This window comes from Durio zibethinus, chromosome 19 (genome assembly GCF_047325235.1).
Source record: "Durio zibethinus cultivar Kanyao isolate XHJ-2024 chromosome 19, ASM4732523v1, whole genome shotgun sequence".
NCBI classification, from domain to species: domain Eukaryota; kingdom Viridiplantae; phylum Streptophyta; class Magnoliopsida; order Malvales; family Malvaceae; genus Durio; species Durio zibethinus.
Window position 1 is genome coordinate 21960014 of NC_143180.1, and position 72089 is coordinate 22032102.

The 72089-nt window shown below is 27.9% G+C and overlaps 1 pseudogene; it reads right to left on the reverse strand.

Annotated features, from left to right (window-relative positions):
* Positions 1-40874: 40874 nt before the first annotated feature.
* On the reverse strand, positions 40875-54723 carry LOC111310511 (uncharacterized; annotated as a pseudogene).
* Between the last annotated feature and the right edge of the window lie 17366 nt (positions 54724-72089).

Genomic DNA, 72089 nt, shown 5'->3' on the forward strand with positions numbered 1-72089 from the left:
TCTAAAAATAGAATTCTTAGAATATAAACTTTAGTTTTTAGGTAAAGTATTGGTTTAATAAAAGCATTAAACTTTTTTTTTGGTTTTGTTTCTATTTTTTATTATATATTTAAATTAGAATGTTGCATCCGTTTTGCGTGGGGTTGCTTTCTTTAAAAGAAATTATTTATAAGAAACTTAAATTAAATAATATGATAAATAAAAATATTACTTATTAAAAAAATAGTAGTAATAATAAAAGAAAGATAATTATTTCAAAATATTAATTTTTAAAATAAAAACAACTACAGAAAATTAAATTAATATAAAAATGGATAAATTGATAATTTTAAATTTTAATTCACAATTAAATATTATAATCAATTATAATTTTTATTTATGCAAATTTTTTTACACATAAATAGTATGCAAAGCTATTTAATTATATAAAAATAATTAATTTTTTGTGGAAAAATCATTTTGATTATAAAGAAAAAGCGTTTTAAAAAATTGCATTTGACAAATATGTCATTTCGACCTATTAAGAAAAGTAAGTAAATAATAATAATCATGAAATTAAAAAATCACGTCTTACTTTTAACTTTCCCCACAAGCTAAAACAAAAAAAAAAAAAAGGAAAAAACCCACTCATCACTATTCTTTTTCTATCAACAAAAAAAAAAAAAGGAAAACCCAAAAACGAGATTTTGACTTGATGGCAAAAAGAGATTTTGTGGATTTGATCCAACTTTGAATTCAATTACACATTTGAAATTTGCAAAAATTTTGAAATTCTTTCTTTTTAGCAAAATAAATGAATTTATTTTTTTACTTTTGAAAAGCCTGCATGAAATTCATTGCACTTTTCAAATACTTCATCCAACCATAGCCTAGAAGAAGAAATTTAGTAAGGGCTTGATCCCAGTTTTAGCAAGAAATAGAGGGTGATATTGCATTCATAAAATCACGCAGAGAAATATTAGTGTTTTCACATTTTAGGTTCTTTTAATTCTTTTAGTCATAACTTTATGCTTAACACTCATTGATTTAGAAATAAAAAAAGAAAGAAAAAGTAAATAGAATGACACAGATCTTCCTGCATTTTCAAAAGAAAAGGTGATGAAAACAAATCAATTGCTTTAAAAAATGCAACCTTATCAACTTTCAAAAAATTTGCATCAGAATCATATTTTTTTATAAAGGGTTTGATTCAATAGAAAGAAGATTGTTAATCATATTTTTATTTTTGATTATTTGATTATTACATTTAGTTATACAATATTTTCGAGTATCAAGAATGTAAGATTATTTGTAATATCAAAATAGGGCTTCAATATCAAATAAATTACATACTAAATCGATACCCACAAATATTTTAATCACGAGCTTTTTTTTGACACCTAACTATGTTCATAGTTAAATTTCTTTGTTTTTTTTTTTTAGGAAAATAGATTCAAAATTTATTTTAGAGAAGAAATAATACATCAATCAACTTAATAAAATATTTCGATAATTTTTATTTTTCTTGCTTTCCATACCCTTTTAAATGCACTTGATAACCAAATATATAATATGCACTTGATAACCACCGCTAATTTCCCTTCCATAAAGAAAGAAAAATAAAATTTTAAGAAGGATTACTGCAAATAAAACTTGGAACAGAATTAAGCTCACTGCCATGCATAACGGATCCAGGAATTATAATTGGTGATGCAAATTAATATATATGTACAATATTATGTATAAAAAGGATATAAATAAAAATTAATTCGTGTAATAAAGATGGACACCTACGCTTATAGTAATTTAGTTTACTTAAGTTTTTATTTCTGCTGAGTGTATGTTTTAACTTCATTTGAATTTTTTTAATGAAATATAATAATTAATGATAACTTTTGTATATATTTTTAATTTTTTTAATTTTTTAAATTAAAATATATTAAACAAATTTTAATTATTTAAAATTATTATTTTATTTTTAAAATTATTATTTTTTATTATTTAATTAATTTTATTCTTATTTTTAAATAATTTGATAAATTTAATTCATACATAAAATTAGAAATTAAATAAATAAAAATGTGCCAGATAGATAAAAACATAGTTTATATATAATAGTTTAGTATGAAAAATATAGTTTCATATTAAGGAGATTACGATTTTCAAAAAAATTATAGTCTAATATATAAAAGGACTGCCATTTTTAAAAAAAATCATAGTTTTTATAGATAGAATTGTAGTTTAATATACCTATAAGCTTCGATTTTTGAAAAAAAATCATAGTCTAATATAAAAAAATATATATAGCTTTTTAAAAAATCGTAATCTAATAGCAAAAAACTGTAATTTTTAAAATTTTTCTACAGGTTCCCTGGTTGCCCCCGCCCTAATCAACTGTGCTTCCTTTTTTCCATCATAATAAAGAAATGAAAAGAAAAAAAGATTAGAAACATCTCAATTGACGCCAACGTCAATTGCAGGAAGACTTCATAAGTCTTTCAGGAAGTCTTTCACATTATTCATGATTTACGTGCTCTTGCAATCACTTTGGATCTATTTGGTTGGATATTAAAATTAGTTTTAATAAAATTAAAAATAGTGATAGATATAAAATAGATTATTGTAATTAAAAAAATTAAAATTAGTAGTCAAATGTGTTTGAATACAAAAATAATGATGATGAAATGAATTATAATAAAAAAAAATGATAATTAAAAACATTAAACTAAAATTACATGTAATAAAAAATTTAAATTATTTAATATTTATAAAATTAATAAATTATTAATAAATTATTTTATGTCAAATAATGATCTTATTAATAAATAATTAAAAGTTATTTATTAATTTATTATATAATAATAAATTTTATTTTTATATTAAATTTACAAAATTATTTTATAAATTTTAATTAAAGAAAAGGAAATAAAAAATTAAGTGATTAACTTGAAAGAGAAAACAAAATAAACAAATAAATAAATAAAGGGACAATTGAGTACTAGAACTCAAAACTCCATTGATCGGTGAAAATCACATCACACTATAAAATTATTTGGATTGCAAAGTTACGGGTGAAATAATTTTTAATGGCAACTGCATCTCTATTAGCAAATATATGGCAACTGCATCAATTACGGAGCTTTGAATGGAGTTTATGTATCTTTATTAAGGACACCTATATGTTCAAAGTTTTTTTAACCAAATATATGTTCAAAGTTCATTTACTAGTTAATACAAGATTATATGTTTTAAGTTTTCTCATTTATCAATAACATAAAAATGAATTTTTTTTTATTTTTTATTTTTTTGAACAATTATTTATTTAAAATATTTATTGAAGAATTAAGTCTTAATAAAATACATTTAATTTTTAAACATCATTATATAAATGTCATGAAAATTATAATTGATTTATCCATTCTGTGCATATTTAAAAATAGAATAAGAATAAAATATGCATCGCTCACTAAAAATGATAACATTTTGATTCAAATTAAATTTGGTTCAATTTTTTTTTGATATTATATAATATTAAAAAAATTTAAAATTCAATCCAAATTCGAATCTTCATTCAATTCAAATCGAATCGAATCAAATTTTATCAATTCGGTTTATCAATTTTAAATTTTTATATATTATTTTAATATAAAATTTTAAAATATTTCAGTAAGTTTTGATAAAAAATTATTGTTTTTATTTTATAAAAATTTAAAATATATAAAAACTAAAAAAATATATAATTTTGTTTAGTTCAATTTTTTAAATTTTTTATTTTTTGATCTAAAATATAATTCAAATTTAATATATATATATTTAATATTCAAGCTTAATACGAATAGAATAAAAAAATAATTTAAATTAAATCAAATACTATAATTTTAAATTAATTTTTTAATTTTTCAATTTTTTTCTCGTTCCTATGGTCACAGCCTACCTGCCCCACCCTAATTAGTTGCCTTTCTCCTTTTCCCACCACAATAAAGAAAGAACGTAAGAAAAGAAAAGAGAAGAAAAAGTAGAAACATCTGAAATTGACGCCAATGTCAATTAGAGGAAGACTTGAGAAGTCTTTGAAGGTGTGTCTCACGTCATTCATGATCTACTTGGTTTTGCAAGGATTTGATCACACCGTAATCTGTGCTCAATTAACGCCGATATGTTGTCACCACATTCATGACTTATGGTGTTGAGTTGACTCGTGCGTGTACTCATATATTAGTCTTCATGGAAATTAACTGGGAAAGGGTTTAGCCGTGTTATCCACGCCAGCCAATGTAATTTTTTCTTAAATAATTAACAAAATATATATTCCTTTGAACTATCCGAATCATGGCTACTTTTTTAATATTATTCTAAGTCCTATTGTTTCTCATGCTTGTGTCGGTTCAGCCATCCCTTGTTTATCCAAATGAAATCATAAATATTATTATTATATTTAATAAAACCTTATTTTATATGAAAACTTAACCAAATTTTAACATTTTACACGCTCAAACTAAAATTTTAATATTTTAATATAGTAGGTTCATTGTTAATATTAATTTACACAATTCCTTTATTAAGAAATATTACACGATTTTAATAATTACATGAAAAAAAAAACTTTTTAACATAAACATTTAGCAAATAATATGTACATATCTATGATAAACATTTAATTTTATCTTAGTCAATTTAAATTTGTTTGATTTTTGGTGTTGATATCAACTTTTTATTTGAGCTAACTTAAACATTTAAATTGAATTTAATTTATGCGAACTTATTTTAGATGAACCATTTCTTTCATTTTACATAAATTAAAGTCCAATTCAATTCAATTTGAGATAATTTGAAATTAGGTAATAGGGTATTAAAAGCCCAAAGTTGATAGTGAAAGCCTAGAATACATTTTAAAGCCCAAAAATTCAATGGCCCAATTTTATTTAACTATTTCAATTAAATGAGAAATTAGACCAAAAAATAAAAAGGTAAGAACACAGACCGAAGCTGGCACTACTAGCAGCCACTGCGTTGCACCCTGCACCCTTAAACCATTAGCCACCAGCTCTGATAAGGTGTTGAACATTGGACCTTGTGACCCTAACCCATAGATAAAGACTAAGGGATTACTCGACTGGAGGAAGATACACACAAGAGAGTTCACAGAAAAAAAAAAATACACAAAAATTGGAAGAGAAAGCCACGATTCCCATTCGACCAATTTCCCACTACCCATTCAACTACCTGTTATAGACACCAAAACTAGCCTTTCATGACCACCATCGACCAAAAAAACCACCATAACGCCCACCAAAGTACCTTTAGCCGAGCTCCCCTCACCATTGACACTCCCTCAACTCCACACCCATGATTCTCAACACTTCCCAGCGAAGTACCGCAATTCCCCTTTGGCAACCGCCCAAGCCTCTAACACAGCCTACTTCCCCAACAAGCAGCAAAATCCCATAAGGCCAGTTCCCCCTCTTGGATTCCTGCTTCCAACTGAGCACACTTAGCCAACCTACAACCTACTTTCACCATCAGCTCTAGTAGCACCGTTCACCACACCACTAGTTCCTACAAACTAAAACTCAGCCTAACACGCCTTAGATCTAGGTTATAACTTTTGATGTTTTTGCCGTTTATACCGCCTTTTCAACTGCTAGCAGCCAATTAAGTTTCCTCTAAACCTTCTTCCTCTATCTAATGGTGTTTTAAAGTAGCCAAACTCCTTCAAATTCATTAAACCGAATTACCTAAAAAAATGACCTCAAATTTTTTTGGCTGAAAATTTTTCTCTTCTATTGTTAGATTGTTTATTACGTGTATATTTCACCGAGTTGTGGGTTGTTTTTATAGTGATTTAATATTAAAAAAAAATGATTTCAGTTACTGATTTAATTAGGATTTAATTAGGATGCCTACATAATTATAGTGTTAATAGGATTTTGAAGTTTTTTTTCATTTTTTTTGCTGTCATCAATTAATAAGATCCAACTCTTCAACGTCTTTTTTGTCAATATTTTTAATTATTCTGATTTTTTTCTTTTATGTGTTTGTTTTTCATTATAAAATTTCTATTAAATAAATATTTTAAATAATAAACAAAAATAAAATAAATCAAAATAAATAATGAAATTTATTGCAATCAAAAGAAACTTCTTGAATGGTATTTATTGAATCTTTTTATGTATGTATTGATTGATTGATTATATTTTATACAGAGTGTTCCTTATCATATTAGAGTCGCTTTTGTTGATTCAAAGCCAACAGCAACCATTGATGTTATAAGCCCTCTTGAGTCTTTCATTATCTTCATGTGTATCATCTTTTTTTTTTGTATGTATGTGTTGTGATAAATTTTGATGGTTTTATTCATGTTTATTTCAACTTAATAATTAAAAAAAAAAAAGACTGCAGTGAGGCCAGTTAACTTTAGTGGTTGGATAAGATCTTTTAGATAAGAAAGTTTTATTCTTTTTTATATTTTTAATTCCGGTTGTAGTTAACCTTCTTTCAATCTTGTATCTTTGTATTTCAAACGTTTTGAAACCACCTTGCTGTGGTTTATAGAGAATTAAGCTGTATTTTGGTTGGCATGGGATATCCAAGTAACTTTGTTATGGCTAAATTTAACTTATATTGCAGGTTTTGAATTCAGCTATTAGGACACTATTTCAAATTCTTAGAGGTCATAGGCAAAAGCTTTCAAAAAGTATGTGGGAGAACTGTCTCTGGAATTATGTTTTCCCAACATAAATCTCATGTCTTTATTTCAGCACTCATGGTGATGAATTTAGGTGCACTATTGCAGATGTTCCACATATGCTATGTACTGTGCTGGAAGTCTTGCCAATATTTAGGTAATATTGTAAGTAAGAACATCTATGGTGACAAAGGTTTAGGTATGGTTCTTTATGAATATTTTGGATACTTGACACTTAATTATATGTATATTTAAAGACATTCTTGTTCCCCTTCCCTTTTCTTGAAACCGAAATGATCAAGTTTTGACTAATTCTCGCCTGTGGTGCAGTAATGCTATAGACAAGATTATTACTAGTATTAGACATCTCCAGGTTGCTTTGGTGAAATTGACTCTTAATAATTAGGGTTTAAACATTCCTGGATATACACATTTACAAGGGGCATGACCTGTTTTACTACAACATCTTTTTTTAACATATGTGGAGCAGGTTTGAATCATTTCATTTATACACTAGTCTAGATGAAATTGAACATCTATATATATCTATTTGGAGAAATCAAGTGGTTGCCTTATTGGTTGCTTGGAAAATTTTTATATTGTTAAAACTTATAAAGAAGTTCATCTAATTAAACATTTATATATAGGAGAAAAAAGACTAAAGCTTGAAAGCAAAACACATTAATGGTAGGCAGCTTGGCCCTCAAAGAGTGAATAAAAGGAGGAAATATTGGAACTTAGGTAAACATACAGATTGTGATTATAAATGGTTAGCGGTTATGATCAAGTTAATGTAATATTAGAAGTCTTTGCATATTGGAATCCACGTGTTAAAATGTGCTCCTTAACTTCTGACAAATCAATTATGGTTTTATCATTGGGAAGACCGGGCCTTTTCTATAAAGGAAAGAATATAGTATATCTTATATATAATAATTGCAGATAGTAAATTCAAATTTCTATACATTTACATGATTGGTGTCTTAACTTGCAAATGGAACAAATTATCTTGTTGGGCTTATAAAATTATCTTGTATCTTTTATAAATTTGCCTCTAGAATCACTAACTCAGCCTTTTTTAATTGCAGCTTGATCGCGTTGCTAGCAGCTTAATAGATTGCAAAGCTAGGTTGAATTTCTATCCTCTAGGTGCATGTGCACTAGCTGGTACTAACTTACCATTTGATAGGTTTATGACTTATGATGCTTTGGGATTCACAGCTCCCATTAGGAATAGGTATGTGCCGAAATAGTCATCATACTCAGTTTCTGGAATGTTACACATGACCATTGTATGAGTTGTCTCTATTAATGTATTTTAGAATGAAGGGTTGTTACGCTTTCCATGGGATTTTGTCAAGCCTAGATCTCCATCTTAATTACAATGTTTCATTAGATATTGATATCTGGCTTCATTTAACATAATTGCATTTCATTATTTTAAACAATATTGATGCAGTTTTAAATTGAGATTTTTGTCCTAGAGTTTCTTTATGCTAATTCCATCATAGCGGTTCATCTTTCTTGGCTTGGTGAAAAACTTTATGTACATGCACACAAGGTTGCTTGCTATCATTGGTTTAATGAGCAAAAGTTTTTTGTAACAATAAATAGTGTTGTTAATTTTAATTAAAGTTGTCACAAAAAATTGAAGCTCTGTGCAATGAGACAAATGTAGCTGTGCTAAGTTTTTTTGGTAACAATATTAGTTGTTTTTAAAGTTAATAATATTCACTACAGGGGCTTAGGCTTTTAGTGATGTTTTTTTTTAACGTTTAGTGGCGTTTATAAATGCCACTAAAAGATTTGTGGTGTTTGCAAAAAATATCAATCAGAGTACTGGTTATACACGCATCACAAAAAATAACGGCATTTGTATCTAAAAAATGCCGCTATATTAGTGGCATTTAAACCTAGAAAATGCTACATATTAGTGACATTTGAATCTAGAAAATGTCGCTATATTAACAACATTTGTATCTAGAAAATACCATTATATTAGTGGCATTTGTATCTAGAAAACGTTGTTATTTTAGCGGCATTTGTATATTTGAGATGCCATTAATTTAGTGGTGTTTTTATCAAAAAAATGCCATTACTTTGGTGGCGTTTATGTTAGAAAAATACCACTAATTTAGTGCGTTTTCTAGCAAGAGCGTTGCTATTTTAGTGGCATTTTATGGTACAAATGCCATTAAATTATTCATTTAGCGACATTCTTGAATGCAAACATCATGAAATTAAGAAATGTATTTTTTAATAAAAACTTTTTGTTAATATTTATTATTTTCATAAACGAGCTTAAATTCAAAAACTGAAATTAATATAAACTTAATTCATGTTCAAATATGCATCTAATTAACACAAAGTTTAATAATTAGTATAACAACATTCAAATTTTTTTAACACATTAGCAAAATAAAAATTAAAATGTATGAAATTGATGATTGCATAGATTTTGAAAGCTACCAATTGATGAAGGAATTTTTTCACCTTGGTCACTAACGTGCTCAAAAACTTACTGAATAATAGCAAACAATTTTTAACACTTCATTGTTAGCTTTTTTTATATTAAAAAATATAAATTTTTACTAAATATAATACCTAAGTTGGTGGATTATCGAGATCAGTTTTTGAAAATTGTTGTTGAACAAAATTCATAAAATAATCGAATCGATCATGCAACTACTGAAATTTTACATGCTTTTGCTCCATTCTAGCATGTTTTTCCTTAATTTTGGCATGCTCTAGTTCTTTTTCTACTTCCATTTGTTGGAAACATTATTGCATAGTTTGCAACTCTTCTTTCAATATCAAAATGTCTCACAAAGACTAACTTGCTGAGAATGTAAATTGTTGAAAGCTACGTCCATAGTAGGTAGATGGTGTTAGACCCAATCCAAGGCCCCAAACCTGTCCATGCCTTTCTTTTCCAGTAACTTCTATGAATATCCGATTTTTCAATTCTTGTATGTTGAGAGAACTATCAGATGCTACTTCAATCTTAGCAGCCATTTTCTTTTTTGTTTTCTCTTATAAATTAGTCATATACAACTATCAAGTTTAATGATTAATTGATAATATGTTAAAAAGAGTAAATATTTACTTTCTGTTAAAATAGATGTTACAAATTACCACAATTTCTTATGTTTTGACATTCATGTAAGATCAATCTTTTTTTGTATGTGTTAAGCAAAAAAGTTCCATACGTCTAATTTTACCACCTATCTCTATCTCCTATACAAAAACATATGTTATTTAATAGGATACATATCAACCGTAACCTATTCATGCATATCAAGCCTGTCAATCAAGTTTAAAATTTTTGAATAATTTTAATATCATGTATTTATATTTTGGCCCCTTAACAACACAATAGTCTTAAATAGATGCAAACAATAAAATCATTTTGGCCGTTCACACATATCAATCATGGCAACCAAATTCAATTATTTGAACAAGTTTAATATCATGGATTGAAGCCATTCAAATTGTTGAAAGCCATCCAAAAGTTTAATTTGTACTTTTGCCTTTTAAAAGCAAAAATAGTCCATAAATGAAAACTTTTTCACTCATATCAACCGTAGAAACCAAGTTCAATCAATCGGACAAGTTTAATATCAAGTATTGAAGCTATCCAAACTGTTTAAATAGAACAATAACAACAAATTTGTAAATTTACCTAAATAGATGTAAACAACAACTTTTTCATACATATCATCCGTGTCAACTAAGTTCAAAACTTTCGATAAGTTTAATATCATGTATTGAAACTATCAAAATGATTAAAACAGAACAATAACTATTAATTTGCATATTTACCTTTTAACGGAACAAAAAGTTCATTCGTTTGAATAAGTTTAAAATAAAAAACTTACTATTTCTTTTTGCTTTCTTGCAAAATCTTTTTATCCACTTGTGTGGTTATATTTTTATTGTTTTTTGCTACCAATCCCAATCTGTTTTCTTTCTATCATAAAAAATAATTACGTATATGGTAGAAATACAAATATTACTAACTTAAAGCATAAAACCAATTCATTATTTCATTCTACTATATAAAGTTATAAATTAGTACCTCTCATTTTTTTTAGAACTAAAATCTAACTAATTGTTCATATTGCCACCTAATCACATTACGGGGTAGATTTTCCATCATCGTCTCTACAGTAATATTTCGATCGAAATACTTATTCTTCAAATTATGCTTATAATCTTTTCATTTCTTTCCAATGACTTAAGCACAAATGAAGTTGGTATTTCAAATACAAATCTCGGCTGTAATAATACAAAAAGAAAAGTTTTAATCAATAAACCAAATTTAAAATAATTAATTTTTTTATATGCAATTAATTATACTAATACCTCAATAAAGTTTAAAGCATCGACCTTAACTTTTGCTAGAATTTATGCCATGTTTCATAATGAATAGGCAATTTCATTCCATTATGGGTATGCATGCCTAGAAATCTAGCCAACAGTTAAGCCTCTTCATTAATTGGATGCCTATAAGAGTTTGCAGACACTACAATACGCTCATTTGGAGGTAGTGCAAATAATTCCTTCAAAGTTGTTCGGCCTCTAGTCCTCCATTGACCATTGTTATTAATTGCAAAAATTAAAAAATAAATTTGTAAAATGGTAATACTTTTATCATTATAATCAAATTCTAAATATGAGGTATATGATACCTGTATTCAAATTTAAAGCATAATCAATTGATGGGATACTATCTAAACCTAGACCTCCTATATTGCTAGATCCAATATTAGTTAAAGGGTTATAAGTAACTGAGTTAATTCTGACAGTACGTTCATTCCCCTCAAATGGATTTAGTCCATCGCCAATATCAATGGGTGCCACAGATAGTTCTGAACTAATATTTCTGATATGTATTCGTTTCAATCTACTCTTTCACATTGTAGCTTACCTGCATCATAAAAGCCAATATATAAAAGATATTAGTTTAGAACATTATATAAAGACATTGAGAAGTTAAGAAATCATAACCTATGATATATAAAAAACATATCGATTTAATTAAATCAAAAGATAATGTATGATTTACAAAATAATAAATATACAATAGCAAATGTGACATTAATTATATATAATCATTTACTACATTATGTCTTAAACACTCGAATTACAAAAATATAGATGATCCATCATGGTTCATAATTGTTTTCATTAACATTTTTACGGACCCATTGAGCGTAGGTATTAGAGATATTTTCATTCAAGTTTTATTCAGCAAAAGGATAGCATTTAGTTTCATGTTCAACATCATCTCTTGTATCTAATCCCATATCAAATAAGTCTCTAAGTGTGTTTCGAAGAACAACAAACTAACCCAATTCTTTAGGATCTTCAGAATAAAAAACTTGTTTGACTTGAGAAGAAAAAACATAAGGTTCATCAATGAGTTGTTGTTTAGTGTGAATTAATCGAGAAAAATTCACAAGTGTAAATCCATACTAATTCTTCTTAATACCTTTCACACTATTCACATCAGCCTAATCCTATCGAAATAAGATAACTTTCCACTTGCCATAATAATCCAACTCAATGATGTCCTTAATCATGCCATAATAGTCAACAATTTCCTCTAAATGGTTTGTGTCCCTAGCACTAGCATAGCTAGTAGTTGATAAAGGAACAACAACTCCTGAATTTTATGTACTTTTAAATCTCTCATAGGATTTTGTGTGAAATCTAAATCCATTGATAATGAAATCCTTGTATCACTTCACAATCCTGTTCAGACCTTGTAAAAGACACTTCACCTTTTCACTAACAACCCTTTCACTCCAAACCTATAAAAGTGAAATAAATATATATATGTTATTAATGTTAGTTATACCGTAAGCATTCTATATAGATTTCTCATAAAGAGAAGTATGACATTACAGTTGCTTCTAACCATTCATGAAAGTTTTCGATGAAAAAACTTATCAAGCTCTTGAGGGTTTGATTGTCGATAATATGCAGAAGGTCTCAAATTGTTTCTATACTCACTACAAAGTATCATAATAAAGTATTAACAATTAAAAAATACAATAAATTATGCTCAATGTAATGAATAATTTCCTTGCTAAAAAACTTACGTACGGAATGATTCAATAAAGTCATGGTAAAAAAGAACTTATCGATGTACTTATGCCTAAGATTTATCATGTAACTCCACCATTTCAGCTTTGCCTATTGGTTGTCCAAAACTTTGAAAAAGATAACTGAAGGTAGAGTCAGTATGCTGCATACCAACATTTCTCGATGGTTTATTAAATCTCATTTTAACATCTTCCAAATAACGAGAACAAAATGTTATACACTTTTTTGCTAAATATCCAATAGAACCTTTCGGATAGCGTTTGTTGCGACAATAAGACTTTAACCTCCCCAAAAACCTATCGCATAAAACATTTTTAACTAGAGTGGCATGATCATTAATAAAAACCTAATCAATATATTAAACAATAATACCTTTTGATAGGATACATCCATTGATAATAAATCGACCTATCAACTGTTACTTCATATGGAAGGTGGATAACCAAATACATCATAATAGTGAAGAAGTTGGGAGGAAAACTCCTCTCTAAATGACATAAAGTAATCATAGCTCGATCTTGAAGTTTGTCAAGCTCTTTCACATTCATACATTTTCCACATAGAGATTTAAATATGTTACTCAATTCAATTACTACAGAAGTGACTTGCTTCGATATTGATGAACGTAATGCAAATTAGAAGTAAGTCTTGCATCAAAATGTGATAATCATGTGACTTCAATGAAAAAAGTTTTCACTCCTTCAGATTCACACATCTCGATATATTTGATGCATAGTCATTCGAAACTTTGACATTTTTCAAAACTTTACAAAACACATCTTTTTTAGCTTTAGAAATCCTAAAACAAGAGCAGGCAATTGATATTTGCCATTAGGAAGCAAATTTAGATAAAGGTCAAGGTGAATCCCCATATCAACTAGGTCAAGCTGACTCTTTAAATCATTTTTTGATCTTCTATTCACATTGAGAATTGTCCTGATAAAATTTTTGCAAACATTCTTCTCTATGTGCATCAAATCAAGGTTATGGCATAATGAATTATATTTCCAATAAGACAACTCAAAAAAGATATTTTTTTTCTACAACTCATACTCATTAGGGTTATTTTTTTCATCATCCTCTTTATTACTTTGAACATCAAGATCAGCAACTTCAGTATCAGTATCACCAACTTGCATAATATGAGTCTAGACACCTTTAAAGATGTCCTTCACTCTTTTCCTTGATGGAGTCATTTTTTTATAAGTGAAATTGATATCTTTTAACTTTGATAAGATATTAGACCCACTAATGGGTAAAGGTGATCTCTTTAACTCTTCAATTCCATCAAAAAAATGTTTTTGGAATCTAAATTGATGACTATCATCTAACCATCGATGATGTCCAATATAAAAAAACTTCCTACCATTAGGTAACCACTTCAAACATGTTTGTACAGCATAACATGGACAAGCATAATGACCTTTTGTACTCCAACTAGATAAATTCGTATAAGTAAAAAAATCATTGATAGTCCATAACAAAGTAGCACGCATATTGAAGTTCTCTTTTTTTGATGTATCATAGGTCTCAACTCTTTCCTATAATTGCTTTAACTCTTTAATAAGAGGTTATAAGCTAATTTCAATATCATTACTGAGACCTTTTTCCCCTAGAATTATCACAGATAATATAAATAATTGTTACTTCATAGTAATCTATGGTGGAAAATTGTAAGAAATTAATTCAACTAGCCAAGTACTATAAGAATTACTCATCATTTTGAATAGGTTGAATCCATCAGATGCTAGTCCAAGTATAACATTTCAAGGATAAAATGCAAAGTCTAGAAACCTAGAATGAAATGATTTTCATGCCAAAGAATCTGCAGGATGCTTTAATGATCCATTATCTATTCGTTTCTCATGATACCATTTCATTGAATCTGTAATTTTAGAAGACATAAAAAGTCATTGAAGTCTTGGTATTAATGGAAAATAGTGTAAAATCTTAACAGGTTTCTTTTTTATGTAGACCTCATCACCATCCTCATTCAACCTTTCATCGGGGTTTTTGTCTACCCAATGAGAAATACCACACAAATGACAATATTCTTGATTTTTTCTATCACTCCAATACAACATGCAATCATTGGGACAACTATGAATTTTCTCATATCTGAGACCTAAATCCTTGATAATCTTCTTAATTCCTTATAAGATTCAGGGATTTTTACAAAAAGAAATATTTTTTTCATAAACTCTAATAATAAAGTTAGAGGGTTTCCCATCCATCCACATAAGCATTTCAAGTGAAAAAGACAAACACAGAAAGATATCCTTGAATGCTTCGATCCTTTATAAAGTTCTTCATTCATATCCTCAAGCAACTTATAAAACTTTGATGCTTCTCCTCTAGGTTGTTGGTCACCTACACCTATCCTAGGTTCACCAAATTCATTCATTTCAACATTGGACTGCTTAAATCCATCATTTTGGGGAGAAGGATCATGAAAATGTTGGTTATGAATGTTAAAAGCATCTCACAACATGCTTTCAATGTCATCTGCTATAAAAGGATCATGTTGGTGTTAAAGAGCCTTAAAGTCGAAGAAACTCTAGTGGAAGACCTTGATGGTATAGACTCTTTATGAAAATACCAATTAATATATCTTGGGAGAAATCCAATACAAATTAAATGTTTAAAAATAACTTGATGCATTTGCTAATCGATATTAGCACACTTCACACATGGGCATAATATCATATTATCTTCACTTGTATTCTCAATTATAAAATTAAGAAAAATTTTCACTCCATCTCTATACTTTTAACTTAATATTGACTTTTGCATCCAACTCTTATCCATTTAGTACTTGTTATATTATATGAAAATGAACATGTAAAATACTTAAGTTTACTATGTTTTAAACAAAAGATAATAACAAGACCAGTACTTACAAAAAATGAGAACTCCTTATTGTGAAGTATTTTATCAGCTACCTGATATTATGAATGTTAAAACTCTACTGCTAACGTAAATAGTACACAAGAGTATTTGTAGTTGGGGTTAAAATAAGGTAAAATAGCTATAGAGAAAACCAAGAAAATGGAGAAAATGAAAGGGAAAGGGAAGTGGATGACGGGTTAGAAATGAGTATTTGAGGAATATGGGTTTTGGAGAAAATTGTTTAAACCAAAAAAACAATCATGAATTGCAAAAGCTGAAGGAATAGTCGAATTAAGTAAAAGCTAAAGTAAATAACTAATGAATAGTCAAAATAGGGTTCTAAAAGACAATGCTTGAATACTAAAAGCTTAAGGAAAGGGAAAGTAAATTATAGTTGGTCTGGAAAGAGAAATAGTAAAATAATGAATATGAAGCTTGAAATTGGTGATTGGATGCGCTAAGTTTGGGGATAATTTTATTGGACCAAATTATTGAAGGCATTTATTAAGAAAAATGCCTTCAATAATTTTCTTTTAAATATTTTTTAAATATATTATAGGCCCTTTCAACAAAGTTGTAGTAGAATTTTTTGGGATTATTAAAGACGTTTATGCCCCAAAAATGCCTTCACCAATTTCATCTAATTTTTATGGTGTATTTATTGAAGGTAATTTTTGCATAATATGCCTTCAATAATTCCCTCATTTTTATTTGTGAATATCAATGAAGGTGATTCTCTACTAAAACTACCTTCAATAATTTCCTTTTAAAATTTGTTTAGGATTATTAAACGTATCTTCTGTACAAAATGACTTTCTATTACATTACTAAAATTTTAAGGGTTTATTAAAGGCGTTTATTCCAAAAAAATGACTTGACTAATTCATTTTATTTTTTGAAAGAATTTATTGAAAATATCTTCTGGTGAAAAATGCCTTCAATGTTCCATTACTCAAATTTTAGGATGGTTAGTGAATGCCTTCAATAATTTTCTTTTGAAAAATTTTGGAATTAGTAAAGGCATCTTCCAGTGCAAAACGCAATCAATATTTCACTACTCAAATTTTAAGATGGTTAGTGAAGGCGTTTATTCTAGAAAATCACCTTCATTAATTCTTTTTAATTTACATACATAATTATTGAATGCATTTTTTGAGAACAAACACTTTCAATAATTTTCTTTTAAAATTTTTTGGATTATTAAAGGTATTTTTCAGTGAAAAACGCCTTCGATATTTCACTGCTCAAATTTTAAGACGGTTAATGAATGTGTTTATTCTAGAAAAAATGCCTTCACTAATTCCATTTAATTTACGTACATAATTATTGATGGCATTTTTTTAGAACAAATGTCTTCAATCATTTTCTTTTAAAAATTTTTGAGATTATTAAAGGCGTTTTTTAGTATAAAACACCTTCAATAATGTTAAAGGGATTTTTAAAGGCATATTTTTTCCAAAAAAATACCTTCAGTAATTTGTTATAATTTTTTGAAAGAATTTATTGAAGGCATTTTTTTGCATAATATGCCTTCAATAATTCCCTCTATTCTTATCACGAAAATATCAATGAGGTGATTTTCTACTAAAAATGCCTTCAATAATTTTTGTTCAGAATTATCAAAGATGTTTTTTGAGGAAAAACACCTTTAATAATTTCCTTTGAAAATTATGTTTTGGATTACTAAAGGCATCTTTTAGTAAAAAAACACCTTCAATAATCTCCAAGTAAAATTTTAAGGGGATTATTGAAGGTGTTTTTTTTTTTTTTTTTTCAGAAAAATGCCTTTAATAATAATTTTTATATTTATTCCCCTGTCTTGAACATTGGAATCACAAACTGTTAGTACAGAGAATGATTAAAAGCTGCATTAGTTAACCAAACCAAACCCATAAATACATTTCTATCAGACTTTTGGTTTCTTTATCCTTATCGTCGCCACCGACCTTCAACAAATCAATAGCATGCATCTCTCTATTTATTGGTATGTCGTCATTTTTTTTGTTTATTGTATTATTTATAGTATTCGATAGAGCTATTTTTTTTTTTGATTCCTTACTATTTACATATGCATATATATATTTTTATTACTTTCATCGTAAGCATAGTCGTCCAAGCACCTATCATTGCATGTGTGCTATTTTTGTGTTGTTTTCTGTTAATATTGTGGTTTGTTGAACCTTATTGTGTGATATTGTTTTGCTAAATGGTATTGTATGATATTGGTATGCTAAATCGTATGTTGAATGGTATTTCTGAATGGTTTACTGAAGGGTGTGTCTGAGCACATTGCTACTTGGTTTGTTGACTAGTGTTTCTATACGTAGTATGGTATTGGTTGTATTTAATTACGTACAATGTTAAATCTAGATGGTCATTTTATGTAATTCGTATAATTATGATCAAAATCACAAGTATTATAGACTCTCAACAACATCATTCTCCTTTTATTGAACATGTATAAGACACACTTGTAGGCTAAAAAAGAAAGAAAAGGGGCTCAAATAAACAAATTAAAGTGAGTAACACAAAAATTCACGTTGACTTCAATCAAAGTGGGTAGCCTATGTTTGAAGGAACTGCCAAGTTGGCTACTCATATTGGAGCCGTCATCCGTTGTAGGATTTCAATTACATACACCAGTTGGCGACGAGTTCCCGATGATCTAAAAAATGATATATGGCAGTCAGTTGTGGTATGTTTATTTAACTGTTTCATAAAATTTGTTAAATGATCATTTAATTGAAATTCAATGTGTTCATACTAATTATGTTAAATTATTTAGGAACTGTTTGACGTCCCAATTGAATGTAAAAAGATTATGTTGCAATCTGCTAAAAAAGTATTCAGAGACTTTAAAAGCAAATTGATAACCCAATATATTTTATCATTGGCTGATTAAGGTGATGTATTAACTGTTCCACTTGTGTCATATACAAATGTAATAAGTGTTAAAGATTGAACAAATTTTGTTTGATATCGGCTTTCAAAAGATTTCTCAGTACACAAACCCATTACCAAAAAATTTGTTTATAAGTCTTTATGCAATATAGCCTTTGATCTTCATATGTGATTGACATAATTTCTTTCTTTTGTAGAAAATCAAAAGAAAACCAACAGAACATTCAGGCTAAACAATAATATCACCATCGGACAATGAGAAAGGGATATGCAAATGTGAAGTATGAGCTTGTATGTATTCGCATACTTGTTTTATACTCATTAATGAATATTTATGCACATTTATTTCATACATTCTAATTCTTATATTATGGTAATTTAATAGGAATCAGCAAGCTCTCGTATCGAAATTTCTAGATGGGATGTCTAAAAACAAAGGCATCTACAGAAAGATGAATCTTTTGTAGATTAAACAACCAAAAAGAAATGGCAAAAAAGATTGTATGTATAACTGCCTTTTTAATATAATGTATGATTGGCATTGTGGTTATATGTATGACTATATACTAGCTTGTATAGATTTATTGTTACAGTCCATCTTATTATTGTCTTCTAGGATGATAATGCTGCCAAAGTCAAATCTGGTGAACTGGCAACCTAGTACGAAGAAAATCCATTGTCTTTAGCATTAAGCACTAAAGAAAGGCTTAGTCAGATTCTTGGGGTTGGTAAATTTTTCTTGACATCAAAGTTTTTTAGTAATCAACCCAAAACCTTACGAATGAGAAATGCATAATATGAAGCAATCATTGAGCAATAATAGTAACGAATTAATGACCAGGAGTAATGCCTCAATGAGTAATAGCAAAGACTTGCTACTTTAGAGGCCATGTTGGTAGCAATCCAGCATAGAATGCTAGTAGGCCAGTATGATAACATCGTCCACTAGGACAAGCTTCCGTTGCAAGTCAGAAAGTGAACCTAACCTTCGCTACCACCTGTGAAGTATTTTTTTTATAAGTTTAATATTAATTTGTTTATTATATTTATTAATTTGGTTTTAATACTTATATTTTATTAAATATTGTAGCAGGATGTTGGGACTCACAGTATGACCTTTGCTCAGGGCTACCATGGATGGGTTATATAAATTTTCACTGAAGCATTTATCCGAAGAAAACTTTATAACCATTGAGTTTGAGGAAGGGTTATTTGATAAACCATCAATTTCTTTCATTGGTGTGGAAAAGGTTAATTTTGTGAACTGGATGAATTATTAGCTATTGATATTGTTGCTTATATGAGGTTAGCTTATAAATACAAATATGCACATTCAATATGTATTAATCTATTTTACAGTGTAATACTAACTAGCATTGTTGATTGTTATCATGCAGCTTCTTATATGAAGAGCTCAAAGGGAGACAATTGACCAACAGATTTAGATTCGTTGACCCCAACTTCACTAGTGAGTAGAGTGGCACAGTCGCTTATTGTGCTAATCATGTGATTTAATGCATAAAAAGACTGGCTGATTATTATTTACTTTTGTATAATGTGCAGTAAGTTATATTCCAACCTTTATTATTCCAACTTTACCCAAATCTAAACTAATACATAATCTGAGTATTACATTGTTATTATTTTGCAGTCGTCATTGGGTGCTTATTGTGATTGACACCAAATCCTTAACGCCATACTTACTTAATTCATTTAATCCAACAGCGATGCCTAACTCTGACATTCAAATTGTTATAAAGAGGTATTACACTTTATTATATTATATATCTTCTGTTTCTTCATAAGTAATTTTATTTATATATTAAGTAAATTTTTTCTTTTCAATTTAAGGTAATATCTACATTCAATAAGAAGGCAAAGAAACTGAAATGGGTGTCATTACTGGTAAATGTGAAATTTATTCTTTTATGCTGAGTTTATTTAGAGAAATGTTTCTTAAACCCACTCAATTTAATTTTCAGATACCTCATCAACCCAGTAATACTGAATGTGGATATTATGTCCTTTGTTTTATGTGGGAGATAGTTTTATATGATTTTATGACCACACCATTCAAGGTTAGTATAAATTTCATAAACTCATTATATCTTTAAAAAAATAAGAAGCTAAATTATGTTCTCATTTATTAACATTTACTTTTGATTTTTTTTAGTGGGAGAGTAAAAAATGTGTGAGTATGTATTATCATTTATCAATGTTGATAAACCTTGAGGTTAGACATTGTTGGTTGAATGTATATATATAAGGAACAAATTGTTATAATGTTTTTAAAATGCCATGTTGAATGGAAACTTTAAGTTTGTAGATTAGGGTATTGGTTTAATATTATTAGTATACTTAATATGAATACACATGTGTACTTAATATATTATTGAGAACAATTATTTTAAAAAAGTATATTAGTATGGCAACGCTATTAGTTTTAATTTTGGATGTGTGGTCAATTTATTGAAATTCAACCATGTTCATTATGTAAAGTCCAAAATGTAATTCGTAGTATCATATATATAAACAAAATATTTTCTGGGCATAAATATACAACTGACTTCAAATGTTTTTTGAGCATAAACCTACAATTGACTTGACATAAACAATACCAAAAATGTTTTTTTTATGGATTTATAAAGGCATTTTTAGCAAGAAAATGCCTTGAATCATCCCTAACAAAATGTTATTGAAGGCATTTTAAACCAAAAATGCCTTCAATAATCCCACCTAAAAATATATTGTGTGGAATATTAAAGGCATTTTAGGACAAAAATGCCTTCAAAAATCTGTTCCAAATATTGTGTATGGATTATTGAAGGCATTTTTGACAAAAACTGCCTTCAATAATTTCTGTTAAAAATTTATTAGTTGGATTATTAAAGGCACTTTCACCCGAAAATGCCTTCAAGAATCTATCCATATTTTTTCTATGGATTATTAAGGGCATATTTAGCAAGAAAACACTTTGAATAATCTATAACAAAATGTTATTGAACGCATTTTTTACTAAAATCACCTTCAATAATCCCACCTAAAAATTTATTGTGTGGAATATTAAAGGCATTTTGGGCAAAAAATGCCTTCAAGAATCTGTTCTAATTTTTTTGTATGGATTATTGAAGGCATTTTAAAAACAAACACCTTTAATAATACCAACAAAAAATTAATTGAATGGATTATTAAGGGCATTTTTCTACCAGTAATGTCTTGAATAATCCCTAACAAAATGTTATTGAAGACGTTTTTTAAAAAAATCACCTTTAATAATTCGACCATTCAAATTTATCGTGTGGAATATTAAAGCTGTTTTGAGCTAAAAACGCCTTCAAGAATCTGTTCCAACTTTTGTGTGTGGATTATTGAAGGTATTTTGACAAAAACTACCATTAGTAATCCAAACTGAAAATTTATTAATTGGATTATTGAAGGTGAGTTAGGCCAAAAATGCCTTCAAGAATTGGTTCCATATTTTTTCTATGGATTATTAAGGGCATTTCTCTATCAAAAATGCCTTCAATATTCTCTCCAAAAAATTTTATTGCAATTGGTGAAGGTGTTTTTACCTAGAAAACACCTAGAATAATCAATTACAAATAATATCTGCAAAAACCCAAAAAAGGTTAAAGGGTGGCATCGAACCTAGCACGTTATGGTTAACATTTGTACGATCCTAAAACTTTGCTATGATATTTATTGAAGGTATTTTTGACCAAAAACGCCTGCAACAAGCCTGTGGAATTTTTTAGTGGAATTATTAAAGGTGTTTCTTGTAGAAAATGCCTTAGATAATCACATACAATTTTTTTTAAGGGGATTATTGAAGGTATTGTTTGTCAAAAATGCCTTTTGTAATTCCCTATCAATTTTTTTAATGAGATTATTCAAGCTATTTTCTACCAAAAATGCCTTTAGTATTCATTCAAATTTTTAAGACAAGATTGGCATTTTAGTCGATAAAAGCCACTAATATGAAGTCTTGGTGGTGTTTATACGTAACAATGCCACTAGTTGAATATTTAGTGGCATTTTGATAATAAACACCTTAAGTTTTATAAAATCATAAAAGCTAGTGGCATTTGTAAGTGAAACACCGCTACAAAACTATCACTAATCTTCCATTTTCTTGTAGTGGTTGTTTTGAAATCTTTGTTAACTATTGGTAACGGTATAAAGATTAATGTAAAATGAATATTTGGATCAAGAATTTTGGTTGGCAAATAAGATGAACATTATTGTGAAAGTATATTTTGGCAACAAAAATAGTTGGTTCTAAATTTGATAAAGTTGTTATTAAATATTTATTTACTATTTGTAACAACACAATATTGTTGGTCAAAGATTATTTGCAACATTAATATTGATTTTTAAATATCCTTAAGTTGTTGCAAAAATAAATAAAAATGATAAAATTGTTGTTTTGTAAGAACTTTTCGCAAAACTTTTTGTCATTTTTAAAATAATTATTGTAACTACAAAATAATTGTACAAAAGTAATTCGCAACAAAAATTATTTTCTTGCAAAAAAAATTTAGGCAACCCAAATAATGTTGTTATGTAAAAATTTTTGTAACAAAATATGTTGTTGATAGATAAAAGTTTTGACAACCACATTAAGTCATTGTTTAAATATTATTTATTTACTAATGATAAAAAATAGTTGCAGGATACATTTTTTAAAATGACTTTCTAGATGATAAAAATTATTGCATAAACTTTTAACAATGAAGATATGCATAATGATCTTGCAACAACTTTTTTTTGTAGCGAAAAACTTTTAAAAATGACAAATTGCCATTTAGCAACAATATTGAGTGTTGCTAAAACCACTTTTTCTAGTAGTGTAAATAAAAGAATTAGAATTGGTTTTGATTTGCATGATAAAAACTATCATGATTAAGGCTTAGATAAAATAATACATAATTAATTTGGTATCAATTTTGGTCGTAAAGAAGTACTAATACCTTCCTTATATGTAATTGACTCCTAAAGCTTTGTTCTTTTGATGTAGACCAAAACCTTTTTTTTTTTAGGGATTCTTAGTTTAGGACAACCTTAAAATTGATAGATTCACATAAGTGACCAATCACGCCTAGCATAAAAGGATTAGTGATGACTATGATTTTTATGTTTAATGGGTAGGTTTTCAAATCTAGACTCTTTAAAAAAAATCTAAGACATAAACTTTGGAAGAAAATCTCATTATTGCTAATGTCATGTTTCAATTCAATTTTCTCTATTAGTATTTTTTCTATTTCATCATTTTTTTACTTGAAAAATTTTTTCCTTTAATTCTTTTGTTTTTTAATGAGATAATTTCTTTTAAAGAAATCCAATATATTTGTACAAGTGACACATTATTTCGCTTTTCTTTTTAATTTGGTTTTTTTGTTATTTTAATCAAATAATTGACAACAAACACAATCGATATATTAAGTTTGTAAGAAAAATGTTAATAAAAGTATGCATAATAAAACAACCCATATTAGATAGGTGCATTCATTTTATTTGGAATTGAATCGGGAGTTTTTCACAAAAAAAAAAAAAGACCAAGATGAAGACGAATTTAGGATGTACATTAAATTATTTATCTAATTTTATTTTGCCTTCACTATATATATCTATGTACATTAAATTATATTTTAAATTATTTATCTAATTTTATAGTTATATATATGTAACACATTAATAAAGTTATTATTTAATATCTTAAGTTATTAAAAATACTATATTTATGCATAATTAAAATACAATCCATCAATCCATCATGTAAATTTGATTCATTTTAACTTTTGTTTGACTTTTGTTTTAAGGTCTTAATGTGTTACTTTTTGTTTCTTTCATTTCTTTCCATTTTTTCTTTTTTTTTTCTTTTTATTTAAAATTTTTTATTCTTTAAACCAAATGTTTTCTGAGCATAAATCTATGACTAACTTCAAATGTTTTTTGGGCATAAACCTACAACTGACTTGACATATACAATATCAAAAATATTTATTTAATGAGATTAATGAAAGCATTTTCAGTAAGAAAATGCCTTGATCCATCCTTAACAAAATATTATTGAAGGCATTTCTAATCAAAACAATCTTCAATAATCCCACCTAAAAATATATTGTGTGGAGTGTTAAAAGCATTTTGGGACAAAAAAAACCTTCAAGAATTTGTTCCAAATATTGTGTATGAATTATTGAAGGCATTTTTGACAAAAATTGCCTTCATTAATATTTGTTAAAAATTTATTAATTGGATTATTGAAGGGGCTTTCACCCAAAAATTCCTTCAAGAATCCATTTCATATTTTTCCTATGGATTATTAAGGGCATATTTAGCAAGAAGATGCCTTGACTAATCCCTAACAAAATGTTATTGAAGGCATTTTTTGTCAAAACCACCTTTAATAATTCCACCTAAAACTTTATTGTGTGGAATATTAAAACGCCTTCAAGAATCCATTCCAACTTTTTTGTATGGATTAGTGAAGGCATTTTAAAAAAAAAACTACCTTCAATAATACCAACTAAAAATTAATTGAATGGATTATTGAAAGGTATTTTTTTGCTGGAAATGCCTTGAATAATCCCTAACAAAATGTTATTGAAGCATTTTTGATAAAAATCGCCTTTAATAATCCGACCATTCAAATTTATCGTGTGGAATATTAAAGGCATTTTGAGCCAAAAACGCCTTCAATAATCCATTCCAACTTTTGTGTATGTATTATTGAAGGCATTTTTTTTATAGAAACCACCTTTAATAATCCAAACTAAAAATTTATTGATTGGATTACTGAAGGCGAGTTCAGCAAAAAATGCCTTTAAGAATTGGTTCCATATTTTTTCTATGGATTATTAATGGTGTTTCTTTGCCAAAAATGCCTTTAATATTCTCTCAAAAAAATTTTAAATCATTCGATGAAGGTGTTTTTGCCCAGAAAATACCTAGAATAATCAATAAAAATAATCTCTACAAAAACCCTAAAAAAGTTAAAGGGAGGGATCGAACCTACCTTCTTATGGTTAACATCCGTACGATCTTAAAATTTTGGTAAGATATTTATTGAAGGCATTTTTTACCAAAAACGCCTTCAATAAGCCTGTGAAATTTTTTCATGGAATTATTAAAGGCATTTCTTGTAGAAAACGCTTTCAATAATCGCATATATATTTTTTAGAGGATTATTGAAGGCATTGTCTGCCAAAAATGCCTTCAGTAATTTCCTATTAATTTTTTTAATGGGATTATTCAAGTTGTTTTTTGCCAAAAACACCTTGAGTATTCATTCAAATTTATAAGATAGGATTATTCATGGTGTTTCAGTTGATAAACATCGCTAACACCAAGTCTTGAGTGATGTTTATAAGTAACAACATCGCTATTTGAATATTTAGTGGCGTTTTTATAATAAACGCTTTAAATTTTATAAAAACACGGAAGCTAACGGCATTTGTAAGTGAAACACCTCTACAAAACTGCCACTAATCTTCCATTTTCTTGTAATAGAAGCTGTCACTGCTAAGCAACCACTATATTGCACCCTACACCCTGTACCCTACACTTCATTACCCTACACCTTAAAACATTAGCCACCAACTCTAATAAGGTATTGGACATTGGACCTTGTGACCCTAACCCATAGATAAAGACTAAGGGATTACTCAATTGGAGGAAGATACACATAAGAAAGTTCACAAGAAAAAAAATACACAAAAGTTGAAAAAGAAAGCCATGATTCCCATTCAACCAATTTCCCACTACCCATTCAACTACCTGCTATAGACACTAAAACTAGCCCTTTCATGACCACTATCGACCAATAAAACCACCATAACACCCACCAAAGTGCCTTTAGCTTAGCTTCTTTCACCATTGACACTCCCTCAACTCTACACACATGATTCTTAACGCTTCCCAGTGAAGTACCCCAATTCTCATTTGGCAACCGCCCAAGCCACTAACACAGCCTACTTCCTTAACAAGCAACAAAATCCCATGAAGCCAATCCTCCTTCTCTGATTCCTACTTCCAACTAAACACACTTAGCCAACCTACAACCTTCTTTCACCATCAACTCTAGTAGCACCCTTCACCACACCACTAGTTCCTACAAACTAAAACTCAACCTAGCACGCCTTAGATCTATGTTATAACTTTTGATGTTTTAGCCCCTTATATCGCCTTTTCAACAGCCAATTAAGTTTCCTCTAAACCTTCTTCTTTTATCTAATGGTGTTTTAAAGTAGCCAACCGTCTTCAAATTCATTAAACCGAATTACCTAAAAAAATGACCTCTAAATTTTTTGGCTGAAAAATTTTCTCTCATATTGTTAGATTGTTTATTATGTGCATTTTCACCGAGTTGTGGGTTTTTTTATAGTGATTTAATCTTAAAAAAAAATATTTCAGTTACTAATCTAATCAAGATGCCTACATAATTATAGTGTTAATAGGATTTTAAATTTTTTTTCATTTTTTTACTGTCATCAATTAATAAGATCTAACTCTTCAACATCTTTTTTTTCAATATTTTTAATTATTCTGATTTTTTCTTTTATGTGTTTGTTTTTCATTATAAAATTTCCATTAAATAAATATTTTAAATAATAAACAAAAATAAAATAAATCAAAATAAATAATGAAATTTATTGCAATCAAAAGAAGACTTCTGGAATGGTATTTATTGAATCTTTTTATGTATGTGTTGATTGATTGATTATATTTTATATAGAGTGTTCCTTATTTTATTAGAGTCGCTTTTGTTGATTCAAAGCCAACAACAACCATTGATGTTATAAACCCTCTGAGTCTTTCATTATCTTCATGTGTATCATATTTTTTTCTATGTATGTGTTAGGATAAATTTTGATGGTTTTATTCATGTTTATTTCAACTTAATAATTAAAAAACAAGACTAAAGTGAGGCCAGTTAACTTTGGTGGTTGGATAAGATCTTTTAAATAAGAAAGTTTTATTTTTTTTTATATTTTTAATTTCGCTTGTAGTTAACCTTCTTTTAATCTTGTATCTTTGTATTTCAAATGTTTTGAAACCACCTTGCTGTGGTTTATAGAGAATTAAGTTGTATTATGGTTGGCATGGGACATCCAACTAACTTTATTGTGGCTAAATTTAACTTATATTGCAGGTTTTGAATTTAGCTATTAGGACACTATTTTAAATTCTTAAAGGTCATAGGCAAAATCTTTCAAAAAGTATGTGAGAGAACTATCTCTAGAATTATGTTTTCCTAACATAAATCTCATGTCTTTATTTTAGCACTCATGGTGATGAATTTAGGTGCACTTTTGTAGATGTTCCACATATGCTACGTACTATGCTGGAATTCTTGCCAATATTTAGGTAATATTGTAAGTACGAACATTTATGGTGGCAGATGTTTAGGTATGGTTCTTTATGAATATTTGGATACTTGACACTTAATTATATGTATATCTAAGACATTCTTGTTCCCCTTCCTTTTTCTTGAAGCTGAAATGATCAAGTTTTGACTAATTTTTGCCAGTCATGCTGTAATGCTATAGATAGGATTATTACTAGCATTAGACATCTCTAGGTTGCTTTGGTGAAACTGGCTCTAAATAATTAGGGTTTGAACATTCCTGGGTATACACATTTACAAGGGGCATGACCTGTTTTACTACAACATCTTTTTTTAACACATGTGGAGTAGGTTTGAATCATTTCATTTATATACTAGTCTAGATGAAATTGAACATCTATATATATATATATATCTATTTGGAGAAATTAAGTGGTTGCTTGGAAAATTTTTATATTGTTAAAACTTATAAAGAAGTTCATCTAATTAAAATATTTATAGGAGAAAAAAAGACTAAAGCATGAAAGCAAAACACATTGATGGTAGGCAAATTGGCCCTTAAAGAGTGAATAAAAGGAGGAAATATTAGAACTTGGGTAAACATACAGATTGTGATTAGAAATGGTTAGCAGTTATGATCAAGTTAATGGAATATTAGAAGTCTTTGAATATTGGAATCCACATGTTAAAATGTGCTCATTAACTTCTAACCAATCAATTATGGTTTTATCATTGGGAAGACCCACCATTTTCCATAGAGGAAAGAATATAGTATATCTTATATATAACATTTGCAAATAGTAAATTCAATTTTCTATACATTTACATGATGGTGTCTTAACTTGCAAAAGGAACAAATTATCTTGTTGGGCTTATAAAATTATCTTGTATCTTTTATAAATTTGCCTCTAGAATCACTAACTCAGCCTTTTTTAATTGTAGCTTGATCGTGTTGCTAGCTGTTTAATAGATTGTAGAGCTAGGTTGAATTTCTATCCTTTAGGTGCATGTGCACTAGCTGGTACTAACTTATCATTTGATAGGTTTATGACTTATGATGCTTTGGGATTCACAGCTCCCATTAGGACTAGGTATATGCTGAAATAGTCATCATACTTAGTTTCTAGAATGTTACACATGACCATTGTATGCGTTGTCTCTATTAATGTATTTTAGCATGAAGGGTTGTTATGCTTTCCATAGGATTTTGTCAAGCCTAGATCTCCATCTTAATTATAATATTTCATTAGATATTGATATCTGGCTTCATTTAACATAATTGCATTTCATTATTTTAAATAATATTGGTGCAATTGCAAAGCAAGATTTTTGTCCTAGAGTTTCTTTCTACTAATTCCATCAAAGCGATTCATCTTTTTTGTCTTGGTGAAAAACTTTATGTACATGCACACAAGGTTGCTTGCTATCATTGATTTAATGAGCAAAAGTTTTTTGTAACAATAAATAGTGTTGCTAATTTTAATTAAAGTTGTCACAAAAAATTGAAGCTCTATGCAATGAGACGAATGTAGTTGTGCAATGTTTTTTTGGTAACAATATTAGTTGTTTTTAAAGTTAATAATGTTGTTTAGAAATCTTTGTTAACTATTGGTAACGGTATAAAGGTTATTGTAAAATGAATATTTGCATCAAGAATTTTGGTTGGCAAATAAGATGAATGTTGTTGTGAAAGGATTTTTTGGCAACAAAAATAGTTGTTTCTTAATTTGATAAAGTCGTTATTAAATATTCATTTACTATTTGTAACAACACAATATTCTTGGGAAAAGATTATTTGCAACATTAATATTGGTTTTTAAATATCCTTAAGTTGTTGCAAAAATAATTAAAAATGATAAAATTATTGTTTTGTAAGAGCTTTTGGCAAAAATTTTTGTCATTTGTAAATTAATTATTGTAACTACAATATAATTGTGCAAAAGGAATTCACAAAAAGAAATTTAGGCAACCAAAATAATGTTGTTATGTAAAAATTTTTGTAACAAAATATGTGGTTGATAGATAAAAGTTTTGACAACCACATTAAGTCATTGTTTAAATATTATTTATTTACTAATGGCAAAAAATAGTTGCAGGATACATTTTTTAAAACGACTTTTGAGATGATGAAAATCATTGCATAAACTTTTAACAATGAAGATATGCATAATGATCTTGCAACAACTTTTTTTGTAGTGAAAAACATTTAAAAATGACAAATTGCCATTTAGCAACAACATTGAGCATTGCTAAAACCACTTTTTCTAGTAGTGTAAATAAAAGGATTGGAATTGGTTTTGATTTGCATGATAAAAACTATCATGATTAAGGCTTAGATAAAATAATACATAACTAATTTGGTACCAATTTTGATCGTCAAGGAGTACTAATACCTTCCTTACATGTAATCAACTCTTGAACCTTTGTTCTGTTGATGTAGACCAAAATCTATTCGTTTTAACGATTCTTAGTTTAGGACAACCTTCAAAATTGATAGATTCACATAGGTGACCAATCACACTTAGCATAAAAGGATTAGTGGCGATTCCATTATTTTTATGTCTAATAGGTAAGTTTTCGAATCTAAACTTTTTGACAAAAATCTAATATATAAACTTTGGAAGAAAATCTCATTATTGCTAACGTCATGTGGCAATTCAATTTTCTCCATTAGTATTTTTTTCTATTTCATCATTTTTTTACTTAAAAAATTTTTTCCTTTAATTCTTTTGTTTTTTAATGAGATAATTTCTTTTAAAGAAATCCAATATATGTGTACAAGTGGCACATTATTTTGCTTTTCATTTTAATTTGGTTTTTTTGTTATTTTAATCAAATAATTGACAACAAACACAATCGATATATTAAGTTTCTAAGAAAAATGTTAATAAAAGTATGCATAATAAAACAACCTATATTAGATAGGTGCATTCTTTTTATTTGGAATTGGATCAAGAGTTTTTCACAAAAAAATAAGACCAAGATGAAGAAGATTTATGATATTCCATTTTGCCTTCACTAAATATATATATATGTACGTTAAATTATATTTTAAATTATTTACTTAATTTTATAATTATATATATGTAACACATTAATAAAGTTATTATTTAATATCTTAAGTTAATAAAAATACTATATTTATGCATAATTAAAATATAATCCATCAATCCATCATGTAAATTTGATTCATTTTAACTTTTGTTTGACTCTTGTTTGAGGTCTTAACATGTTACTTTTTGTTTCTTTCATTTCTTTCCATTTTTTCTTTTTTTTTTGTTTTTTTTCTTTTTATTTAAAATTTTTTATTCTTTATTTTTTATTTAGATAAATTTTGTGAAAAAAATTATATAAGTGCTTATGTGACACCTTAATTTGTTTTTGTTTTTCTTTTGATCTTTTTAATTAGATAAATTTTCAACAAAATGAGAGATTGATAGCAATGGCCAAATAATTTGTATCCAATGGGCTTCCATACAATTAAGAAGTTTACATAGTACCAAACGAGCTTCCTTTTTTTTTTTTTTTGCTTTTTTACTTTTTTGCTATTTTGCTATTTTGCTTTTTTTCTTTTTCATTTTTTTATCTTTTTAGTGAAAGTAATTTTGGACTTTTTCTTAACCCGAATAGCCTGATGCAATTGGCCCGCAGACAATTTAATTGAACTTTTAAAACGTGTCGAAATTGAACAATTCAATTGAACTATTAATAAAAAAGTCATTCAAGCCCTATCTTTTATTACAATCCATCAACCCCTCTAACATATGTTTGCATCAAATTAGGGTATTATTTGGACAAAAAAATTAACATTGTTAATTTTTTTGTGTTAACTTTTTCCCCTTGTTAAGATAAAATTTCATTGACATTAATAAAATAGATTATATATATATATTCACCGACAAAACTTTTGAGTTTTTTAATTTTTATTCAATTTGGTCTTGTATAGAGATCAGTTGGTCTAAGTTTATTTCTGCAGACCGTCATTCTTCCCTTATGCATTTTGTCCTTTTAATGTTTTTCTAATTTAAACAAATATCCAGGTATAAAATTCAGTAATCTGCAAAGAGATTTTTTATGGGTGGTTTTATTTTGTAGTATCAAATTTGGAATAAATTAACAATTCAGAGTCAGTATCATAGTCCTTGAAAGAGATGGGCAGTACCAGTTACACTTTCAACTGTGATTTTGCCTTATGGGACAGCTTTTAATCCCCTTGGAGCCAATAAAGGTTGCTTATTACTAGGCTACTTGGAATGTCTCAATGATTTAATAGATTTATATAATTTGATTAAATGCTTTTAGGGAACCATGTCCCTCACTTTAGAACTATGATGGTGATTAGCATAAAAAAATTTGGAAAATTGTCTGAATTTACTGTGTGCATTTTCCCTGATATATTTGCCCTTATCTCCTTGCGTACAGCTGCAACTAGATCTCAGCTTTGTCCGTTTCAGCTAATTGATTTATTGAATATATTACTAACAAAAATTAGTAGTTTCATTCCAGACTTTGATCAATGTGTTGTTGGAGTTCAGTCATAACTCATAACTGGTTATTAATATAATAATACTATGCATTTTGATGAATAATTGACTAGTTTTAACTTTCTTCTGGAGTTTTATATTATTGAAATGGAAGCCATTGGTAAATCAATAACTAATATTTGATTGCTATTAGTTAGAGAATCAGTTTTCACAGGATTCTGGAATCTGGAATCTCATATTTTTCTTAACATAAATTTGAAATCAGCATTCATTTCTTTTATGTTTCATTCTCCCTATAGATGCTCATCTCTTTCTGGAGATATTAATAGTACATTCTATTTTCTTTTCTCTTTTTGATTGGAGACAGTAGATCAATTTTTTGGTATTAAAGTTCCCATGAGGCTAATGGAACTGAATGCTCTGTTTCGTGGCATTGATAATGCATTTCAAGTATATGCAAATCATATTGTTGATAATTTAGGTCAGTATCCTTTATGTTTAGCATTCTAAGTTGATGGATTTGACTGTCATTTCTATGAAAGAACTAGATTTTTTTTCCTTTTTCTTTTATTGTATTTGTGGTAGTCAATATTGTTTTAACTATTTTGCGGTGAAATACAATAAAAAACAATAACCACTGGAGTTACATCAATGACAGTTGAAATGAACAGGTGATGTCTCCCAGTTGGAGTCCAAAGTTGGACCTAAAGATGTTAATGGAAGATTTGTGATATATTCACTGCTTACAATATCTTCAACCATCTGGATACTGCAAGTTTATTTATGGAATGAGCATTCTATCAGTACTTTTTATTGCTTTTGGACCGTCTCTTATTAACATAGATAATATTCTGGTTTAAATCCGGGAATTATTATCGGATGAAATATTCTTAAATCAGTTAATCCTCAAATTATTTCTTGCCAACATTATCATCTGACAGCTGTTGCTTGACTATCCTACTACACTTCAGTGTTGTAATCTTCATCTTCATTGATTTCTGTGTACATGCTCGGATCCCTATACTTGTATTGTTTTTTCCGCTTTTTCCTTAAAAAGTAAGAGCTCACTTAATAGACAACCATGACGAAGGTGACTCAAATCTCATAATAAATTTATTTGAGATTGGTTAGATATTATTTAATGGACAAGTTAAATATTACTTGCTGAACAAGAAGATTCGCAAAAAAAGAATTTTAAAAGAAAAAAAATTCTTAATAGATAAGTTTGATTTGTAGAAAAAAAATTTTAAGAAGAAAAAAATTCTTAATAGGTAAATTTTTATTATTCAAAATAGATGGAGTCTCTATAAAATTATATATGAGAAAATGATGTAAGAGAGTTGTAAAGTTTTATGGGATAGACACCTCATAAGACTACTAGAGATTTACATCTAAGTGTATATGTTTGAATATTTATGAGTGGACTGGAGGTGATTAAGAGGATCCACATAGATATGGTACATGTGAGTGGATCAGAGAAAATTGAGAAGGTCCACATAAATATGGTGAATGGGCACGCATGGGTATGTAATTATTTTAGTTAAGAATATTTCATAGAACTAGATGGATTGAAAAAACTTATGAGTATTAATTGTTAAGTGCTGATTGATATGATATATATGTTTATAATTCTTGACAATTAGTGGATATTTTTTCTCATCTATTGATGTAGGTTAATTGGATCGAACCATGTTAAATTACTGTCTTTTTTGTGATTGATTATTTGATTTCGCTTCTGCTAATGTGATTATATTGAGGTTTTTTAGCCTAACAATACTTACAGCCCAAGAATAGAAAATTGGATTCCTAAATTACATTCTATCAATTTCAGGTTCCCTTGCATTTTAAATAGTCAGGAAACATACGAAAAAGTAGGTTGGAAAAGTATATCCCTCTCTTTTCATAAGTTTCCATTCTCCACTCTAGCAAAATTACTTAATCTGAAATCCTTGATCAATGGGTGCTGGTTTTCTCTATTGCTATTTCAATTGTTAATTGCTTGATTAGCTATACACATCATGGAAACTAAATTTTCTCGAGGGAAATCAGTATAGCATTGTTCTTTTACGTCTTCCTTGCTGCTTTCATTGTTTGAATTCTGTTTGGTGTTTCAATTTGTTCTGTCCACTCTTTCTTCTGCTGCTTTTACTTTTCGTTGCCTACGATGATCTAAATCCACATTGTCATGGACCTTCATGTGTGATTTTCACGTTGCAGCTAGAATATTATAGGAAAATATTGTAACAATTTTTAAAATTTAATGTTTTAAAAAACTAAAAAATCTCTAAAAATTCAAAATAATTTTTGTATAAGAGAGACTAAATTTCAAATTTCATGCAAATACATTGAATAAATTTTAAAATTCGTGCAAGTACGAGTATTGAATTTGAAATTTCATATGAATATGGAAACATTTGTATAATTTAACAACTAATTTCATCAATCCCAATTATCAAGTCAGCAAGTCAATGACATATCTTTGAAATCAATGCTACATCAGTATGATCAACCATCACTTCAGCTAATTTAATAGAGATCAAGCAACTCTGTTATCAATTGGACCAATATTGTTAAATTAATTTAGTATGAGGATAAAATTTTTATAAATTATTGTATCGAAATTAAAGTTCAAATTTCATATAAATACATAGACTATTTGAATAATTTGACCAATTGAAAATAAACTCGTAAGATTTTTCAACCAATTTTGTAGTTTCCACGGTTTTGTTTGGTTGAAAATATAGGACTGATTTTTACATTTACAAAGCTTTGATTCATAATGGGTTTTGGTCAACTTTTTAGAAGAGAAATTTAAATACTAATGATGGGTTTTCTTCACTGCTCTTGAACATTTTCTTTGGTCATATTCTTTGAACATTTTCTTCATGGCTTGTATTGAATAAGATCATAGAAAAGCTTTTGAAGGGGATTTTCTTTCTTTGATCATTTTTGAAATGGCTAGTTGTTAAATATTTTTTGACTGTCTTGAACGAAATGCCATAATTTTCCTTTGGTACTATCTGTTTATTATTGCTTTATTTTGATTCTGGGTTGTCTGCTATCTATATTCGTAGAATTGAGCATTACTGATCATGTGAAATGGGCATTGTACGGTTATATTTCATTACAATCTTTTCTGTTTGGATTGTTGAAATTTGGTTTTAACATACTTGATATTGGGATAGGTCTAAATCGATTTTTAAGTTCTTCAAGATTGATATACTGTTTCTTCTATTAGGACATCGGTTTCCTTGCGAATTACCCTTTTTTTTTTTAACATTTCCATGTTGATTGCAGTTGCAGAATGTTTCTCAGGGTACAGTTGCCATGGAATGTCATAATTCCTGCTAACACCGTGGATGCCAAGGCTTGATGCTCCAAAAGGCTATAGTGGTCCGCCTTTTGGACGAATTTGCTCACAAGAAGGCCACCAAGGATCTTCGATATTGAGCATTGGGGAGGGCAGAGTTAGACAGAAACCCGGGGATGTGCTTTTCCCTGTTGTCTTCAGTGGAATCACCTTCAAGATGTTCGGAGGAGAGACTTTGGAAGGAGTACTAAAACATAGAGTTTTCTTGAAGTGTGGACCAATCCTAAACATCTATCTGTCTCATGTAAAAATATCCGACTACCATTATGTGCCTGGAGAGAGTTGTAAGATCATCTGCTTCTATCTAGATCAACGTATGACATTTGGATGTAGCCGAGGTTCATGTGAGTTCTCTATTAGCCTGCAATATTCTTTAGGGTCAATGTTATTAATTTTAGGTTTGTGCTTGTTTCTATTAATTATTTATTATTATGATGATTTATTGTTGGATTGTATTTTTTTTTTCATTTTAGCCTCTTGGATTTATTCACTAACTATAAAGCCAAGTGACGGGATTGGTAAAGAAACAAATAACTGAGTTTCTTTTCTTCATCCAAATGGTGGAAAGTCTAAATGACTATATGACTTTAAGCTAGGTCTTGTTAGTTAAATGCTACTTTAATATTCTCTAGTATGCTTAACTTTAAAACAAACTTCTCTTTCTAGTAAGAGACTTATTTTTTACTATTTTAATTGAATTCTCAAATTAAAATTTTATATAGTCTAATAGTTTTATAAATTTAATAATTATTATATATGTCATGCCCATATCTTTTATTACATTTAACCATATTTAAGTTCAAAACGTATTAGGAATTGTATAAGATAATTTTTTAAAACTATTTATTGACTTATTAATTTTTTTTATTTTTGTTTGTTTTGTAGGAAAATATAAAGACTGACTTTGTTGGGATCATCTATGGACTTCTAGCATAAATTTCCACTTGGAGTTACTTTTCTTTTGTAGTAATTTAGTTTTTGGTGGCAAGATATTAGTATGGTTTTAATTGATAATTATATTTTTAATATTACTTTTGAGATTTTTTGAATTTTGGAATTAAAAACATGTTATATATTTTGGTTATCTTATTTATTTTTGAATAATAATGTCTATTTTTAGTCACTAATGATATTTTTTTATAAATTGATAAATTTTACTTGTGACAATAATTAATTTATTAGTGACAAGAATTATTATAAGAAATAATTTTAATATTTATGATATAATTCATGAGATAGTATTTCAGCAAATATTAGTGAGGAGACATTTGTCACTAATAAAAATAATATAAGTGACAATAATTTTTTGTAACTATTGTCAATACTTTTGGAATCGATAATATCATCACAAGAATTCAAGTTATTGTAGCAAAATTTTTTTGTCACTATTTTAATTGTTTTTATACTCAAGAAAAATTATCACAAAAAATTGAGCTATTGTGATGACTTAATAAAAGTTGTCACTAATAAAATAGTGACGAAAGTATTTGTAACGACTTGAAAATTGGTCACTATAACTTGCAGTGGCTAAATTTTATTTCTTTAGCGATCATTTTTTTCTCTACTAAAAATATTTTTTTTCTTGTAGTCACACCTATGTTGGCAAACAAAAAAAGTAAAATATTTGGACCATACTCTTCAAATAAAATCATGTGACGGGGATATATGGTCAATTGACGGAATGTTTCTACAGTTGTTTTGAAATTAAGAGGTACAACGTATGGTATGCTATGTTGAGATAGTAATTGGAAGCTGTAGTAATCTTCTAAACGACTATCTATTAGATGGCTAATTTTGAGATAGTAATTGGAAGCCATGGTAATATTTAGGAAATAGATTTCTAGGGTTTTGTTGTTTTTATTTTGAAAATATAGAATTTGTTGGTAAATGAAAAATTAGGTAAATTGGAGGCTTATAAACATTTTTGTTGAAAGTTTTGGATTTTGGAGTAAAAAAATAGACTTATACACATATATAGAAGATTAAAACCTAATTAATTTGTTTTTCGTCACCCCCTTCCTTCGTATTTACATTGCAAATTGAACTCCAATTAGGAGTATATCTCTAATACGGCTTAGAAATTTGCTATATGCAGCAATTAGTTAATTACTTTTGTATCTTAAATAAAATATTTATTTCATGTTCATATACAAAGCATTCCTTTTATACATTTAAACAATTCTAATAAATTTTATTAATAGAGAAGTATTATAATGTCAATGTCTCTGAGAAATAACTAGGAATGAAATATACATATATAATAATTTTTATATATTGCTATAAATGCAAAGTTTTAATTTTTTATAAAATAAAGTTTGAATTGCTAATTTTAAACCAAAGCAAAGGAATACATTTATACACATATACATAGGGAACTTAGGTGCTAAGTTTAATATAAATGGTTATTTATTAATATATATAATTCCCATACAGTCATTCAATTAAAATTACAATAGAGAAATACACTAACATATATATAAACCAGTAAAGAAATTAAAAAGTTCATAAAATTATTTCAAAAGAAATCAATTTTCATCAATCAATCATCATTGCTATTATCTCTTTATAAATCTAATAACAAGAATATTATTGTTTAAACTTTTAATTACTTTTATTTGTTCAATACTGAAATATCTATTTTATTTTAATATGCCAAACATGTTTTAATTTGTTTAAAGAAATTATAGTCATTTACTATGGAGGTATTAAATTACAATATCTGTGTAGATTGTACATATATATTCATAAATAAACCAATATTCAGTTATATATTCATGTACCAATTTACTATATAAACAAATGTTTATTGAAATTAAACCAATTTTTCAAGTTAAAGTTTGGAACGACTTGATCTAAAAGTGAATATCAACTTATTGTTATTTAATTACTTTCTATTGCAGGCTATAAGGGTTATTGGACTGGAACTTGGGCTTAAATGAATAAATGAGAGCCATGTTGGTAGGCTATATGTGTTACAGGCCTATTTAGTTTTATTTGTTTCCTTTATGAAATATGTTATTATTGTTATACTAGACGAGGAAAGAGAGAGAATTATGACGTGCAATATCCGATATTTACGGATTACATTTATGTTGAGTATTCTGCTAAGAATTACAAATGATGAAAAGGAGCATTGTATATGATTTTGTCAAGAAATATCAGCAATTATTCTCTCTTCTAGAATTCTTACTTCTTTTCTCTTTCTCCTTCTATCTCTTCTTTTTTTCTTCTGCGATCTATCTGTTGTCGTTATTTTGGAAATTTAAGGTGTGTCATTTTGGTATTAAAGCATCGTCTTGGCAATCATGGCGGATGGAGTCTCTACTAGGATGCAAGAGGAAATCCAAAAAAATGAAGAGGAAATCGCTAAGCTTTAGAATGAAATTTAGCAGATCGATGCATAGATGGAGAAGAAATTTGATGTCAAGATGGAACAAGTGTTTGGAGTTATGCAAAATAAGTTACTAGAACATTTGAAAAAGTTTGTTGGAGTTGGCTCCTAATGATGGTAGCTCGATGCCTAGCAAGCAAGAGGGAGACTTACTCTGTGTTAGCAAAACACAGAGGAAGCATAGGAATAGAGCCTGTTTCTGATTGTGATACAGACAAACCTTCCTCGAGTGGAATGATGCTCAATAGTTCTTCACACTCAGATCAACCCAGGTACTTGTTTTCTAATTCATGTAAGCTGTTTAATGATCATGATTTCAACGTTGGGTTTTGAAACTGGAATAGCACTTGAGGTTGACAGGATACCTGCGATTATATTGATTAACAAAGTTTTTTAAAAAATTAACACTTGCCTTACTAGAGTATATTTATAAAAAAATTAACAAATTGATTAATTATTTAATAGCGATAATGATTTTTTAAAAAATACTGTATAAAATAATAATCCAAATATTAAATGGATATAACAACTTTAAAATAATTTGTATAATTAAAAAATTACCATAATAATTTTAAAATATATATAATTTTTTTAGTATTGTGTAGAGTTCATAAAAAAGTTGCGTAGAACCCACACTTTTAAAAGGTGGACTTTTATATAATTTTTTAAATTGGCTAATTACAAAATTGCAATAAAAATTATAGGTGGAATTAGCTTTTCTTTTTTTTTTTGCAATTAATTTTATTCAAAGCCTATCGTTTCTCCAAATAAATAAAACAAGAGTACCCTTCACCATATTATATAAAAAAATGGGAAAAAGGTTATGAAAAGTCATTGATATTTAATTTAAAAACGTGTTGGACTAAATTCAACTATAATTTTAGTTTGGAAGACAAATGTTTTGTATTTTTGTTAATAATTACGTTTTGTATTTTGTTGGCTATATATTATTATTGAAAATTTAGATTATATTTAATTACAGTCAAGCCCCAGCTTTAATCAAATATTAAAAATGAAAAATATTTTGTGATGATAAGCCTTTGAATTTTTCATATAAGCCTCCATTCTTCTATTATATCTAATTAAGTCCTTAAAAAATTATTTTTGTCTAATTAAATTTTTACAGTATAATTTTGTTCCAGTAAGCTCTTTTTTTTTAGATGAAAATTGTAAACAAAGAAAAATTATTTCTTGCCAGATCAATATAGATGTCGTAATTCTTTCTATGATGCCAACATTTACATAACATATATTTGAAAATAAAAAAGCTCTTTGGATGCTAATGTGGCCTGAGCCATTCATTACATATTATGTAAATGATAACTCAACTTAAATATTTATATTTTGCAAAGCAGACATTGATTTAACAAAAACAATTATTACCATTGACATGGAAAAAATAATAAATTTTAATGGTTTTCATATAAAATAAGACTTAGTTTAATAAAAGTAATGTTTTATCCTTTTAATTGGATTAAAAAAAAAAGAGAAAAGTTTATTTGAGAAATTTGAGAAAACTACAACATTTTTTAGCATTTTAGTAAACAAAAAGTGCAAATTGAAGTTATATTGTTTAAAATCATCACTCAAATCCATTTTAAGTGTACTCAATACAATTACAATTAAATTTTGAGTGATTTAAAAGGTAGGGAATGAAGAAAAGTTAGAAAGATGAAATTGTGGGAAATAATGTGTATAAGAATAAATGGCCAGTAAATAGTAAAATCAAAAGATTATTGTGTGAAGTTGTGTTTATTGTAGTTTGGTGTACTCACCAATTGTATTCTTTATTTATTCAAACAAATAAAAAAGTGATATTAAAATTGCTGTAGCATTCCAAAGCAAAAGTACTATAGCAAATTGGTACTACAAGAGAATATCACAATTGATACTGAAAGTCAAATTCTACGACTAACCATTAGTTATATTTTAGAAATAGAGAATTTTAAACATACAAATTGAGTGTTTAAACACAGATATTCTATATTACAGCCGATTCACTACAAAAGCTTTATTATAAAAGTGCTTAAACATTTTCAATACAAAGGAGAAAAAAATAAATTGAAAGTAAATACACGTGCTTAGAATTATTATTCAAATTATTAGCACCTTAATATTAGCCCTTGCAAACTTCATGATCCCACAATTCTCCCAATTTTATGATTGAGAATGGATTGGGCAATGGAAGCGATTGACGAGTAAGGGCTTGAGTGACTTGTCGCATGGTTGGCCGAAGTTGGTGATTGCCATTCAAGCATGCAAATGCTAGCTTTGTGGTAGAGACAACATCCTTTGCAACTTGTCTTACCGGTGGTGAAAGACGTTGGTCTATCACATCTTTAAGTAAAATTTGTTGGTTCTCATTTGGTACCAATGTCGATGTCGATGCGGATGATGACGATGGTAAACATGAAATCAAATCAACAGGATGCCTCCCCATAAATATTTCCATTATTAGAACTCCAAAACTGTAAACATCACATCTCTCATCTACTTTCGATGTATAAGCCAACTCTGCTTAGAAAAATATATCGAATCAATGTGGTCTATTAAGCAAGAAATATATTTTATCAATACACTATAATGTAAGAATAAAGAATATTGAGAAGATTATAAAATAATGTTGAAAAGAAATTGTAAATGTTTAGAAGATTACTTGAAAATTGAAATTCATAGGTTCTAACAAAATTTCACATTTAGCTCATCAGTTGATATATTGAATATTGAAAAATTAAGTGTTAAACTTCAAAGATTAATTACATATTCGATACTTGAATTATAGTAAAATTCTTAATTTGATACTTAAAATTTGAAAAGTTACAATCGTGATACTACTTGGACTTTGTTTTAATGCATCAATTTGCACACAAACTAACACTTTTAATTGAATAATGACTGTAGACACCCAATTGGGTCCAGGCCCAGATCAATTGGGCTTGGCCCAAATGGGTAAGGCCCAATTCAATTGTAACCCTGTATTTTTTTTTCTTCTTTTGTATTTTATGTATTTTATTATTTATTATTATTATTATTATATATTAATATATGTATATCTTTATTTATTTATTTATTTATTTTCTATTAATATTTATATGTATTGTATTTATATAGTTATATATATTATTATTTTATTATTATTATTTTTTCTCTTTTTCTTGTAATATTTTTTTTTGGTTTATCTTATTGTATTCCTAATTATCTGTTAATTTTTTTTCTTTCTCTTTTCTTGATCCGTATCTGATTCTTTTCTAATTATCTATTATTATTTTTTTATTTGATTTTTATTTTTCGAGGGCTGAGATTGAAGTTGAAGAATCCCACTGGGAATGGGAATTCAATCAGAAGAGTCCAATTGGATTCAAAGATTGAATTTCCGTCCAAGGAGGAATTGGGATTGATCAGGAACTCCTGATCAATCCCTATATAAAGGACCCCTGGAACAGATGCAAACACAGACAGAAAACAGTAAGCAAAGCTACTGATTTGAGAGAAAAGGAGGCATATAGGAAGCTAAGAAAAGTTTAGGAGTGTTCTGGGAGTAAGAAAAATTTTTTAAAAATTTTTGGTGAAAAATTTTTCTGGAAATTTTTGGGAAATTTCCAGATTTCGGCAAAAATTTCGGCAAGAGTTGAATTTTTCGGCCAAAATTCTGGCAAATTTGAAGTTTCCGACGAGATGCCCAGTTTTCGGCGAGAAATCCAGAAACCGACCAATTTTTCGGCCAACTTCCGGTGAACATCCGACGAAATTTTCTAGATTCCGGTGACATTTTCCAGAATCCGGCACCGGTGTTCTTCAGCTTTTAGAGAGAAGGCAGAGAAAAAGGAAAGAAGAGAGAGAGAGAAGAGGAGCGGTCTGTCGAAAAACGAAGGGAACTGCCTTTTATACCCTCCCAAAACGACATTGTTTTGGCTTTAAGTTAATCAGAGGATCCGCGCGTTTTACCGTGACTCGACCCGACCCGAGCGTCGACCCGATTCCTGACCCGCGCGTGCCCTGCCCCCTCCGAGCCGAGCCGAGTCGAGCTCCCTAGCCGCTCCCCCGAGCCGTTTTTCTTCCTTAAGCCGAGCCGAGCCGATAACCGAGCCGCTCCATTTTTTTTTTTAGAATTATTTATTTATTTATTTATTATTTTTATTAGATTATATTTATTTAATATTTTTTATCTTTATCTTATTTTTATTTTTTGCGTTACTTTTCTTTGTTTTTTATTTATTTTTTATTTATTATTCTTTAAATAAAAATCAAAATTTCCAAAAAAAATATTTTTGAGGAAAAATTGAAAGTATCAATTTTCCTTAAAAATAAATTTCCAAAAAAGTATTTTTGAGGAAAAGTTGAAAGTATCAATTTTCCTTGGAAATCAAAATTTCAAAAAAAAAAAATATTTTTGAGGAAAAGTTGAAAGTATCAATTTTCCTTAGAAATAAATTTCCAAAATATTTTTGGGGAAAAGTTGAAAGTATCAATTTTTCCCACACAAGAACAATCATTCTTTCCTTCCTTCCTATTTTGATTTTGACTTTGATTTTTCTTTAACTAATCCGACGACAGAGCCTCTGTAAGTGAAACAGTAGTTTTTCTTGCATACTCTTGAGGTGAGAGAATTTTTTCAATTTTCTGCTAAAAGTATTAGAGTCAATTGAGAATAATTTTCAACAATTAATTACTTGGTAAAATTTTAAAGGCTTTTGGATAACACAAATTTAAGCTGGTACCATCTTTTGATGGGCGTTGTGAGGGTGCTATAACCTTCCTCACACGTAACCGAACTCCCGAACCCTGTTTTGGTTTGTAGACCTGAACCTATTCTTTTAGGGACCCTTAAACTTAGGTGTTCCCTAAAAGGACAGATTCTTTAGGTGGCCAATCGCACCTAGATAAAAAAGATTGGTGGCGACTCCATTAAAAGTCAATGTCTAGCGATAGATCCCCGGATCTAGACGTTATGACAGCTTGGCGACTCCACTGGGGACTTTGAGAGTCAGGCCAACAAATAATTTGTGTTATCCAAAAGCCTAATAAAATTGAACCCTTTTGTATATATGTGTAATTATTCATTCATGTTTATTTACCTTGTTAATTATGTCATTCACGTGCATGTGCATAACATGAGCTCTATACCCGAGCTCCGTCCCTCTAAGAGGGAGTAAAGTACCTATTGCTTTCGTGAGGTCTAATGCCTCCGCAGTGGCTAGCGAAATACTCCCACTCAAATTAAACCTTTTCCGCTTGTAGCCTGTAATGGGTGAGGATTAGGGTGCCTTACTAGTCTGTGATGGACAAGGATGTAAGGAACAATTTGAGGACCTTTAGACTTTGACCTTAAAACCGCATATAGTGAACCTTAAGAGTGTCTAAGCCTAGGATAGAGCCCTTTCTACCCAATGATAGATATACCCTGAAATTAGGACACAAAAAGGGTGTTTATCTAATCATTTTGATTGTCTGACTTTGTGTATTATTTTTATCATATGTAACATTATGCATCAGCATCACTTTCATTTCATCCATGGAACTAACTATGTTGTTTTCATGATCATGTTTTAACACAATCATTTGCATTCATTTCATACTAGATTTCATTCAGAAAAATGTACATTTCATTTGTGTATCAAAGCATCATACATAAGGCACAACATAACATTTCTAATCATAAGTATGGTACTCAAGGTCCCAGGATAGCTCCATCTAGCGGAACCCTGCTCATCCATACAACACAAGATCCAAAGCAAGGCAAATAGAGGAGGAAAGTTCTCATAGATTTGAAAAGCTAGAAAAAGCTCAAGAGAAGATTGAAAGTGAACTAAGTAAGATTCTGGAGGCTCTTAATAACATGAATAAAGGAAAAGGAGTTGAAGGAAATACAAGCCAGCAAGATGTGGCTGACCCTTTGTACCCTCCAAGTTTTGGCCCACCTCAAGCCCAGTCTGCTCAAGAGGTCCCGCCATAACATTTCGCATATCCTGGAATGCCATCAGCTTTCAACCCATGGCAGTATAATAGCTATATAAATCCTGTATTCACTGAAAAAGTTACAGAACCAATTCCTGATCTAGATGATTTGAAAGAGAAAGAAAAGGAAAAAATGAAGGTGGAAGCTGAAGAAAGTTCCAAGATTAGCATGCTAGAGCAAAGGCTAAGGGCTGTGGAAGGATTTAGCTTTTATGGGTCAGTTGATGCTGCTGGGCTCTGCCTAGTTCCTGATGTAGTTATCCCCCATAAGTTCAAAGTACCAAAATTTAAAAAATATGATGGTACAAAATGCCCCAAAACCCACATCACCATGTATTGCAGGAAGATGGCAGCTCATGCACATGATGAAAAGCTATTGATGCATGTTTTCCAAGACAGTCTTACTGGCTCTGCGGCCAGATGGTATGTTCAGCTGGACAAAACTCGCATTCGCTCTTGGAGCGATATGGCATATGACTTTATCAGTCAATATCGACACATTATCGATTTGGCTCCTGATCGTTTATCTTTGCAGAATCTGGAGAAAAAGTCAAACGAGTCTTTTAAAGAGTACGCCCAGAGATGGAGAGATATAGCTTCATAGGTACAACCTCCTCTGACAGAAAAAGAGACCACAGTGCTGTTTGTTAGCACTTTGAAACCTCCCTATTATGAAAAGATGATAAGGAATGCAACAAAGAATTTTGCTGACATGGTGATCTCTGAAGAAATTATTGAAAGTGTCATAAAAAATGGCAAGTTGAAAAGAGGAGAAACCAAGAAGGCATCAGAAAAGAAAGAAGCTCAAGCTCAAGCTGTGAGCTTTGATAGACAACAATTCAGGGGTTATCAACCCTATCCATCCCAAGGCTACTCTCCATACTATCCCGCTGTGAATAATACCTCATCCTACCCATACCAGCTAGCTCCTCAACCATCTTATTCATCCACTTATCGCCTTAACAATCAAGCTCCTGTAAGAACCCAAATCCGCCCTACTAACCCAGCCAGTGGCTCGCGAGAACAACGGACTGCTCGAGAAAAACCTGTATTTGATCCAATCCCTATGACTTATACAAAGTTATATCGAGAGCTTTATAATAGCCATTTGATTGCCTCCAGCCATGTGGAGCCGCTTAAACCACCCTATCCAAAGTGGTATGATCCTACAGCCCGTTGTGACTACCATTATGGAATTACTGGCCATTCTACTAAAAATTGTACTGCTTTAAAGTATAAGGTACAACGGTTGATCAATGATGGAATGGTAAGTTTTGATCAGGGAAAAGCAACAACACCTCATGTTAGCGTACTGAGTGAAAGTCAAGAACAGAAAGGATCTGAAGAGTCACAATGAATTGATGGGCAAGATGTCAATGGGGATTTCTTCACCTGATCATATAGGGACTAATTTTTAATGGAGATAAGGCGGGTTGAAGTTTTTTTTTTCATTTTAATATTTCTTTTCAAGTAATGTTAGATTTCTTTTTTGCAATATGACTTCACTTGTTATCATTTTAATAAAAGCAAGTCAATGCATTTCATTACATTTTTCTCTCTCACTTGACCATTACTCTATGCCCTGTTACCTTTCATAACTTCACATTCCCATTCTTAAATTTCAGATGATGAATATTTAGACAATGATAACAGTAATTCTGAGATTTAATTTTGAGAACTCATCCACATTAATATGAGAAGATGATTTGAGCAAAAAGTAAGCTGTTACTGGATGTGAAAGAGATATGTCTTGAAGATATGTAATCTTTTATACAGATTCATGAGCTTTGTTTAATAGATGATGTTCAAGAAAGGTATTCACAATTGAGATGAAAAATGGCCATCTTTCTTTTACCATTAGAAAAACCATTTATTGCTACCCCTTTTGAGCCAATCATGATTTTTTTTTCTTGAAGAACCTCAACCAAGGATCACCCTCTACACTGGAGGGTAATTTTTGGAAAAAAAAACAAAAAACAAAAAACACCACAAAAGGTCTCAAAGATGGAAAGAGAAAGAAAAGCAAAAGAAAAATAAATGCCACACATGATTTGGGGCAAAGTAATGAGAATCTTTTGTGTGACGAAAGAAAAAGTAGTGAAATGATGTGGGGCAAAATGCCAAGCTATATCAAATGATCCTTTGGTTTTGAACCTTTTTAATACATGTTTTGAGCCTATTATATCTATTTTTTTTATGACCCTTCACCTTGGCCTACATTACAACCTTGAAAAGTTCATTTTGATCAAGTGTGAATACTCAACTTGAATGATCATATGTTGAGCGAAGGTATGCTCATGAGGAAGCAATGAAATCATGCTCTAAAGTTGGACGTATGAAAGATATCAACAATGGATGAAAAAAGATGATGAAAAAAAAAAAATGAGAAAAAAAGAAGGAAAAAATGAAAAAAGGAGATTCAAATTGAAAACCTGAAGGGTTGATTTTGATAGAAAAAGATCCAGGTCAAATGGCTCACATGAATGAAAGATCAAAGACATCTGAAGATCCCTCAAGGACTGGGGGCAAAGTTCGCCAAGCTCAAGATGACTTCAATTGTAAATGAAATGAGTTTTTGAAAAAAAATCCTAGATTAATGTTGAAAATTGTTTGAATATTCATCATTTGGACATACCATCCATCCCAATGACATGTATCCAATTCATTCCCATTTGCTTTGTACCAAAACAGATCTTCATTGATTATCTTTACCATAATTCACCCTGTGTTCTCTTATTGTTACACCCCTAGAATGAATTGAGAAAATGCTTGATTGCATTGTATTTGTCAATATTTGAAATGATAATGAATGAATGAATATGTGTTTAAAAGAATCTTACATTCATTTGAATAGAAATCTAAGATGATGAAGAAATGATAGAAACCTAAAGGAGATGATTTGAAAAGATATATGAGGTGATCAAATGAAGAATATAATGGAGCAAATCTTGAAAAGTGGTATAACCAAGTGATGAGTACAAGGATGAATTGGTTGATATGACTTGCATGTTATGATTGAATGATGAGAACAATCACTGGACAGAGTTTGTTTTCGAACGGTTAATGCTGAGGCAATGACCCAGTGATGGTGGATGAAACTTGTTTTGAAACTTGCTAGTGCTGAGAAATTCATTGAATGATGGTCAAGTGATGATCGATTGATGAAGCTTATTCCAAAGCATTGAGAAACTGAACAAAGAAGAATGTGAGTGGAAAAGACAATTGAGAGCTACACTGGTTCGATCTTAGAAGAGCAGTGTAATTGGATCTCTGAAGAATCAAAGGGCTTGATCCCTAAGAAAAGAGCTTGAAAAACTTGAGTACCATACATTGAACAGGAATTAATTGGCCGACATTTGCATAGCATGCATTGAAATTCATATGCATTTGCATAGCATACACTACTTTCAGGAAAGTATAGTGTATAAATTCAAGAAGCAGGGGTGTTCCAACATCCCACATGAAGAAGACAGATATGGAGATACTTTGCAAAATTGAAAAAAAAGAAAAAAAGATTGTCAGGTAAGTTCCTAATCCTTGAAATAGGATGTCTTTTAGTATCAGGATTGATTTGTAAGACCTTTGGGCATAATCTCCTGAAATTCCTCCAAACACAACCTTCAACTCCTTTGGACATGATTGTCAGGGAGTAATTTATTTTCCAAAGTTTCGTTGCCTCTGTTTAGAGGAGCAATTTACTTTTCAAAGTCGTGGTGCCTCTGTTTAGAGGAGCAATTTATTTTTCCAAGTTCGTTGCCTCTGTTTAGAGGAGCAATTTACTTTCCAAAGTCGTGGTGCCTCTGTTAGAGGAGCAATTTACTTTTCAAAGTTTCGTTGCCTCTGTTTAGAGGAGCAATTTACTTTCCAATGTTCGGTTGCCTCTGTTTAGAGGAGCAATTTACTTTTCAAAGTTCGTTGCCTCTGTTTAGAGGAGCAATTTATTTTTCCAAGTTCGTTGCCTTTGTTTAGAGGAGCAGCAATTTACTTTCCAAAGTCGTGGTGCCTCTGTTTAGAGGAGCAATTTACTTTTCAAAGTTTCGTTGCCTCTGTTTAGAGGAGCAATTTACTTTCCAAAGTTCAGTTGCCTCTGTTTAGAGGAGCAATTTACTTTTCAAAGTTTGTTGCCTCTGTTTAGAGGAGCAATTTACTTTTCCAAAGTTGTGGTACCTCTGTTTAGAGGAGCAATTTACTTTCCAAAGTTCGGTTGCCTCTGTTTAGAGGAGCAATTTACTTTTCCAAAGTCGTGGTGCCTTTGTTTAGAGGAACAATTTACTTTCCAAAGTCGTGGTGCCTCGTCGTGGTGCCTCTGTTTAGAGGAGCAATTTATTTTTCAAAGTCGTTGAGCCTCTGTTTAGAGGAGCTTTGGTCAAAAAAATAAAAAAAACAAAAAAACAAAAAGTGACAACGTTGAGTTGAGTCTTGATTGGGTGTCTACGTCTTTGCGCAATTTCTGTTTCACAGAAAATGTGCAAAGAGGGGCAGCTGTGACACCCAATTGGGTCCAGGCCCAGATCAATTGGGCTTGGCCCAAATGGGTAAGGCCCAATTCAATTGTAACCCTGTATTTTTTTTTCTTCTTCTTTTGTATTTTATGTATTTTATTATTTATTATTATTATTATTATATATTAATATATGTATATCTTTATTTATTTATTTATTTATTTTCTATTAATATTTATATGTATTGTATTTATATAGTTATATATATATTATTATTTTATTATTATTATTTTTTCTCTTTTTCTTGTAATATTTTTTTTTAGTTTATCTTATTGTATTCCTAATTATCTGTTAATTATTTTTTTTTCTTTCTCTTTTCTTGATCCGTATCTGATTCTTTTCTAATTATCTATTATTATTTTTTTATTTGATTTTTATTTTTGGAGGGCTGAGATTGAAGTTGAAGAATCCCACTAGGAATGGGAATTCAATCAGAAGAGTCCAGTTGGATTCAAAGATTGAATTCTCGTCCAAGGAGGAATTGGGATTGATCAGGAACTCCTGATCAATCCCTATATAAAGGACCCCTGGAACAGATGCAAACACAGACAGAAAACAGTAAGCAAAGCTACTGATTTGAGAGAAAAGGAGGCGTATAGGAAGCTAAGAAAAGTTTAGGAGTGTTCTGGGAGTAAGAAAAATTTTTTAGAAATTTTTGGTGAAAAATTTTTCTGGAAATTTCTGAGAAATTTCCAGATTCTGGCAAAAATTCCGGCAAGAGTTGAATTTTTCGGCCAAAATTCCAGCAAATTTGAAGTTTCCGGCGAGATGCCCAGTTTCCGGCGAGAAATCCAGAAACCGACCAATTTTTCGGCCAACTTCCGGCGAACATCCGACGAAATTTTCCAGATTCCGGTGACATTTTCCAGAATCCGGCACCGATGTTCTTCAGCTTTTAGAGAGAAGGCAGAGAAAAAGGAAAGAAGAGAGAGAGAGAAGAGGAGCGGTCTGTCGAAAAACGAAGGGAACTGCCTTTTATACCCTCCCAAAACGACGTCGTTTTGGCTTTAAGTTAATCAGAGCATCCGCGCGTTTTACCGTGACCCGACCCGACCCGAGCGTCGACCCGATTCCTGACCCGCGCGTGCCCTGCCCCCTCCGAGCCGAGCCGAGCCGAGCTCCCTAGCCGCTCCCCCGAGCCGTTTTTCTTCCTTGAGCCGAGCCGAGCCGATAACCGAGCCGCTCCATTTTTTTTTTTTGGAATTTTTTATTTATTTATTTGTTTATTTGTTTTATTATTTTATTATTTTTATTAGATTATATTTATTTAATATTTTTTATCTTTATCTTATTTTTATTTTTTGCGTTACTTTTCTTTGTTTTTTATTTATTTTTTATTTATTATTCTTTAAATAAAAATCAAAATTTCCAAAAAAAAATATTTTTGAGAAAAAATTGAAAGTATCAATTTTCCTTAAAAATAAATTTTCAAAAAAGTATTTTTGAGGAAAAGTTGAAAGTATCAATTTTCCCCACACAAGAACAATCATTCTTTCCTTCCTTCCTATTTTGATTTTGACTTTGATTTTTCTTTAACTAATCCGACGACAGAGCCTCTGTAAGTGAAACAGTAGTTTTTCTTGCATACTCTTGAGGTGAGAGAATTTTCTCAATTTTCTGCTAAAAGTATTAGAGTCAATTGAGAATAATTTTCAACAATTAATTACTTCGTAAAATTTTAAAGGCTTTTGGATAACACAAATTTAAGCTGGTACCATCTTTTGATGGGCGTTGTGAGGGTGCTATAACCTTCCTCACACGTAACCGAACTCCCGAACCCTGTTATGGTTTGTGACCTGAACCTATTCTTTTAGGGACCCTTAAACTTAGGTGTTCCCTGAAAGGACAGATTCTTTAGGTGGCCAATCGCACCTAGATAAAAAAGATTGGTGGCGACTCCATTAAAAGTCAATGTCTAGCGATAGATCCCCGGATCTAGACGTTATGACAATGACATGTTTAAAGTATCTTAAAAAAAGATATCAATAAATACCTGGAGCTATGTACCCAAAAGTACCGCCAAGTGAGGTCCAATTAGAAGAGTCAGGCTTTAAAAGCCTAGTTGTGCCGAAATCTGAGACATGAGCCTCATAGTCCAAATCCAGAAGAACATTGTTGCTGGAATTGTCTCGATGAATTATAGGTGGTGAATGGTCATGATGCATATAAGACAAGGCATTGGCCACTCCTTTTACAACATTTAGCCTCTTCTCCCAATCCAACTCCATTGCCTCGTCCTTGTTGCTTAACACCATTCTCAAACTTCCCCTTTCTACAAACTCATAAACCAAAAATGAGTTATTTGGATGTGAACAAAAGCCATACAGCTTCACAATGTTACGATGCCTTATTTCTGATAAAGCATGAATCTCGCTTTCAAAGGCTTTCAAGTTGTTGGAAATCATGCTATCTTCAGATTGGTGAAGTTTCTTCACAGCAACCACCTCCCCAATGGGTAGCGCAGCTTTATAAACAGCACCATAGCCTCCTGAACCAATGCAATTGTTGGAGCTGAAATCTTCAGTGGCTTCAATAATGTTCTCATAGAGTATTCTTCCATTATATCCCCACAATGTGAAAAAATCTCCAAGTTGTGCCTCGATTGACTCGGATTTTCTGATTTGGTTCTTTTGGCAAAGAATAAGGAAACTTCCAGCCATGACAAAGAGCAAAAGAAGAAGACCAAAGAGTTGAAGTACAATGAAAATGATGATTTTGCTGCTTTTTCTATGACCGTTGCTAGTAGCACCGACAGCACAAGGCATTAGTCCAGTGGCATTACCACATAGTCCCTTATTGTTTCTTAAGGCATCAAATGAAGCCTCATGAAATGCCTTAATGTTAGGAATAGGGCCTTCTAATTGATTGTAAGATATATTCACAACAGTCAAGCTTTTCAAATCATTAAAAGAATTTGGGATGCAACCATTGAGCATATTGTGAGAAAGGTCCAATATTTCCAAGGAATGTAATTTTGCAAGTTCCTGTGGTATCTCCCCAATAAGTAAATTCCAACTTAAATCTAGATTTTGAAGGCCATTTATGTAGCTTACTGAAAATGGAATGCTTTCTCCAAGTTTATTCTTGCTCAAATTCAGGTCCAATAACTTTGAGCACTCTCCAAGTTGATTAGGAATCGGTCCACTCAAATTGTTTGATGCCAAGTTAAGATATTCTAGATTTGAAAGAACTCCAATCTCTGGTGAAATTTTGCCTGAAAGTTGGTTACCACTTAGCAAAAGTTTGTACATCAATGTCAATGCTCTCAATTCCTTGGGAATCTCACCAATGAGATGATTTGAAGAGACATCGAGTTCGTGCAATTGAGTTGCATGCTTCAGCTCAGGTGGTATCTTTCCAGAAATGTTATTATTGGAGATCCGTAGGCTTGTTAGACTATGGCATTGCCCCCAATTTGGCGAAAGTTCGCCATAAAATTTGTTGTTGCTTAATGCAATATAATTCAAACTAGGATATGTACCGAAAGCTTCTGATATATTTCCTGTCAACTAGTTTCCTTCAAGCCTAACACTGAATAAGCTTTTGCAAGTTTTCAAAGTTGGTGGGATAAGACCCGTCAAATTGTTGTTGAAAGCCGAAAGATTTGCGAGTTGTCCACCCCTGCATAAATTTTTGGGTAATGGACCACTAAGATGGTTATCTCCTAATTGTAATGATTGCAAATGAGTGAGATTGCCAAGCGCTGAAGGAATTGGCCCTGATAAATGATTATGGTGAAGATATATCATCATAAGCTTCGACATGCTTCCTATGGAAGCAGGGATTGAACCAGAGAAATTATTTTGACTCAACCCAAAGTCAGTGAGAGATTTAAGCATCCCTATCTCTTGAGGTATCGACCCAGAAAACATATTTTGATCGAGGTAAAGAGTGGATAGACTGGTCAAGTTTCCTATGGAAGCAGGGATTGAACCAAAGAAATTATTTTGACTCAACTCAATATCAGTGAGAGATTTAAGCATGCCTATCTCTTGAGGTATCGATCCAGAAAACATATTTTGGTAGAGGTAGAGAAAAGATAAGTTGGTCAAGTTTCCTATGGAAGCAGGGATTGAACCAGAGAAATTATTTTGGCTCAACTCAAAGTCAGTGAGAGATTTAAGCATCCTTATCTCTTGAGGTAACGACCCAGAAAACATATTATGATGAAGGTGGAGACTGGATAAACTGGTCAAGTTTCTTATGGAAGCAGGGACTGAACCAGAGAAATTATTATGACTAAACTCAAAGTCAGTGAGAGATTTAAGCATCCCTATCTCTTGAGGTATCGACCCAGAAAACATATTATGGTGAAGGTGGAGAGTGGATAAACTGGTCAAGTTTCTTATGGAAGCAGGAATTGAACCAGAGAAATTATTATGAATCAACTCAAAGTCAGTGAGAGATTTAAGCATCCCTATTTCTTGAGGTATCGATCCACAAAACATATTTTGATAGAGGTGGAGAACAGATAAGTAGGTCAAGTTTCCTACGGAAGCAGGGATAGAACCACGTAGATAGTTATCAAAGAAATAAATCTCGGAAACTGAACTCAGCCTCCCTATCTCTAATGGAATGGAACCACTGATCTCATTACTTGCCAAGGAAATCAACTCAAGACCTTTCAATAAGCAAATTTCGGATGGCATATTCCCCGAAAAGTTATTGTATTGCAAGTCAAGGAAGGTGAGCTTGGAAAGGTTCCCAATGTGTTAGGGAATGGGCCCATACAGTGAGTTGTTGCGAAGGTCAGGCCTCATCAGCTTAGGGAAGAAAAGAAAGCTAAGACTATGAAGTGTACCTTTCAACCCAGAATCTGGAAGGCTTAGATTGGTGATGCTTTCAGTCTTGTAGCAGGTAATTCCAACCCAACTGCAATGGAAGTCTCCAACCCACAAAGAAGAGAGCAAAGTTTGGGTGTTGTTGTCAAGGCTAGCTTTCCATTTTAGCAGAGTTTCCGCTTCTTTACCTCTTATAAGTGCAGCAATGGAGGATGAAGAAGCAAAAACAGAGGAAAAGTGAAGCAGGACAAGTATGAGGAAGAACATGACTTTGAATGGTATTAAGAAAGATGACATGATTTGGATAGTTCAAAAAGGATTTTTGTTAATTGTTCTAAATTACATTGGCTAGCATGGTTAGGTATTTATGCAAAATACAATAGCATTTTAGTGCGAAACATCAAGTGAAAAAATATAACTTTAAGACCAACAGATCTTTTGCGTTTAAATTATTTTTGTTAGATGACTATTGGTCTTCTACGTTTAAAGGACAATTTTAGCTTTAGTTTGCACTTATTATTAATCAAATGTTAAAAAAATCATGATAATTATTTTAAATGAAAATTATATCTTATACATCAATCAAATTTTAAATTCTATAAATGAGTTTAAAAGATTACTACAAACAATTAGATCATAAATAAAAAATTATGTAAAGAAATTAATGAATTAAATATTTTATATAAAAATTTTTAAATCTTATAAATAAAATTAAAAAAATTGACATATGTTTTTTAAGAATATATCTATAAATATTAATGAATTGATTAATTATTATACAAATATATGCATACAAATTATTTAATTTAATTTGTGAAATTTAAAATTTTTATCATTAATTTTTATTAAATAATAATTAAATTATTAAATGAAGATGCGACAGCTATGTAGATTATAGTGAAGTCAATATATAAAATAGTAATTTTAAATGTATAAATTTTTATTCATTTAATTTGGTTCGGGTTGATCTTTTATTCAATATTGAATCTTGTCCAAATTTTTGACTTATCATTTTTAACGTGTTCATGGTGCACAATAAATTATAGGTCAAAGGATATCATTTATAAAAATGTAAAAAAAATAAAAAAATATCATTTATAATTCAATTTTGATTAATATTTATTTAATGGTAAAAATATCTATATAAAAAAATATCAAATTTGACTTATAAATTTGTAAGTCAATAAAAATTGATGGTTAAATTAGATTATTTCAAGTTTAAATTTTAAAATTTAAAGAGTTCAAAATTTAGGTCATTTTATAGATTCAATATTATCTAGAAGAGTTAAAATTCTACAAGGATTTACATAAAAACATACTCTCTAAACTAATCATATTCTTTGAACTTATTCTATCGTATTCTTTGAACTAATCAAATATATTAATACTAATTCCTCCTTTCTTCTATTATAATAATCAAACTTCATAGTACATGTTATATTCTATTCCTTTTATATTTTATTCTCACAAAATACAAGTTTCATTCCTCTTTTATTTTATTTTACAAACCAAACATGTCATAAGTTCTTAGATTTTTGACAATCCATAACTTAAGGTATGAACTAAACTCATGTTTGAAAATCATATGCATACCAATTATGATGTTCACAACAAATAGATACGATTTTGGATTCAATTTTCTATGTTTAATTTTCGCTACTTGTTATGTTCATACATGTATGTTTGTCTGATAAATATTGTCAAATTGCTACAATTTTAAATGATTAATTTAAACTATTTAAATGAACATATAAACAATTATTGATCAATTTTTATAAAATTATCCTTTAAAAGCATAAAAAATCTTTCAAAAAATTCTAAATTAACCAATAATATACATTTTTAAGTTTTGAATAACTTTTAAATGATTAACTTAAATGAGTATCTAAACAATAAATTTTGATAATGTATGGCCTTTCTTTAAGGTGCCACATGGCATTCATCTCTTTTTATTTTTTTCTTTTTTTATTTAATAAATATTTTTATTTAATTATTTTGTGTGTGGACCCAAAATCTAGAAGGCTTAGATTGGTGATGCTTGTTGCCTTATTGTGGGTAATTCCAACCCAATTGCAATGGTTGTCTCCAACCCACAAAGAACATAGCAAAGTTTGAGTGGTGTTGTCAACTCTAGACTTCCATTTTAGATCATTTCAGTTTCTATGAAACATTCATATCAAAATGCAACTTCAATACCGATGGATCTTTTACATTTAAATTAATTTCGTTGGATTTCTTTTATAAAAAAATTGCAACATAAAAAAATTTTAAATTCTCATAAATATTGATTATTGGTATTTTTCTATTTTTTGTAATAAAAGAATATTCTAATTTAATTCATGCTTATTTTAATAAAAAGTATGGGTTATAAAATTTTCATGATAATTTTTTTAAATAAAAAATATATGATACATCATTGAAAATTTTAAACTCGATAAATGAATTTAGAAGATTAATACATATCATTAGGTCATAATTAAAAAAATTAAGTACATAGATGAATTAATGAATTAAAAATTATCTAATATATTTTTTAAAAAATTTTATGAACAAAATTAAAAAATTAACCTGTATTTTATAATAATATATTTATAAAAATTAATAAATTATTAAAATAACTCTATCATCTACATATATATAATAATTTAATTATTAAATGAAGATACCAACCCTATAGACCATAAACCAACACTCAAATTAATTTATAAATAACAATTTTAAATATATAATTATATAAATTTTTATTCATTTAATTTGGTTCAAGCCTATCTTTTATCCAATATGGAGTCTTATCCAATTTGTTGGGCCTCTCATTTCTAACGTATTCATGGTGATAATTAAATTATAGGTAGGAGGATACACAAGAGTTAGTCAATACTGAATAGATAAAAACTTAAATGAATTAAATGAAATTTTGTAAGTAAGGTTTTAAAATCATATGCATCTTCATCTTCATCTCTAAAATTTAATTTTTTTTATTTTCATTCAAATAAATATTTGAAGTTTTATTAAATTTGGATAAGATTGACATCTCTAGTATATTGAAAATAATTTAGGATTCACTTGAATGGGTGAAAAGATTAATTTTGGTGAGATTAAAAATAACGATTAGACTGGATACTGTATCAACGAGATTAAAATCAATTGTCAAGATATGTCTTTCCATGCAAACACATGGTAGAAATGAGGTAACTTGTAATTAGAGGAGAAATCACCATTAAATTTGTATGTAATAAAACTTTTAAATTATTTAACATTTATAAAATTAATAAATAATTTAAAAATCCATAAATTATTTTTAGGTCAAATAATAATTTTTTGATAAATAATTAAAAACTAATAAAAAATTAAAATCACAAATGCTATTTTTCTTTAATTTTTTATTAATGATGTAGTTATCTATTTTTAGTTAAAATAATAATATAATATAATACTAAATTTTATATTTAGTTATTAATTATTTATATAATAAAATTTATAAAATTATATTTTTTAATTCATAATATAATAATAATTTTATTTATTTATAATTTTATTCTATAATAAAATTTTTCATTATATTAAATTAAAAAATTATTTCATAATTTATTAACTAAAAAAAAAGAGCAAAAATGTCAAAAGTGTCAAAAGCTTACCACACTCCTTTCCCATCAGTGCAATTTAAGTCTTCCACTGAAGCCACGTAAATCTAATCAAATCATGCCTTTGTGATCCAAATAGCAAAACACAGTGCAATTGTATAAAAAGTGCTTAAATGCATTAAACAGTAACACCAATTCATTTTAAATGAGGTTTTAGATGAAATTTTGTAAGCAAAATTTGTGAATTTTTATTAAAATATTAAATAAAAACTAAATTAATTAATTTAAATTAATGAATTAAAAAAATCATGTTTCATAGATAAAATTGAACATTTAAAATAAAAGCATAAAAGCATAAAATAAATAATTTTTCTAGAAGGCATCTGATTTTGAAATAATTGACCTTAAATAAAGAGTTTTTTATAATAAAATAAATTATTATGTTATGTGGTATCAATAAAAACAACAATAGCAACAAGATACAAAAAATATATAGTATGAATTGTATAACTTATAGTTTTATAATAATATTGGTTAGAATTTTATAAATTATAACAACAATATGATTTATAATTGATTTTATGGCATATAAGATTATTATCAATTTCAACAAATGCAGAAACATTCATAAGTAATTGTTGCTAATAGAAAGTCAAAACAAAGCGCAACCTGACCACTATTTATTTATTGAGTTTCAAGCTAGCAAAATTCTAGGTAACTAATTCTAACACTATTCAACGTAAATTTAAAATAAGTTATCTTTGATGTACGTGTGATCTGTTCTAACTTTGAATAAAAAATCTCTCTTCATCATAGATTTTTTACTACAAAAAAATCGATATTGATTTAGTCAAAGGATTAAAAATTTAAGGGGAGAAAAGTGAAAACATTAAAAATATGTAAACATGTTTTTTTTAATGTGTGTTTAATAAGAAATTTTGAAAAATAGATAAAAATATTTTTATTTATTATTTGAAAAATATATCCTTTAATTTGTAAGCTAAATCAAGATATAACATGAAGTGAAAAAGTTAGAATTGAATTTATTTCATATAAGATTTGGAATTTTGATTCTTATGATATTTTGTTTAATATCTTGGAATCAAGTTATTTGATAATTAAAATGAAATTATAACTTTTAAATCTATATCGATTTTAAAAATATAAATAAATTCTAAAAATTTATAATCAAATTATTGATTTTAACACTGATTTATTAGAAGTTCTACCAACACGTTAAAAATGACAAATTTGGATGAAATTTTTAAAGTGAAATTTGAAAAATTCTTTACTAATAATTTAATAAAAAATTTAAATTGATAAACTAATAGAGTCCAAAAAAATAAATAAGAATGTAAACAAATATAAAAAATATCATTTATAATTCAATTTTAATCAATACTTATTCAACTGTATCTAAAAACTAAATCAAATTTTTTTCAAATTATTTTCAATTTTGCACATTCAATCTATGAAATAAAATATTTCAATTTATCGATTTTAATTTTTAATTTTAGTTTTTTTAAATTACTTTCAATAAATAAATTTACAAACTTCACCTAAACTTCATATAAGTATTTTTCCATTAAAAATACTTGTAGACGTTGATTTTGTCCAAAAAATTGAATTTATTTTGAAATAAATTTGAAATGATTCTATTTTTTTTCTAACATGTTTGAACTATTTTTATTGGGTTTATCATGTAATTTTTATAATGGATCCAATTATATATTATTTTAAATCAATTTGTTCAAAATACAAGCCATTCACTTTCTATGAGACATCCACATCAAGTGGAAAAATATAACTTTAAAACCAGTGGGTTTTTACATTTAAATTAATTTTATTGGATTTTTTATTATAAAAAATCCAATAAAATTAATTTAAATGTAAAAACCCTATAAAAAATTGCAATATAAAAAAAATCGTCAATATTGATATTTAAATTAAGAGAGTTAAATTTTAAACTCTCCCATAAATATTGATTATTGGTTTTTTTTTTTATAATAAAAGAATATTCTAATTTAGTTTGTGCTTTATTTTAATCAAAAGTATGGGTTATAAAATTTTCATGATAATTTTTTTAAATGAAAATTATATGATACACCATTCAAAATTTTTAAATCGATAAATAAGTTTATAAGATTATTACATATCAATAGGTCATAATTTAAAAATTAAGTACATAGACAAATTAATGAATTAAAAGTTATCTAATATAAATTTTATAAATTTTATAAAAAAATTAAAAAAATGACATGTATTTTATAATAATATATTTATAAAAATTAATAAATTTTTAAAAATCTATCATATATATAATAATAATTCAATTATTAAATGAAGATACCAATCCTATAAACCATAAATCAAAAATCAAGTCAATTTATAAAGTAACAATTCTAAAATGTATATAAATTTTTATTCATTTAACTTGGTTTAAGCCTACCCTTTATTCAATATGGAGTCTTATCCAATTCTTTTGGCCTCTCATTTCTAACTTGTTCATGGTACTAATTAAATTATAGGTTGGAAGATACGCAAGAGTCAGTCAATACTGAATAGGAAAAATTTAAATGAATTAAATGAAATTTTGTAAGTAAAGATTTAAAATCATACATATCTTCGTCTTCATCTCTTAAATGGAATAAATTTTTTATTTTCATTCAAATAAAAAATCAAATTTTTATCAAAGTTGGATAAAATTGACATCTCCAATGTAATGGAAACTATTTTTGATTTATTTAAATGGATGATAAAATTAACTTTTGTGAGATTAAAAACAGCGATTAGATTAGGTACTATATCAATGAGATTAAAATCAATTACCAAAACATGTAAGTAAGGTAAATTATAATTAGAAAAGAAATCACCATTAAATGTAATAAGAATTTTAAATTATTTAACATTTATAAAATTCATAAATAATTAAAAAATCAGTAAATTATTTTTATGTAAAATAATAATTTCTGATAAATAATTAAAAACTAACAAAAATACTAATATATCAAAAGATTCTTTTTCTTTAATTTTTTATCAATGAAATAGTTATCTATTTTAAGTTAAAATAATAATATAATATAATAGTAAAATTTATTTTTAGTTAATTAATTTTTTATATAATAATAAAATTTCATAATGTATTGATTAAAAAGTAAAAAAAATTTAAAAAAGAGAGCAAAAATGTTTAAAGTGTCAAAACTATGGTGTGGTGGAGCCACGTAAATATAATCATACCGTGTCTTCACTATCCAAACAACAAAGCACGTTACAATTGCAACAAAAAGGTACTTAAAATGCACTGAATAGTAGCATCAATTCATTCTAAATGAAGGTTTAGATAAAATTTTGTAAATGAAATTTGTGAAGTTTTTTATTGAAAATATTAAATAAAAATTTAAATTGAAAATCTAAATTGATAAATTAAAAAAAAATCTTGTTACATCAATCAAATTAAGCATTTTAAAAAAATCATAAAAGCATAAAATGAAGAAACTTTTTAGAAGGCATCTGATTTTAAAATAATTGACCTTAAATAGAGAGCTTTTCATAATAAAATAAATTGTTGTGTTATGTGGTATTAATAAAAATAATAATAGCAACTAAATATAAAAATATACAATATAAATTGTATGACTTATAATTTTATAATAATATTGGTTTGAAATTTATAAATTATAACAATAATATGATTTATAATTGATATTATGATGTATAAAATTATTATCAATTTCAACAAATGCAAAATGATACATAAAATTGCTGCTAATAGAAAACCAAAACAAAGTGCAACCTTACCATTACAATTTATTGAGTGTTGAGCTAGCAAAATTTTAGGTAACTAATCCTAACACTATTCAATGTAAATCCAATATAAATTATCTTTGACTTCTGTGATCTGTTCTGATTTTGAATGGAAAACTTCTTTTCATCAAAGATTTTTTTTAAGAAAAAAAATCAATGTTGATTCAATCATTGGATTAAAATTTTAAGGGGAGAAAGTGAAAACTTTATAAATATGTTATTTTTTAATGTGTGTTTGATAAGAAAACTTGAAAAATAAATTAAATATTCATTTTTTTCATTTATTATTTGATAAATTTAATATGTAAGCTAAATAGAGATAAGATGAAGTGAAAAAGTTAAAAGTTGAATTTGTTTCAAATAAAATTTGAAGCGTTGATTCTTATAATATTTTGTTTAGTGTCTTCGAATCAAGTTATTTGATAATTAAAACGAAATTATAACTTTAAAATCCATATTGAATTTCAAAATATAAATAAATGGATTGACAATTTTTAATCAAACTATTAATTTTAACACTAAAATAAATGTTATGGTTGAAATTTACACCACTTGCAACTTAGCTATCTTACCCTAGTTAACCATCTTTCTCCTTTACAACATATAAAGAAAACATAAGAGAGGAAAAGAAAAGAAAAAGTAGAAACATTGAAACATTTCAATCGGCGCCAATGTCAGTTGCAGGAAGACTTCGGAAGTCTTTATTCATCCAAAAAGAAGTAAATCAAGTCTACTTCAAAAAACAACATCAATTACTTTAAACATTACAATAGTTTAACCAAAACTAGTTAACCAGAATACATTTACTTCACGATTTCAAGATCCCCAGAAATTGCACATAGCCCGATCTTTGGAAGAAATATGAGCCGAAAGTGAGTTGTCAATTTTTAATTGAATTGTATCTTTGATGGAACCAAAAAATGGCATAAATTAAAAGATTTTATTATACATTAATGAGCAATATTTGAAAAATTTTTAAATAAAATCGACAGATTTTTTAAATAGGTATTTTTACTAGAAATTTTAACATAATTTCTATCGTTATTAATCAAATTTGATTTATAAATATCATTTTCAATAATTATTATATATATTATTAATTTTCTTTTTGAACTTTATCAATCTATTGATTTTGATTTTTTATTAACATTATTATTAAGTTATTTTTAATAAAAAACTTTACAAATGTTACTTAAAAAACTTTATTTATATGTTACCTCCAGTGCGATACCGCATAAACCATGCATGTGGAAAAAAATAGGCCAATATTTTTTTTCCTGTAGTAGACAAAAAAGCAAGAAAGTAATAAATTAAGGATTATCATTTTATGCATTAGCTATAATTTTATATATTGATAATGAAAATTTAAAAATTTAAAAATGAGATAAGGGAGAAGGCATGAATTTATTTAATTTTAATAATTAATTTTGTAATTTAATAAATATATTTTAGTGGAATACTTGTCAACACTTTAATTCTACTATCATTATGTAGAATAATTTTTAATTTACTAGATATATTAATGTACAAAATTTTAAAAATTTTTAAATAAAATTAATATATTTTTAAAATAGGTATTTATACTAAAAATTTCTAGGTATTTGTTGTTTTATTTTGAGAATGTGAAACAATGAAAAAAATAGGTAAGTTGGAGGCTTATAAGGGTTTTGATGAAGGTTTTGGATTTAGAAGTAAACAAATCGGTTTATATATATATATATATTGATTAAAACTTAACTAATTTGTTTTTGTGTCACCTCCCTCACTTTGTATTTACATTGCAAATTGAACTCCAATTGGGGGTATATCTCTAATAGGGTTTAGGAAATTGCTATACACGGCAATTAATTAATTATTTTTTTCTTAAATTAAAAATTTATTTCATTTTCATATGAAGGAGCATTATTTGTATGCGTTTAAGTAATTGTAATCAATTTAATTAATGGAGAAGTATTATAATGTAAGAATTAAATGTACATATGTAATAATTTATGAAGAGGAATTAACTTACATCAATGTAAAACTAAAAAGTTAAAATGATTTAATCTTATCCTTTGGATTTATTAAAATTAATGATTAAAAAAAGTTAAAAAATTTTTTGTGCAAGTTGATCTCTTCCCATAATTTAAAAATGCAAAGTTTGAAGTTTTTATAAAATAAAGTTTAAAATTACCATTTTAAACTAAAGCAAAGGAATAAATATACACACATATGCATAGGGAACTTAGGTGCTAATTTTAATATAAATGGCTATTTATTTAAAACTCCACCCACAAGGTATAAGATAATGTTTTATCATTCACTATATGAATTAATATATATCATTCCCATACAGTCATTCAAATAAAATTGCAATAGAAAAATACATTAACGTATTTAAATTGGTAAAGAAAGTAAATTCATAAAAAAATATTTTGAAAGAAATCAATTTTCACCGATCAATCATCATTATTATTATCTCTTTCTAAAACTAATACCAACAATACTAGTGTTTAAACTTTTGATTATTTTTATTATTTAACTAGTACTTAATCAATATGTTCATTAAAGCTACAACCTAATTAAGATTCATTGCTCTCTTAAACTTAACTTTTCCTCTCTTAAACCCCATTTTCTTGCAACGAGATTTTGACTTGATGACAAAAAGAGATTTTCTAGATTTGATCCAACTTTGAATTCAATTACACGTTTGAAATTTGCTAAAATTTTGAAATCCCTTATTCTTTTTAGGAAGACAATTGAATATACTTTTCGACTGTTGAAAAGCCTGCTTGAAATTCATTACATCCTTCAAATACTTCATCCAACCATAGCCTAGAACAAATTTAGTGTTTTCAAATTTGAGGTTCCTTTGATTTTTTTACCCATAACTTTATACTTAACACTCATTGGTTTAGAAATAAAAAAGTAGCCAACATTTCAAAAAATAAAAAAGAAAGAACAAAAAGACAGAATGATGCAAATCTTCCTTCATATTTAAAAGAAAAGGTGATAAAAGACAAATCAATTACTTTAAGAAATGCAAACTTTCCAACTTTGAGAAAATCTGCATCATAATCATATTTTTTATAAAAACGTTTGATTCAAAAGAAAGAATATTATTAATTGCATTTTTATTTTTAGTTATTTGATTATTACATTTGGTTATATAATATTTTTGAGTATCAAGAATGTAAGATTATTAGTAATACCAAAATATGGTTTCAATATCAAACAAATTATATGTTAAATCAATATACAAAAATATTTCAGCCACGACTATTGATCTTTCGACACCTAACTACACTCATAGTTAAATTTCTTCGTTTTTCCTTTTTTTTTAAGAAACTAGATTCAAATCTTATTTTAGAGAAGGAATAATACATCAATCAACATAATAAAATATTTTGATAATTTTTATTTTTCTTGCTTTGCATAACCTCTTAAATGCACTTTGATAATAAAATATACAATATGCATGATTCAAAATATATTTGTTTTGCCAAAATATGTGACCACTGCTAATTTCCCTTCCATAAAGAAAGAAAAATAAAATTTTAACGAGGATTAGTGCTTGGAACTGAACTAACGGATCCAGGAATTATAATTAGTGAGGCAAATAAATATATATGTACAATATTATGCATAAAAAGGATATAAAAAACATTAATTCAAGTGTAATAAAGATGGACATCTAGCTACGCTCATAGTAATTTATTTTACTTAAGTTTTTATTTCTATTGAGTGTATGTTTTAACTTCATTTGAATTTTTTTAGTGAAATATAATAACTAATGATAACTTTTGTATATATATTAAAAAAATTTTAATTATTAAAATATATTAAAAAAATTTTAATTATTTAAAATAATTATTTTTTATTATTTAATTCATTTAATTAATTTTATTCTTATTTTTTAAATAATTTGATAAATTTAATTCATACATAAAATATAATAACTAATGATAACTTTTGTATATATATTTAAAATTTTTTAATCATAAAATATATTAAACATTTTTAAATTATTTAAAATAATTATTTTATTTTTAAAATAATTATTTTTTATTATTTAATTCATTTAATTGATTTTTTTCTTATTTTTTAAATAATTTCATAAATTTAATTCATACATAAAATTAGAAATTAAATAAATAAAAATGTGCCACATAGATAAAAATATAGTTTATATATAATAGTTTAGTATGAAAAATATAGTTTAATATTAAAAAGATTACAAGTTTCAAAAAATTATAATCTAATACATAAAAGGACTAGGATTTTTTAAAAAATCATAGTCTATAGAGATAAATTTGTAGTTTAATATACCTAAAAACTTTGATTTTAGAAAAAAAAAATCGTAGTCTAATATAAAAAAATATTACTTTTAAAAAAATCGTAATCTAATAGTAAAAAACCGTAATTATTGAAAAACTTTTCCAGTACCCTGGCTGCCTCCAATCAACTGTGTTTCTTTTTCTCCACCATAATAAAGAAATGAAAAGAAAAAAAAAAAAGATTAGAAGCATCTCAATTGACGCCAACGTCAATTGGAGAAAGACTTCATAAGTCTTTTAGGAAGTCTTTCACGCTATTCATGATTTATTCACCGTATGCATAGCATTCACACCTTACCTGCCCCACCTAGTTAACTGCCTTTCTCCTTTTCCCACCGTAATAAAGAAAAAAAATGTAAGAAAGAAAAAAAGAAGAAAAAGTAGAAACATATGAAATTGACGTCAATGTCAATTGGAGGAAGACTTAAGAAGTCTTTCAAGGAGTGTTTCATGTCATTCATGATTTACGTGGGTTTGCAATGATTTGACACACCCTAATCTATACTCAATCAATGCCGACATGTTTTCACCACATTCACGACTTGCGGTCTTGAGTTGACTCATGCGTGTAACACATTTACTAATTTCTTATTGTCATGAACACGTTAGTTTATTAGTCTTTGTGGAAATTAACTAGAAAATGGCTGAAGAAATACCTGATCATCCATGCTAGCCAATGTAATTTATACCTAATAATTAACAAAATATTCCTTTGAACTATCCGAATCATGTCTTCTTTCTTCATGTCATTCCTAGTCCTGTCGTTTTTCATGCTTGTGTCGGTTCAATTATCTTATGTTTATCCAAATGAAATCATAAAATATTATTTAATTAAACCTTATTTTACATGAAAGCTTAACGAAATTTCAACTGCAGTAATGATGTTTTGTACAGGGACTCAATTACTAAATTGATAAAAATTTATACAGTGATCATTAATTTTTTTTTAATTAAGTGTGTTTGGTCACTTAAAATATTATTTTTTAATAAAAAATCTTAAAATTAATTAAGATTTACTAAAAAATATTTTAGTTTGTGAAATTAGGATTGGATCTGAAAGTACTATTATAGAAAATACTAGTACCTTCACATCAGCCATTTTAAAATGATATTAATTAAACACGTATTATCTTTTGATTTTGATAGTATGGTCTTTTTAATATTTAAAATTAATTCCTTAAAAATTATTTAGGAAAAACAGTTTTTATTATTATTTTGTAAAAAATTATTGTTTTCGTCTTCTATAAATTCTCCGACACTTTGACGGAATTTATAGAAAATGTTTTCATTTATGAAATTTTTGAAAAAATTAACCATTCACAAAATTCACAAAATTTCATCATAAAGATATTTTTTTCATTTGTAAAATTGATTTCAAGATTATCTCAACTCTTTAGTGAAATAAAAAATTATTTTTTTTGTAAAAATTAATAAAAAAGACTTTTTCAATTTTTTAAAAAAATTCTTACTTAAGAGATTTAATCAAATTAAAAACTTAATTAATTTTTTTATTTTTAATATTTCTATTTTATCATTATTTTTATTTATTTTTTAGTATTTAAATTAACCTTTATTTAGTAAAAATAATTTTTTAGATTATCTTATCTCTTTGATGAAATCCAAAAATATTTTTACTTATAATAATTAAAGAAAACTGAACTTTTTTAATTTTCTCTAAAAATTATATCTTAAAAGATTTATTCAAATAATCAATTATTTATTTCATTTATTATTTGTAGCATTTTTATTTTTATCAAAAAATAATTTCTTGAATTATCTCAACATTTTAGCGAAATTTAAGATATATATTTACTTGTAAAATTAAGGAAAAATAGAATATTTTTCATTTTCCTTAATAATTATTTTTTGGGAATTTAATCCTTTTTTATTTTAGGTAAAAATTGCCATTTGTTTTGATTTTAAGTTTTATTAAAATTATTACTTATTTCTTTAGAAGGAAAAAAAATCATTTATTTTTTTCTATAATTTAAAAAATAATAATTAAATGAAAATAAAGAATAGATAAATCAAAAAAATCAAAATCAAAAAAGAAAAGAGAAAAAAACTTAAATACAGGCCGGGTTGTATGAAGGTCGACGGATAGGTTTGAAATAGGTCAGAGACGTCTAAATGGCATTGTTTTGAACGACCTATAAAATAACCAAATTTGTTTTTTATTTTATTTTTCTTTCTTCTCTCTCTTCTCCAAACCTTCTTTCTCTAAAATTTTCATCAATTTCCCATCGTAGTAAAGAAAAAAATAACATAAGAAAAGAAAAGAGAAGAAAAAGTAGAAACATCTGAAATTAATGCCAATGTTAATTGGAGGAAGACTTGAGAAGTTTTTCACGAAGTGTTTCACGTCATTCATGATTTACGTGGTTTTGCAACGATTTGATCACACCCTAATCTGTACTTAATCAATGCCGATATGTTTCACCACCTTTCTAACTTGCGGTCATGAGTTGACTCGTGCGTGTACCACAATTACCTACTTATTAGTCTTCGTGGAAATTAACTGGAAAGGAGCGAATAAATACTTGACCATTCATGCTAGCTAATGTAATTTATACATAATAATTAACAAAATATTCCTTTGAACTATTCAAATGATGTCTTTTTTCTTAATATCATTCCAAGTCCTGTTGTTTCTCATACTTGTGTCGGTTCAGTCATCTTATGTTTACCCAAATAAAATCATAAAATATTATATTTATGAAATCATAAATATTAACCTTATTTTACTTGAAAACTTAAGGAAATTTCAATATTTCTCGTGCTAAAACTAAAATTTCAGTATTTGAATACAGTAGGTTTATTGTTGGTGTTAATTTACACAATTCCTTTATTTAGGATTATTACACAATTTTAATATATAATTTCAAGAAAACAAAACTTTTGAAGATGAACATTTAGCTAATAATAAATACATATATATATTTGTCAAAAAGTCACATTAAAATCACTGACCTACCTCCAATTCAAAAAAATAAAAAAAAAAAAGAAAATAATTGATACAAATGGAAGAAGAAGCTTTTAATCAAAAGTTTCCAAACCACAATATTACTATCCAGCAATGCTGTGAAACTAAAACTCAAAAAAAATTCCCTAATATCTCTTTCTTTTTATGTTAATTTCTGATTAAATTCTCTCCATGTATTATATTTAAGTGATTTTCTTTTCTTTAACCCATCGATTTTATATATAAAAAAAGTAATTTATTTTTAAGGATTTAACTAATTTTAATTTCATTTATTAATAAAGTGTCAATAAATTAAAAAATATATTTATGTGTATGTGTCTATATATATATATATATATATTAGAATACTTAAACATTTGAATACAAAAACAAGAAAGGAGATGCGAAAAGCAAATTATACATGTACCAAGAATTATAATCCAAATTGTTAGCAACTAATTAGCCACAAACTCCATGACCAACAATTCCCATGTCGATGCCAATGCCGGCATAGATGATGACAAACATGAAAGAAGATCACTAGGATTTCTCCCCATAAGAACTTTCATTGCAATTGTTAGAACCCCAGAAACTATAGACATCACAATTCTCATTTACCTTCATTATATAAGTCAATTATGTTTAAAAAACATTTATATCTAATCTATGTGCTCTAGTTAGCAAGAAATATATCTAATCAATACACTATTATGTAAGAATATTGAGAAGATTATTAAATACATGTTGAAAAGAAATAAATTCTGGCTTCACCTGTGGCCACGAAGCAATACTTTATTTTTTTCTATTCTTGTTAATGATGAAATTAATTGTATTGGTTGGATGATGATTTCAATGTTTTTGAGCGAATTGTGTTTTTTTTTTCTTTTTGGATTTTTTAATATAGAAAATGGTGATATGAGTTTCATTTTTAGTAAGGTATATGTATTTATGGTTAAATAAAATTTTGGGTGCAAATTAGGTTCTTTTGTGGAAAAAAAATTCATGGAAATTATTATTAAAATAAATAATATCCAATATATAAGTGAAAGCTATAAACTCCCCAAATAGGTTTACAAGATTTTCAGTTTATCACATATTCATAATGAACTTAATGAATTAACTTATATAATTATTAGAGAAAGATTATTTTTATTGGTCTAGTGATTGAAAAGGTTTAGAAAGACATGTAAGGTGGAGCTGAACCCCACCATCCCCATCTCCAATCTCCTAGCTAATGGATAAAAAAATTAACAAATTGATTAATTATGTAAATAGACATAATGAGCTTTTAATAAACCCACTACTTGTGTTTTTGTATAAAATAATAATCCAAATATTAAATGGATATAAAACAACTTTAAAATAATTTATAAAATTAAAAATTACCATAGTAATCCTAAAATATGTATAGTTTTTGTGACAGCATATAGTCTACAATTACTGTAGTATAATAATTAATTATAATTCAGCATTGTATAAAGTTCATAAAAAAATTATGTAGAGCCCACACTTTTAAGTAATGGACTCTCACATAGTTATTTGTTTTAAGTGGCTAATTACAAAATTGCATTAAAAATTATAGGTGAAATTAGCCATTTTTTATAATTAATTTTGTTCAAAGGCGATTGTTTCTCCAAATAAACAAAACAGGAATTCTCTTTACCATATTATTAAAAAAAAAGGAAAGACAGAGAAAAAGAAATAAAATAATTATAGATATTTATTGAGATTTAATGGTTGAGTCCCACAGAATGATTGTCAAAATGTGACTAGGATAAATTTGAAAACATGTTGGACTAAATTCAACTCAAAATTTTAGTTGGGAAAAAATATTTTGTATTTTATTGGCTATATATTATTATTGAAAGTTTTGGGTTAAATTTAATTACATATAAACCCAGCTATAATTAAATATTAAAAATGAAAAATATTTTGTGATGATAAGTCTTGAATTTTTCATGTAAGCTTCCATCCTTCTATTATATCCAATTAAGTCCTTAAAAAATTATTTTGTCTAATTAAATCTTTAAAGTATAGTTTTGTTCCATGAAGCTCTTTTTTTAGATGAAAATTGCAAAAAACAAAAAAAATGTTTCTTGCCAAATCAACAAATCTGTCATAGTTCTTTCTATGAAGCCAACATCTACATAGCATACATATTTGAAAATAAAAAACCTCTTTAAATGCTAATGAGGCCTACTATATTAGCCATTTGTTACATATACCACAAAAACAACTCAACTTAAATTTTTATATTTTGTAATTGTATATTGATTTAACAAAAATAATTTTTACCTTAAATTTTTATATTTTGCAATGTGGACATTAATTTAATAAAGATAATTATTACTATTGATGTGGTAAAAATAACAATTTTAGTGATTTTTATGCAAAATAAGATCTAATTAAATAAGAATAATGATTTATGCTTTCAATTGGATTTAAAAAAATAAAGATAAAAGTTTATTTCAAATTTGAGAAAAGTACAACATTTTTTTAGCATATTAGTAAAAAAAAAAAGGGCAAGTTAAAGGTATATGCTTAAATCATCACTCAAATCCATTTCAAGTGTACTTAATACAATTTTTTTTTTGGTATGAAGTACTTAATACGATTACAATTAAATTTTGAATGATTTAAAAGGCAGGAAATGACGAAAAGTTAGAAAGATGAAATTGTAAGAAATAGTATGTGTAGACACCCATTTTGTCCGGGATTCTTTGTCAATTGAGATTAATCCAAGCTCAGTTGCAGGGATTTTTATTCATTTTTATTTTAAATTTTTTTTATTTCATATTTATCATTTTTTTTATTATCTGATTATTTAAAAAAAAAAGAAAAATTGAGATTAAGTTGGATGATGATCAGAAAGCATGATTAGTGGCTAATCTTTAACATTGGATAACTAAGTGGAATGGAACTGAAATTCTATAAAAAACAGCATGGTTTTATAAATCGGTAGGGGGATTCACAGTTTGAGGGGAAGAAGGAAAAAAAAGAGAAGAAGAATCCGAATAAAAGGGGGAGAAACA